The following is a 72,089-nucleotide window of genomic DNA, read 5'->3' as shown; positions in this document are numbered from 1 at the left end:
GCAGAGAAATATTTGACAAAATTCAACATGCATTTCTGATAAAAACTCTTAATAAATCAGAAGAAACATAGCTCAACATAATGAAGACCAGATATGACAAGCCCACAGCTAATATAGTCAATAGTGAAAGGTTGAAAGCTTATACTTTGAGATCAGAGATAAGACAAAGGTACCCACTTTTACCACTCATTTTTATTCAGCATAGTACTAGAAGTCCTAGCAAGAACAATCAGACAAGAAAAAAGATGTAAAAAGTATCAGACTTTGATAAGAAAGAAATGCAGTCACCTGAGTGACTCAGTCAGTTGAGCATCTGACTTTGGCTCAGGTCATTATCTTGCAGTTCATGAGTTTGAGCCCCACATCAGGTTCATTGCTGTCAGCACAGAGTCTGCTTCAGATGCTCTGTTCCCATCTCTCTCTGCCCCTCTCTCACTCACACACTCTCTCTCTCAAAAATAAAAACATTATAAAAAGAAAACAAAAAAGTAAAATTGTCTCTGTGTATAGGTGATATGGTTTTATATATAGAAAATCCTAAAGATCCAACCAAAAGTTTGCTAAATCTAATCAGTGAACTAAGTAAAGTTGCCAGATACAAAATTAACATACACCAATCAGTAGCATTTCTTTACTATAACAATGAATTTTCTCAAAAAGAAATAAATAAATTAATCCCATTTAAAATAGCATGAATAACAATAAAACACAGAAATAAATTTAACCAAGAAGGTGAAAGATCTCTACTTTGAAAACTAAAAGACATTGGTGAAAAAAAATTGAAGAGGACACAAATAAATGGAAAGGCATTCCATGTTCATGGACTGGAAGAATTAATATTAAAAAATGTCAATAATTTTTGACAGTCATCTGTAGATTCAATGCAATCCTTATAAAGACTCAATTTCACTTTTTACAGAAGTAGAAAAACCTCCTAAACTTTATATGGAAACACAAAGACCCTGAATAGCCAAAGAAATCTTGAAAAAGAAGAACAAAGTGGGAGGTATCACTATTACTGGTTTCAGGCTATCTTATAAAGTCATAGTCATCAAAACAGTATGTTACTGGCATAAAAACAGGCAGATGGACCAATAAAACAGAATCAAGAGATCAAAAATAAACCCAGCCACATATGGTCAACTAATGTTTGACAAGGAAGTCATGAATACTAAATGGAGAAAGAAAATCTCTTCAGTAAATGGTGCTGGAATAATTGGATATTCACATGTAAGCAAATGAAACTGGACCTTTATCTTACAGCACTAACAAAATTAACTCCAAATGGATTAAAGACCTAAATATAAGACCTGAAATCATGAAACTCTTAGAAGAAAACATAGGAATAAAGCCCTTTGACATGGGTCATGGTAATGATTTTTTTGGATATAACATGTAAAGCACAACCAAAATAAAATAAAATAAAATAAAATAAAATAAAATAAAATAAAATAAAATAAAATAAAATAAACCAGGTGGGACAACACCAAACTAAAAAGCTTCTGAACAACAACAACAAAAAAACCACCAACAAAATGAAAAGACAATCTACAAAATGGGAAAAAAATACTTGCAAGTCACATATCTGATAAGGGGTTAATATTCAAAATATATAAGGAACTCATACAACTCAGTAGCAAAAAACAAATGACCACCTAAAAAATGGGCGAAGGATTTGAACAAACATTTCTCCAAAGGAGATCAATGAAAGGCCAACAGATATATGAAAAGTCGCTCAACATGACCAATCATTAGAGGAGTGCAAATTATTATAAGTTAACTCCTCATGCCTGTTAGAATGGCCATCACCAAAAAGACAAGAGATAACAAATTCTGGCATGGATGTGGAGAAAAGGAAACCCTTGTATACTGTTGGTGTGAATGTAAATGGGTATAGCCAACATGGAAAACAGTATGGAGGATCCTCAGAAAATTAAAAATAGAACTATATTCTAAAGCAATTCCACTTCCAGGAATACATCCAAAGAAAATAAAAACATCAATTTTAAAAGGTATCTTCACCCTTTTATTCATAGCAACATTGTTTACAATAAATAACACATGGAAACAACCTAAGTGTTCACTGATGGATGAATGGATAAAGAAGTTATGCCATATATATATATATATATATATATATATATATATATATATATATAATGGAATGTTATTCAGCCACAAAAAATGAGTAAAAAATCCTATCATTTGTGACAACATGCATGAACCTTGAAGGCATTATGCTAAATAAAATATGTCAGAGAAAGATAAATACTATATGATCTCATTTATATGTGGAATCTAACAAAACAATCTCATAGAAAAAGGGGTCAGTCTTGTGGTTAACGGAAGCAGAGGGCAGGGGAAGAGAGAGCTGGAGGAAGGTGGCTAAAAGGTACAGACTTGCAGTTATAAGATAAACAAGTACTAAGGATACAATATACAGCATAATGACTACAGCTAACAGTGCTCTTTGATTACACAGGAAAATTGTTAAGAGAATAAATCCTAAGAGTTCTCATTGCAAGGAGAACATTTTTTTTTTCCTTTTTTTTTTTTGTATCCATATGAGAAGACAGATGTTAGCTTAACCTATTGTGGTTATAATGAAACTGGAGCACTTTCTTACACCATACACAAAAATAAATTCAAAATGGATGAAAAACTTAAATGTGAGACAGGAAACCATCAGAATCCTACAGGAGAAAACAGGCAGTGACCTCTTTGACCTCAGCTGCAGCAACTTCTTACTTGACATGCCTCAGGAGGCAAGAGAAACAAAAGCAAAAATGAACTATTGGGACCTTATCAAGATAAAAAGCTTCTGCACAGTGAAGGAAAGAATCAAAAAAAACTCAAAGGCAACCAACGGAATGGGAGAAGATATTTGCAAATCACATATTGGATAAATCTATAAAGAACTTACCGACTCAATACCCAATAACAAATGATCCAGTGGGCAGAAGATATGAAAAGACACTTTTCCAAAGAAGACATCCACGTAGCTAATAGACACTAGTTTGTAGCTAATACAAAACAAGACCAGTTTGGAGAGCAGCCAGTCTGGAGAACAATATGAATGTTCCTCAAAAAGTTGAAAATAGAACTACCCTACAATCCAGTAATAGCACTACTAGGTATTTATCCAAAGGATACAAATAATACTGATTCAAAAGGACACATGCACCCCAATATTTATAGCAGCACTACCAACAATAGCTAAATTATGAAGAGCCCAAATGTCCATTGACTGATGAGTGGATAAAGAAGATGTTTTATATATATATATATATATATATATATATATATATATACACACACACACATCTTGCCATTTGCAACATCATGGATAGAACTAGAGGGTATTATGCTAAGCAAAATAAGTCAGATAGAGAAAGGCAGATATGTGATTCCACTCATATGTGGAATTTGAGAAACACAACAGAGGAACATAGGGGAAGGGAAGGAAAAATAAGATATAAGCACAGAGGGAGGCAAACCGTAAGAGACTCTTAAACATAGAGAACAAACTGAGGGTTACTGGCGGGGAGGCAGGTGGGGGGATGGCTTAAATGGGTGATGAATATTAAGGAGGGCACTTGTTGGGGTGAGCACTGGGAGTTATATGTAAGTGATGAATCACTGGGTTGTACTCCTGAAGCCATGGCAACACTGTATGTTAACTAACTTGAGTTTTTTAAAACATAATAATTTCACAATATATGTAAATCACACCATCATATTGTACACCTTATATACAATGATATATATCAATTATTTGTCAATAAAACTGGGGAATTTTTTCAATTAAAAAAGAAAATATCATTATATCCTCTTTGTCCTTGGACAAATGCTGATATTTAAAAGATTTCCAAGAAGCAATACATTTAAGGGAACATATAGTTTATTATAATCTAGAGCAAGAAGCCTATAAAAAATGGAGGGTTCTACCCTTTCACTGGTTAGAATCAAATATAGGATTATAATAAAATTGCACTGGATCTATTCATTTAATCCAGCTGGAATTTACTAAGAACTTATATCGCATCAGAGCTCAAGAGTATGTGGAAAGAACTTATGGTTAATAATACTGAATAAGTAGAGGGAGGGAATCAAATTTAGAAGTCCTTCATGCAAAGTGAGTGAAGTTTGAATTTAATTGAAATGTTAGATCTGTTTGTTCAGGAGCAAAAATTTTTATAATCTTCATTCAGCAAAATTTTTTGCAGAGATAAGACAAATTTCAGTACAAACAAGATGGAGAGGAGTACTTAAAACACTTCAATTACCAAATTCTATCACTTTACGGGTACACAATTATATTCAGAAAATTGAGAACTTGATTACACATCATACTTACTATGTTATAAGAAAAGTTCCAAAAGGCTTCTATCCAACAAGTTTATTAATTAACTTGAATAAATAACATGTATCAAACAGCAGAATATTAGAAAGTTAGCCCAGAGTGAGACCATCTGCAATTTGTAAAATTACACTCTTTAAAAAATAATGATAATAAATTAGGTTTCAGTAATGTCCTGTATCGTAAATGTTGTTCAAAGGAAGGTCCATAGGTTCTCTTATTTAGGCAAATTTACCTACTAAACTGAGCTATAAATTTCAATAACTATTGAAGTCTCTCCAAGAACAGCAACTGGAAAAAGGAAAGATGATCTTCAGCAGAACTGGATTTAATTAAAAGACAATGCCCATTGAATTTCAATAGAGGCAGGCCAATACAATAGATCAGTTCATAATCTGTTTTTTAATACAATTTAGCTTGTTGAAGCCTTGAGCAATGGACTCATGTTTGAATTTTCCAGAAAAATTCGTTGTGAGGACTGGTTAGGATACCCTGAGAAAGCAGATAGCTCTCACTCCAAACCCCACAATTTGTAATCATCTTAAAAATGCTACCATTCTTAGAGATGCTCCTCCTTTCCATCTTCTGTATGTTATAGAGAATTTATGGATGAGTTTCTGTGTCTGGTTGATGCATTTGTTTGTACTCAAGAAGGAGTTGTCAAGATTTTTATTATACTTTACATATTCAGTCCTACGGGGCATTTTTATTTTGAAAGTTGCTGAACTGGAGAAATGAGTGCGTTCATGGTTAGATATTCTTTGTACAATGTGAGAGAAACCATATTTTGTAAATCATGCTTTATTTCTGGTTTATCTTTATACCACCTCTCAGTGACCCTTGTTACGATATAAAATTCACAGAGCTACACACTGGGCTTACAAAACAGGAATTTGGCAAGAAGAAAATGATTTTTCCCATATCACAAAAAAATTATATGTAATATAATTTGTGGAGGAAATGGAAAGATTAAAGAATCCGGGGAATAAATTTCAAAATCTGATTCCCAATCTACAATGATACATTGAACATTTACTGCTTACAGGTCTCTGTGCTGCTTCCTAGAATGTGGAGGAGATGCAAACTTAAAAATAAAATAAACAATCCCCCCACCTCAGGAATGAAAACTTTGCAGCAGAAAGATAAACTAGTGCTAATATGAATTAAAGTTGAATAAGAGTCATGAGACTAGTGTAAAGTTCTGTAGGATCATAGAGAAGGAAATGTGTTAGGAAGATTCAAAGATGACTTAGAATACATGGAAATGTTTGACCTGGATTTTAAAATCAAATCAAGATTTTATATATATATATATATATATATATATATATATATATATATATGTGTGTGTGTGTAAAATCATATATATATAATATTATTATAGTCTGTGCTAATATTATATATTATATAATAATATTATTTATATATTATACATATTTATAATATGTAAATAAATAAAGTCAACACTTACAAATGGCAAGAAAGAGACAGACTTGCAATCTGGGCTGAGAGAAAACCGTGAGTAAAACACCAAAGTAGGGAAATGAAGAATGTAGTTTGCATACCAGAAAAAGTAAGTTCTGATCATTTCGTGAAGAACTTTGATTGTAAAGTGAAGAAATTTGATTGTAAAGTGAAGAAATTGAACTTTAGCCTTTGGGAAATCAGAGGCCCTTAAAGTTCATGCTTGGAACTTTAAAAGATTCCTCTAGAACTGAGTAGTGTGGAAAAATAACTGGAATGAGAAAAGGGGGAAAAAATGAGGGCAAGGAAAATAAGGGCTTGTTGTTTTAGTAGGCAAAGATAAAGAGCACTTGCATAGCATTGGAAGTTCTAGCCAGAGAAATTAGGCAAGAAAAGCAAATAATGAAATCAATGAAATTAGAAGGAAAGAAGTAAAATCATCTGCTTGCAGGTGATATGACCTTATATGTAGAAAGCCTTAATGATTACACACACACACACACACACACACACACACACAACTAGAACTAATAAATAATTTCACTGAAGTAGCAGGACACACACAGTCAATACCTAAAAATGAGGTGCATTTCTATGTACTCAAAGTGAACAATCTGAAAGAGAAAATTATAAAAATAATTCCATTTACAATAGCATCAAAAAGAATATAATACTTAGAAATTAAGGAGGTGAAAGATTTGTACATTGCAAACATTGTTGAAAGAAATTAAATAAAATATAAATAAATGGAAACAGACCTTATGTTCATAGATTGGAAAACTTAATATTGTTAAAATGTCAGTACTACCCAAAATTACCTACAGATTCAATGCAATCCCTATCAAAATCCCAATGATATATATTTTTAAAATTTTTAATGTTTATTTATTTTTGAGACAGAGAGAGAGCATGAATGGGGGAGGGTCAGAGAGAGAGGGAGACACAGAATCTGAAACAGGCTCCAGGCTCTGAGCTGTCAGCACAGAGCCCAACGCGGGGCTCGAACTCATGGACGTCAAGATCATGACCTGAGCCGAAGTCGGACACTGAACCAACTGAGCCACCCAGACGCCCCTGATATTTTTTGTGTAAATAGAAAAAAATCCTAAAATTCATACAGAGTCTCAAGGGACCCCAAATAGTCAAAACAGTCTTGAAAAAGAACAATACTGGAGGACTCACACTTCTGATTTCAAAACTTACTACAAAGCTACAGTAACCAAAACAGTGTGATAGTGGCATAAAGACAGACATACAGACTGATGGAATAGAACAGAGAGCCCATAGATAAACCTTCTTATATACATACAGTCAAATGATTTTTGACAAGGGTGCCAGGACCATTCAATGGGGATAAAGCAGTATTTTCAACAAATGGTGTGGAAAAACTAGATATCCACTTGGAAAGATGAAGTCAAAACCTTACCTAACACCATATTCAAAAATTAACTCAAAATGGTTATAAGTCATAATTTCAGACCTAAAGCAGTAAATATCTCTGGAACAAACATAAGACAAAAACTTCATACATTGAATTTGGCAATGATTTCTTGGATATGACAGTGAAGGCATAGGTAACAAAAGAAAAATCAGTTAAATTGGACCTCATGAATATTTTAAAAATTTGTGCATCAAAAGATACTATCAGAGTAAAAAGGCAAACCACAGAATGGGAGAAAACATTTGTAAATCACATATCTGATAAGGGATTAACATCCAGAATATATACAGAACTCCTAGAACTCAACAAAAACAACCCAATTCAAAAATGCGCAAATGACTTGAATATACATTTCTCCAAAAAAAGATACACAAATGGCTGATAATCACACAAAAAGACGATTGATGTCCTAATCATTAGGGAAATGCAAATCAAAACTACAATGATATACCACCTCTTACCCATTAGATGGCTACTATCAAAAAAATAGAAAACAGGGGCGCCTGGGTGGCGCAGTCGGTTAAGCGTCCGACTTCAGCCAGGTCATGATCTCGCGGTCCGTGAGTTCGAGCCCCGCGTCAGGCTCTGGGCTGATGGCTCAGAGCCTGGAGCCTGTTTCCGATTCTGTGTCTCCCTCTCTCTCTGCCCCTCCCCCGTTCATGCTCTGTCTCTCTCTGTCCCAAAAATAAATAAAAAAACGTTGAAAAAAAAATTTAAAAAAAAAAATAAAAAAAAAATAGAAAACAGTGTTGGCAAGGATGTAGAAAAATTGGAACCCTCATGCGCTATTAGTGGGAATGTAAAATGATACCTTCACCTGGGAAAATAGTATAGGCATTCCTCAAAACATTAAAAATAGAATTACCATGTTATCCACCAATTTTACTTCTGAGTATATGCCCCAAGTAATTTAAATCAAGGTCTCGAAGAATATTTGTTCACCCATATTCAGAGCATCATTATTCACAGTACTGGAAACATGGAAGAAATTTAAATGCCCATTGAGGGATGAACAGATAAGTAAAATGTAGTGTATACATCCAATGAAATATTATTCAAACCTAGAAAAGGGGGAAACATTGACACATGCTACAACATAAATGAACCTTGAGGACATTATGCTGAAAGAAACAAGCCAGTCACAAAAGACAGGTACTGTATGTGAGATAACAAAGTATATACACATTGGTCTTTGTTGTTCCTGGCACAGGGCCCCTAAAACCTTTGTAAATTCCTAAGTGGTAAGAACACTAAGGGCACCTCTTGTTCTAATACAGTACAACCCTGGTTTGCAAGCATAATTCGCTCTGGAAACATGCTTGTAATCCAAAGCAATTGTATATCAAAGTGAATTTCTGCATAATAAATAATGGAAACTCAGATGATTCATTCCACAACACAAAAATATTCATATAAAATGATTACAATACTGTAATACAATGCAAGGTAATAAAGAAAATACAAAATATAAAGAAAAATAAGCAAATTAACCTTCACTTACATTTGAAAACCTTTGTGGCTGGTGTGAGGGAGACAGGAGAGAGGAGGGTTATTGTGTAGAATGAATTTCACTATCACTAATGGAGTCGCTGCTATCTATTGGCTCAATGGAATCTTTTTCTTTTCACACAACTTTAACAAGGAACCTATCCAGTGATACTTGCCTTTGCCTCCTTTTTGAAGATTTCATGGAAATGTGACATTGCATTGTCATTAGACAGATTTATCGCTCACACAGCTACAGCTTTATTCAGGTGATGCTCTTCTATAAAATTTTGCAATGTTTCCCACATTTGTTTTTTTACACATCTCCCTAATCTCATTTGAAGTGAGGGATTCTTCCACCTTTTTCTCCTCCTCTTCTGCAGACGAGATGCATAGACTTCTTATAAAATCTTGCAATTTCAGCCACTTGAATATCTTGTTCTTACTTCATGATGATTTCATTCTTAACTTCCACGATAATCATTCCTTCTTCTTACCACCTTTCTTTTCAACCTTTTTCTGCACGGGGGGCATTGTATATGCTCACGTGGATATCAACTACAGTACAGTATTAATAAACTCTTGTCATATACTGTATTTAATGTAACTGCCAATAAGGCAGCAGAGGAAATGGTCTATATCTGCAGCCAGACTGGCCTAGAATGAACAAAGCATTCCTAAGCTTACTCTTGGATGGAAAAGCAGAGGACTGTCCATAGTCGCTTTGAAGTGACAAAAAATATACTAGTGTCAGTTGTGGACACCTTTCAACATTCTGAAAAATCAATGATTTTTTCCAAATACCATGGCCTGAGACTAAGCATCCAAGCATGGGAAACCATGACCCACAATCCCATAGCAAGAAAGAAAGAGAGAGGAACCATTGGCTCAGTTGTGATCATGTGACATTCAGCATCACGTACGACTTGTATTGTAAGATACCACTCATTTATCAAGCTAAAATTTATTAGAAATGTTTGCTCATCTTGTGGAACACTCATAGAACAAGTTACTCACAATTCAAGGTTTTATGATATTTGTCTTTGACCCCATCTTTGACACAGGATTCCTAAGAACCCTGTAAATTCCTTTTATTTTTTAACTTTATTTATTTATTTTGAGATAGAGAGAACCAGTAGGGAAGGGCCAGAGAGATCAGGGGACAAAGGATCTAAAGCAGGCTCAGTGCTGACAACAGAGAGCCTGATGAAGGACTTGAACTCACATACTGTGAGATCATGACCTGAACTGAAGTTGGATGCTTAACCAACTGAGCCACCCAAGTGCCCCAAGCCGTGTAAATTCTTGAGTGGTAAAAGCATCTAGCAGCATCTTTTGTTTTACTGGGTTGACTCTAGGTGCACTGATGGAGGGTTCCTGAATGGCACTGATCATCACAAAGACCAAGCCATGATTAGATGCATGGAATTTTCAGCTCCACCTTCCATTTTCCAGAGACAGAAGAGGGGCTGAAATTGGAATTAATAATTGATCATGTCTACATGAGAAAGCCTGTAAAATCTCATTAGTGCAGGGTTCAGGGAGCTTCCAGGTGGGTGAACACATTCACCTCCATGTGATGAACACTCAATGAAGCTCAATGCAGACAGAAGCTCTGGTACTGGGCACCTTCCTAAACCTTGCTCTATGTAACACTTCATCTGGCTGTTCATCTGTATCCTTTAGCAGAACCTTTAATAAACTGATACGTATGTTCTGCGAGGTGCTCTGGCAAATCAGTTAAATCCAAGGAGGGGGGTCATTGGAACCTCCAATCTATGTGGTTGGTTAGAAGCACATTCGACAAGCACAGGTATCTGAAGTATGTGCGTGTGTTTTTTGTGGGGGGGGGGGGGGGCCTGAGGGACTGTGCCCTTAACCTGCGAGATCTGATGCTATCTCCAGGTAGGTAGTGTGAGAATTGAGTTAAATTGTAGGGCACTAGGCTGGCATCACAGAGACTTAGTGGATGTGTGGGGAAACCTCCCACCCCCACCCCCACATTGTAATTCCATCTTAGAACCTTTACATAACATGTCTTCACTTATGTGAGGTACTTAGAGTCGTCAAAATCATGGAGACAGAAAGTAGAATGGTGGCTGCCAGGGACTGGGGGGAAGGGGACATGGTGAGTTATTGTTTAGTGGGGATAGTTTCAGTTTTACAAGATGAAAAGAGTTCTGGAAACGGACGGTGGTGATGGTTGCACAATATTATGAATGTATTTAATGTGATTGAACTGTACACTTAAAAATGGTTAAGATGGTAAATTTTATGTTACATGTATTTTATCACAATTAAAATATTTTTAATTTTTTTTAACGTTTATTTATTTTTGAGACAGAGAGAGACAGAGCATGAATGGGGGAGGGTCAGAGAGAGGGAGACACAGAATCTGAAACAGGCTCCAGGCTCTGAGCTGTCAGCACAGAGCCTGACGCGGGGCTCGAACTCACGGACCGCAAGATCATGACCCGAGCTGAAGTCGGCCGCTTAACCAACTGAGCCACCCAGGCCCCCCCACAATTAAAATATTTTTTAAGATAAAGAGCACTTGAAGCAAAGCATTGGTTGTGAGGGTAAAGAAGAGGCAATGAATATGAAAAATTGTTTATAAACAGAATTCAGAGTTCTCAAGGAAAAACCTGCTTAATGATTAAGTAGAGTCAATGTTATCTTGGTTCTAATCCCAGTTCTGATATTTACTAGCTATATAGTCTTGGAACAGTTTCATGTCTCAGAAGTACATTTCCAGAATTCTGCCAGAATTTGGTGTCGGGACATACTCCATGAAAGGATACTCACTTCATATGAACATCCTCTGTAAAAACAGAAGCAACTTCTTTTTAAATTAAAAAAAAAATAGTGAGGACTATGATTAGGTTGAATCCCTTTAAAGTGGGTACATTAAAAATGACTTTGCATATATTTGATAATAGTCAGTAGGCATTTTCATATGTGAGCCATTTTATCTTTTGAGAATAAAAAATACAAGACTGTGTATAACCTAGCATAGAGAATCATATACTGGCTACAGTAAAATCCTCATATATTAATCCACATAGGATAAATTCTCAATTTGAACTCTGCTCCATGATCGAATGATAAAATATTTTCAACCTAAATGATGAATGTTATCTGCAATCGTTAAAATTCAAAAGTGTATAAATGTTTCATAGTTGTAATGATAATTACTGTTTTCTTTTATAGCACTGAATCTTTATTTCAGCAAGACTTTGTGGTGTAAGAGAAAGATATAACTATTTTATTCAAAATAGCCATTTCAGTACCACTTATTGAATGTCATATCCCTACTGCTTTCAAATGCCAGCTCTGTTACAGAATAAATTATTTTATATGTTTGAGTATGAATAACGTTGAGTTTAATGAGACTAGGGATAGTCTCACTAAACATGCCGCTGGCTTACCACAGATAGGTAATTTGCTACAATGTTATTTGTGTGTGGCAGTTCAAAAATTTCCATCAACAGGCACATTAGTCTGAAAATTTACAGATTTACAGACATGATGTAGCTCATGCTCTGTGTGTACAAACATTCTGTTACAAATATAGTCATCTAAATTTGAAAGTTATTATACTTTCAAGATCATAGTATGTTTACTCTAGCAGTATTTTATCAGCAATTAAAGGAGAAAATTTTGAAAAAAGGAAGAGATACATTCAAGCCTGTTGTTTGTTAATTTCATAAGCTACAGTTATGACAATAACCTAAAGATGTAATTAATATATTGTTTGCACTTGTTGGATACAAGAATTTCTTTAAAAACAATTTCACATGCCTAGCACACTAAGATGATGGTTTTTATTATTTTCTGCAAAAACCTTATTGGTTTTCCTCCTGATTTCTTTTATACTCAGTTTAATTTAATTTATTTATTTAATTTTTTTTATTTTATATTTTAGAGAGAGAGAGAGAGCATGAGCAGGGGAGGAACAGAGAGAGAGAGGGAGACACAGAATCCAAAGCAGGATCCAAACTATCAGCACTGACCCCGACAAGGGGCTTGAACCCATAAGCAATGAGATCATGACCTGAGCTGAAGTCGGATGCTTAACCAACTGAGACACCCGGGCACCCCTAATTTATTTATTTTTAAAGGTTTATTTCTTTTTTGAGATAGAGAGTGCCAGAGGGGGTGGGGCAGACAGAGAGGAGGACAGAAGATCTGATGCAGGGCTCAAACTCATGAACCTCGAGATCATGATCTGAGGTGAAGTCAGACACTCAACCCACTGGATCACCCAGGTGCCCCTAGGCTCAGTTTAATTTTAATGAACCTAAAGGTCTTCATATGAAGGATCCTAAAAAGTAAAAATTGAAAACTTCTGATGTCTCTCAAATACGAAAAGTAAAAAAAAATTCTGAACTGGAAATATAACTATGAATCTGGATAGTGTTCCACTCTTTGTTTTCATACCTAAGCAACAGCAATGATTTGTTTTATTGCAATTTTCCCTCTGTGTGAGTGACCTTCCTCATGTGAAATCTTTTTTTGAAACAAGTTCTTATATCCAACATATGCATGCCACTGGAATATTAGTGAGGATGAGCACTACGTTGAAATGGTCTATATGGATTCTCACAGGATTGTACAGAAAATTTTCTTTAAAAAATGATAACAGTACACATGCTTACTATTATAGTTACTGGATAATGACATGTAAATTCCACAACTTACACGTTTTTCTAATAACCTGAGATGTGATGCTTTCCTTTAAATTCATATCATCTTAAAATCATCCCAGAAAAAGGGCGTCGCTTTCTATAAAATTATTTCTTGAGTAGCATTTATTAGAAAAATTTCAAAAACAATAATTAAACAGAAACACATCACACATTTCCCCTCTATCACTAAATCAAAAGTTAAAAGAGAAAGAATTAGGACTTGGAAATTTTCAATAAGTCTGTAACTCTTTAAGTATTTGGCTGAAGTGAGGTAAAGACAGATCACAGAAATCAATTTGTTGGTAAGAATAAAAATATCAAAACAACAAAATTAAAGGTATAAACAAGTCAAAAGTAAATGAGTCCAAGTCTAGCCATGGCAATCCCTATTTATCATAGACATGTAATTACCTCTAAACATGTAATGACGGTGTGAGAAAGAGAAGTCAGATTACTAGGGGTCTATTGTGTGGAAGAGTAAGGTTAACACAAAAGAGTTCTAAAAATAACTTCATCATATTTTATATGTGTTTGAGATTCTTTGAGTTTCTTTTCTGCAGGTAAAAATATGAGTGTACTCCTCCCAAATCAAAGACATTTAGAATAACGTTTATTTATTGAACTACTTTGAACACCTTCTGTGAGCCAGTCCACTTGTGACACTGCAGATATGTTAGGCAGAACTCTGTAAAGTGAATAGAAATCCAATTACCCAAGCCAAAGAGAAGACTTAATTAGCTGACATGAAAATATAGGGATATCAGAAGGGGCAGGGATAGATCTAGTCTCGGAGACATCCAAATCCAGGGTATTAAACCCTTGACGATTTCCCTTCTCGTCTCTGTGTTTCTCCCTATCTACTGGCTTCATTCTTTAACAGCAGAAAGTCCACTAGGCTTGACTCATTGTTTCAAGTAGTCCTAGGCTTACATTCTCTACAATCTCACAATCAAATAGAATAGAATTCTTCTCTATTGGCTTCATTTTTAAAAAGTAAAAAGGGTTCTTTTTTCTCAGTTTTATGTATTTGTTTTTGAAGATATAATTGGTTTTATTAAGCAATTCATGAATTGGGTAGCATCCTATTTAGCAAGTAGAGACATGCTTCTGACTTCCCAGTTTAGTCACATGCCATCACAGACTATGGTCTCGGCATCAGGGTACAATGATTGGTCCCCCTATCTTGCCATCCTGGGAACAAGAAGACTGTGATGGTCAACACAAAACACATGGAGAAAGAATCGTTTCCCAAAGAAAAATGTGCATTATTATCAGAAGCGAAGATGCCCACCACAATGGGGAAACGAAACAATGATAAAATGTAGTGTTCTCAAGGCATTCACAATTGAGTACTAAATTCAATAAAAATGAACTGTGATAATGTGAGATGAGCGTTAAACCAAAGGTTTGTGCAAAATCAAGAATTGGACAAAAATATGACAAATAACAGCTGTCCTGAAAATGGCACTTGGCTGGGAAGGTCAGAAATGGATCTTGAATAATAAAAGGGAACTTAGCAAGTGAAGGGGAATAAGAGCATTCTTAGTGAAGCTGTTGAACTAGAGTTTTAGAAAGTATGGGAAATTCAACTGCACATTTGGAGATCAGGGAGTGTTCTAGCACTGTTTGAATAAATGGGCCACCAACATGGAGGTGGATTGAGGGAGAGAGATCGAGAAATCAATTGAAATCACATTGCAGAGGTCCTTAAATGTCATGGTGGTGATTTCAGAAACTGTTAGGCCTGCCAGATATTCTGGCTTTGGGTCAACTAGTCAGGTGTCAAACATGTGGTAAGGAAAGCACCCTAAGACAAATCAATTGGGAAGCCTACAGGCTGAGGGGTCACAGTGGCACTTCCTTTCATTTGTTCACAACCAGAATACAGCCACATATTGCAATTTCTGTGTATCTTTATCAGTGGACAATTTTGTGCAGTTTTAGCTACTCTAACTCTCACAAGGCTTTGGTATTGCTATTCTATTAAGAGTTCTTGTTGCCGGCTAACAATGTGCCACCAAGTAGGTGGTTTCATACCACACTTGCTTATTTCTCATTTCCTCACAGTTTTCACAGGTCAGGAGTCTGTGCATGGGGTAGATGGGTCTTTTCCACGGGTCTCAAATGACTTGCCAACAAAGTGGTAACTGGGGCTTACATCCTGGGACTGCCTTGCTGTCTTCTTCCTGACTCATTCAAGTTGTGCGCAGAATTCAGGTCCTTTTGGTGGTAGAACTCGTGGCAGCTTCCATCTTCCTCAAGACCAGCCAGACAAAAATCTCTCAAGCTTCGAAGTGCTTCCTTCAAAGTACTGCCTGATTAAGTCAGGGCCTCCTAGATAGTCTTCCTTTTGATTAACTCAAAATAATCTGATTTGGGGCTTTAGCTGCAGCTTCAAAATCCATTTGCCACATAACAGAACATCATCACAGGAATGAAATCCATCATGTCAAAATTTCACTCACCCTCGAAGGGAGGGATTTATACAAGACATGCACACCATGGAGTGGGCATTTGGGGACCCATTTCAAAGTTCTTGCCTCCCCGGGCTTATTAAACATTCCTGCAAAGAAACAGTGGTAGACTGAATAATGTGCTCCCTCCCCACCACCAAGATATCTATGTCCCAATCTCTGAAACTTGTGAATGTTACTTTATATGGCAACCAAAAAAAAAAAAAAAAAAGGACTTTGCTGCCATGATTGAATTAATGATTTGAAATAAGTAAATTATCTAAGATTATCAGGTTGAACCCTAAATGCAATCACATGTATTCTAATAAAAAAGAAATGAAAGAAAATTTGATACAGAAGATAAGACAACATCATTATGAAAGCAGAGACTGGGTTTTGTGATCACAAGCCAAGTATTGCGAGCAGCCAACAGAAGCTAGGAGAGGCTAGGACAGGACTATCCTCCAGAGCACGCCCCCAGAGGGAACACAGCACTTGCCAACACCTTGACTTCTGCCCAGTGAAAATATTCTCAGACATCTGACCTCCAGAACTGTGAGAAATAAATTCCTGTTCTTTTAAAACACCAAATCTGTGCTAGTTTATTGCAGTGGCCATAGGAAACTAACACAGCAAGGCTGTCACATTTACTCTTAGATCCAGCTCTTTGTCACCAACTTTGTAAGTTAAGATGATGATTACAAGCAGGTCTGGTGGAGTCAGATATATATATATATATATATATATATACACACACACACACACACACACACATATATGTATATATACATATGAGGTATATACATATATATATATCAAGAAGGTATATACATATATCAAGAAGGTGTATATATATATATATATATATATATATATGTATCAAGAAGGTATATACATATATCAAGAGGACTATTTGATACCTCAATTATTAAAATGGACCTTTTCCTAAGTCCTGAGTGTATATTGTGGCAAGAATATTAAAAGACACTGAATATATGATTAACAAAACCTTTATTTTATTTTTTTATTTTTTAAAGTCAATTATTTTCAAGAGGGCTTTCTTTCCTTCCTTTTTTAAATTTTTTAAATGTTTATTTATTTTTGACAGAGAGAGACAGAGAGACAGAGCATGAGCAGGGAATCGTCAGAGAGTGGGAGACACAGAATCCAATGCAGGTTCCAGGCTCAGAGCTGTCAGTACAGAACCCAATGCAGGGCTCAAACTCATGAACCATGAGATCATGACCTGAGCCAAAGTCAGAAGCTTAACTGATTGAGCCACCCAGTCTCTCCGTAAAACTTTTAAAAAAATGTTTATTTATTTATTTTTAGAAAAAGAGAGAGAAAGTGAGCAGGGAAGGGGGAGAGAGAGGGAGAGAAAGGGAGAGAGAATCTCAAGCAGGCTCCACACTGTCAGCATGGAGACCGATGTGGTGCTGGAACCCACAAACCTGTGAGATCATGAGCTGAGCCAAAATCAAGAGATGCTGAACTGACTGAGCCACCCAGGTGTCCCTGAGTAGCAAAACCTTTAAACTGGTGTTTAACCTTGATCACAACTTTTTTTAAAGGTTTATTATTAGGTGTTTATAATGCAAATAATATAACAACTTAGTGGTCCATGTATATTATAAATAAATAATTAAATATACATCTTTTTGGGGTACTTTAATTTTTAAATATTTATTTATTTATTTGTTTATTTATTTTTGCTGTTAGGAGTTTGAAGGACATATTCATAAAAAATGAGAACCTCCTGGAGATCATTGGCTTGTCTGGGTAAAGTTTATATTTTAGAAAAATAACATGGTACAAGTGTGGAAAATGGGGGTTGAAGATTAAAAGCAGGGAGACTTCCTCTACATCACTCAGAATGTTATGGATAAAGGTAGAACATCCTATGTTTAAGATAGTTAATAATATAATAATCAGCAACATATGGGGTTGCAAGCGTGTGGCGATCTCTATGGCTTTGTATGAATCCTTATAGTACCTCTCTGGGGTTGAAACTGTTCATCTTATTGCATAAAATCACTTACTCAAAAAATATTATTGAGCATTACTATAGGCTTAGTACTTTATTAAAGGTTGAGGATTAAATTAAGTTGGGGGTCACGGAACTTTCCTAGACAACACAACTTGTAGATGCTGAGTTGGGACCACATTCAGGTCTGCCTGGCACCTATTTTTGAAGGGCAGAGAGAAAGGTAGAAGAAAGAGGAAGGCAAAACATGAGATAACAGCATTATCATAACTGCTTAAAACCAGTGATCTACCTATTGCCTGGAGGCAGTTGATATGAGAAAAGCAACAAAGCCCTGATAAACTCTAAAAGTTCCTCACTGGGGGTCCTAAACTATTGTGAAAGCAACAGCAGCATTCCAAGGTCCTTGGGATGTCCTGGAATTATAGCTTTGACTTATACTAATGAGCCACTAAAAAATCAAGATAAAAAAAGAGGAAGAAAAAGAAAGCCATCACATTCAAATACAGCAGTTTTTTGTGCAACTTTTCTCAACCATAGCTAATTTGATTTCTAATTATATGATTAGAAGCGAACCTGATTAGCTCTTTCTGGGATAAGTAATTTAAACTCCACTTTGCTACATAAAGTGGAATTTACTGTTGGATTAAACATTCCAAAATAGTGTCATAAATATTCCTAAAGCTGGAAATGACCTTGAATGTTCATTTGTTCATCATTCTACTTTAATCTTTCTACCATAGGTCTGTAGGGCATATCTACATAAAGATGATCCCAACCCTGCACCTTATGTAGGAAATATTCCAACATAATTAAATATAATATATTGATTGAGAATTTATGTACTAGGCACAATGTCTAAAAAGAGAAAAATTAAATTCCCTCTGTAATTATTTTTCTTTAAAAATATTTAATTATGTTTGACTTTAGAAAGAAGTGATCCTGAACTCTTTTATTAAGTTTTATTATTTTTCTTAAAAAAAAAAACAAAAAAAACCCCTCACTCCTCCAGTTGCCCTCCATTTTCAGTTTCAGACAAATAATGTTAAGTAAATCATGATCCCAAATTATAATCACTATCAAATGAAGGTCATTAATTACCTGTGTGCTCTCAACCTAAGCAAAATATAGAATGTATGTAATTACTGGGATAATTCAAGCCAAGGAAAACATTTTGCTGCATTTGTGAGACCTCTCCCTGACACTCTGATTTATGTTTGGGAAAAGATGGCCCAGTTTAACCTGAATGCTCTTGAATTTTTCCATAATCAAAGAGAACTGTGTCCCCAGTGGCTCTATAACACCAAGGCCAGCTTACTTCACCGGGGGATCAAATACCATCTTTCACTTTAGATGGCTAATAGATAAAATAACCTGGACTCTCAGTAATTTTTTTTAGTTCATATTTGCATTACTTGTGTATATAGTTTATTTCTTAGTTATTATTTCATTTTTCATTGATTCTATATCTATTTCTTCCTAACAGTCTTCAGCTAAGGATCTGCTAATGTGTTGCATGTTTTTGACTCAAACAACAACAACAACAACAACAACCTCTTAAGGAGTAATAATAACAACAACAATTATGAAAGGTTCCATTAATTAATTCAAACTTCATAAATGCCAGTCACTGTACAATTTGGCTTTAAGTTCATTGGTTCATTATAATCCTACGGAATAGGTTGTCTTTTTCACATGAGGAAACTGAAGATTCAGGGAGACCAGGGTATTATTCTAAGTACTCAAGAAGCAGCTGCTGGGGCACCTGGGTTGCTCAGTTGGTTAAGAGTCCAACTTCAGCTCAGGTCATGATCTTGAAGTTCGTAAGTTCAAGCACCATATAGGGCTTTCTGCTGCCAGCTTAGAGACTGCTTTGGATCCTCTGTCTCCCTCTCTCTCTGCCCTTCCCCCTCCTGTTCTCTCTCTCTCTCTCTCTCTCTCTCTCTCTCTCCCTTTCTCAAAAATAAACATTAAGAAAAAAAAAAAGAAGCAGCTGCCAAGATGGTATTAAATGTGCAAAAAAAAAATGTATTAGAGGAAACAACTGTGTGGAAGAAAATATGGATGGAGGTGAAGGAGACAGACCACAATACAATTGGGACCCAAAATGAAGGAGGTGAGGGTGTGGGGGGTTGGGTGTAAGCGTCCTAGACTGCCTGAAGTCTAAGGAAGTTTTGGCAAAATTGTTGGGAGCCCTTGAGCGAAAGTCATTGACAAAAGAGAATGGGTCAGCCAAATATGTTTGCCACTCTCAGTCATTGGCCTGAGCAGCCCATGGAAAGGATGGCTTCAAGCGAAACACAGGAAATGTTTTCAAATCCAGCAGCCAGAGACATCAGTCAGTTGCACTCCCTATAGTTCTGGGAGATGGGTTCTCATGGCAGCCACAGCTAAATAAGTAGTGAAGCGGAAATTCAACCCAGTATATCTATGACTACAGACACCATCCCCTTTGCTGTTAGGTTTATTATTTTCTTCATGAGCTTTGCATATTCTCTCAATTTTGGTACTATTCAATATTTTACAACTGGAACTAACAATTCTTGGCTGCTTTTAAAAATATGCTTTGCCATTTTTCTTTTTTAACATTGAGTAAATCATTTTCAATATCTTTAAGATGATAAGTAATTTGATAATGTAATCCAATATCTAGAATGTAGTTTGTTACCATAAATTGTGATTCTTAAACCCCAAACCCTGCTCTCATGTAGAAAACCTTTATAATTTTACCCTGGGTTTTGGGTCAATTTAGCAGGCTTTATACAGGGAATAAAATGAATCATGTCTCACAAACATATTCCTTTCTAAACCAAATCTGCAGATATTTCTATCAGACTCCTAGAACCTTTGTGAAATACTGGGACGTAGATGTGGGAGATGACTAACTGCTTTTTCCATGCCCTTCCTTGATGCACCCACCAGTACCTCATTATCCTATGGCTCGTTCAACAATTATCCTATGGCTTGAAGGTCACCCCCTTTAAATATTGGTGAATTGGGAATTGTGGTGAATCAAACCATGCCAAAACTCAACAGTTTTGACAGCAAACCTTCATTTTCTAACCTCTATGGTTGTGAGGTTGACGGGGCTGATTTAGGCTAATCTGGGCTGGACTCCTTTATACACCTGCAGCTTAGCCAGGGGCCTCTGCTCTACAGTGGGCTCAATGGGGCAGGGGAACAGGGCAGCTGCTCTCTATGCATCTTTCTCTTCTTCCTGGGTCTAGCTGGGACATGTCTTCCTCAGGTGATGGCAGATGTGCAAGAGTCTAAGAAGACTGGCACACTCCCGCTTTACCTCATGCCACTGGCCAAAGCTAGTCACCCAAACAAGCCCTATGAAAGTCAAGGGTTGGAAAATCATACCATATTATTTTCATGGAAACAAAACAGTAAAGTCACATAGCCAAGGATGTGGACTCAGGAAAAAAAAATAAGAACTTGGTGCCATTGGTGAACAATACCACAAATAGGGATCCTACCTTGTCTTCTACTGTTGTCCTATCTATTTGAAATTAATGTGTTGAATATTTACTGATACAGCTTTGTGCAAGATGCCTTTTTTCTGGCAATTGAGTGGACATATTTCAATTTAATAGGGGAAGTAGACACAAAAGCATATTTTCTGCTCTATGGTCTGGCCACCACATCTTCATGAGACTTATGTAATGGTAGGCCTTTCTTTTGCCTCACTCTGTTCTCTCCCCCTCTCTCCCAAGGTGGTATCTCCCATTCTCATGGCTTAAAACAAAACAAAACAAACACACAAACAAAAACAAAAGAAAAACTTCATTACTTCCAAACACACACACACACACACACACACACACACACTTTTAAGGCTTCCTAAGGACCTTGACATACTGGTCTCATCCCCTACTATCCCCACCCACCCCCACTCCCTAGGTTCCCTATGGAATCTGGCCATGGTGGCCTTTTTTCTGTTCCTCACCCACTACAAAAAAACTCCGGGTTTTTGTACACTTAGACTCACGAAGTTAGCTACTATGCTATGCAGGTCCTAGTTCAAACATCACCTCCTCAGGGAAACCTATTCTTACCATCTAAACTGAAGAAGGTAATCTGTAACAATCATTCATTTTCACATTACCTGTTTTTATTGTCTACATATCACTTCTCTCTTTGAAATAGTCTTATTTATTTTTGTTGTTTATTGTCTGACCCCCCTTTTTAAGAATGGCATTTCCATGAGAGCAGGAACTTTCCCTGTCTTGTTCCTAGCTGTGTCCTTGATGGTTACTACACACGGTAGGCACTCACAAATATTTGGTAAATGATGAATGAATGATTCAAGTTTCTGATGATCTGGCCCAAACCTTTCTCTTAGGTGCTAGTCTATTATATCTGTCTCTAATCAGATGTTCCATGGGTACCACACTCAACATTGACAATGCTGAATCTACCCATTTTGTCTCCAGACCCAGGCTTTGGCCAGTGCTCTCTATGCTGGTAAATGGTAGAACTTCCACCCAGTTGCTCATGTCAGAAAGTCAGATAGTTTTTCTTGACTCCTTCCTCTCAGTTACTCTTCACATCTCAATTGTTAATAAATGTTATTTATTCTGATTTAAAAATATTTATCAGAACCATCCATGTTTCTAGTCTCACTGCCACCACCATCACTCTGCAATGGTTTTCTCGCTGATCTCTGTCCACAAACCTGGGTCACATATTAGCTGTGTGATCTTGTACACATTTCTTAACTTCACAGTGACTTGGTTTCCTCATTTCTCAAATTGGGTTAATCTCTTACAGCTATTGTGGCAGGTTAAATAGTATCCCCCCTCTCTGAAAAATTCATATTAATCCTCAGAATACAATCTTTGGGAGATAGTCTTTGCAAATGCAATCAAGTTAAGATCAGGTCACACGGCATCAGGGTGGGCCTGATAACAAGAGGGAAATCTAGACACAGAGATAGACAGAGGGAAGAATATTGAAGACCCATGAGACAAGGCCATGTGAAGAAGAAGGCAGATATTGAATTGGTGAATTTCCAAGCCAAGGAGCACCAACGACTGTCAACAACCACCAAAAGCCAGGAAGAAGCAGGGAAAGATTCTCCCCTGGAGCCTGCAGAGAGAGCATGACCATGTCAACATCTTCCTTTCAGACTTTGAGCCTATAAGAGAATAAATTTCAGAACTGTAAGAGGATAAATTTCTGTTCTTCAAGGCCATTCCTTTTGTGACAATTTGTTGCAGCAGCTGTAGGAAACTAATATGGTTGTTCTGAAGATTAAGTAGGATCATTTATAGCTATGCCCATAGTAAGCAGGCAGTAAAAGTTATTTTATTTTCATCATCATTATGAACCTAGATTGAAACTCTTAAAATGTAGATATAAGCAAGGAACCTGCCTACTTAAAACTTTTCAGAGGCTTTTCACTGCCTACAGGAAAGAGTCCACAACCTTAAGATCATTCAAAATGCCCTGAACAAAAATCTAACCATGTACCCACCTCTGTTTACTTCTTTCTCCTATATTCTTTCTTCTCCAGCTATACACACTTTCTTCCAAATCCTTGTTCTCTCCCGTCTGCAGGCTTTCTAAGATGCTATTCCCTTCTGGAGTACTCTTCCTTTCCCTTCCCAGGACACTCTCCTTTGGGTCTCTGTCTGAAGTCCTTTAAGGGAGGCTTTCCTGATTAGGAGACACTCCTCTGTCTTGCATCCCTGAGTACACTCTACTTCTATCTTCTGCTACTTTCATCACACTTGTGAATGTTCATTTGTATTCCTAGTTATACAGTAAGCTCTGAAAGGACTGGCTACAATTGTCTTATTCTTTGTGCTTGCCAATACCTGATGTATAGTCAGCACTACCTTAATAAATATATGTTACATAAATAAGATTATTTATTTATTAATTTACTTATTTGACATTAAATTTATCTTTTTAAAATTTTTTAATGTTTTTATTTATTTTTTGAGACACAGAGAGACAGAGCATGAGCAGAGGAGGGGCAGAGAGAAGGGGAGACCCAGAATCTGAAGTGGGCTCCAGGCTTTGAGCTGGGGCTCGAACTCACAGAGTGTGAGGTCATGACCTGAGCTGAAGTCAGACGCTTAACCTACTAAGCCACCGAGGCGCCCCTAAATTTATTTTTTTTTAATTTAAGTTAGTTGACATACAGTGTAGTATTGGCTTCAAGAGTAGAACCCAGTGATTCATCACTTACATATAACACCCGGTGCTCATCCCAACAAGCGTCCTCCTTAATGCCCATCACCCATTTAGCCCATCCCCCCCTCACCTCCCCTCTAGCAATCCCAGTCTGTTCTCTGTATTTAAGAGTCTCTTATGGTTTGCCTCTCTCTGTGTTTTTATCTTATTTTTATACAATGTCACAAATACAATAATAAATGCACAATAGTGACCCATAAAGGGAGAACAGACAGGTTAGCTATCAGATCACCTAGAACAAACTAAGAGTCACAGAATTTTATGGATAGGGAAGTTGCTAAAGTGCGCTTATTTCAGTCTCTTCCTATATGTCATAAATGAATAACCAGAAGCCCAGAGAGGTGAAGCATTTGCCCAACAGACACCAATGACAAAACTAGAACCGAAATTCTTTTTCTTCTCCAAAGAGTTCTTCCATAGCATTATGCTGCTTTCACTAAAGAAAGATGGGGCCAGGACAACTGAAAAATAAATGAATGAGAGTTAACACAGCTGAAGGAATGGATCTGGGGAAAACACTAGACTTGTTTACAGAGGACAGGAATAGTGATGATATGAGAGTATGTTCAAAAGGCTCCAGGATTGCCAAATAGGGTGATTAAAAAATGATAGGAAGTAACTCAAATTCCTTAAGTGCAGTGAGAGAATGTGTAACTAAGGGAGGAGAAATTAAATTCCTGCAGTGCAGTGAGTATGTAATCTGGGGAGGAGGAGGAGAGAAATTCCCTAAATTGAGATGCACCACAGAAGGAACAGAGAATTTATGAAAGACCTACTATCTAGCAGTATCCATCCTGGTTGCCCTCAGAGTCTGTAGGAGAACAAGAGCCAGGAACTAACAAAGCAGTTTCACACAGATAACAGCATTGTGTGTGCCAGGGTAAGGAGGGACATCTTTAGTCAGATTCCTTTACCCACTAAATCCACAAAGTCCTGGGTCAGCACTGGTGTCAGGGTAACTTTTCCTCTGTCCCAGAACTCTGCCTATTTTTCCTATATTCTTCTCTGAGCAAAAGCTGATCTTCCTATGCCCTCTATTTACAATTCTGGGTAAATAGAATTATATCCAATAAGTAAACCAATCTGGAATACTTCCTTTCCTGATTCTCCTCTGCTACATTCAATCAGTCCCTAAATCCCAACCAAATTTCTGGCATGGACAAGAAGACCTTTTATAATTTCGGTTAGCTAACTCACTACCCTCTCTGCAGAACTTTATCCTCATACACGCTATACCTTAGCCACACTGTTCTCTGAGATCTTTAGGTAATTTTCACATTTTCACACTTTTACTTGTTACTCATTTCTAGAGGAGCAAGGGATAACTTTGTCATTCAATTCTGAATGTCTTTCCAAAATAAATATTTGAGCTAAAATGATATACTCATGAAGAATTTCAATATATTATACAATTTTAATATATTTTCACATAGAGAATATATGTTATGTTCTAAGTGTATAACATGTATAATTATGAAGTCTATATACATAACATGTATTCATTACTCCGCTATACTTACATGAAAATTTAGAGTTAGCAATTATATGCACATTAAACTCATCAAATGCTGTTTAAATAATATTAAATAGCAACTTCTTTGTAATTCTTTTAACAGCAATAGTGACGATGATTAAGATAATTACACAGAGCCCCCGGGGAGATGAATGCCTAAAAATCCACATATTCCGGAAACTTTAAGAAGTTACTTAGAGCTGTTTGGGTAATGTAACAATTTCTTTGCAAACATGTATTTAGTTACAGAAATTAGGCAATTCTGGGGGCGCCTGGGTGGCTCAGTGGGTTAAGCGTCCGACTTCGGCTCAGATCGTGATCTCATGGTTAGTGAGTTGGAGCCTCGCGTCAGACTCTGTGCTGACAGCTCAGAGCCTGGAGCCTGCTTCAGATTCTGTGTCTCGCTCTCTCTCTGCCCCTCCCCTGCTCATGCTCTGTCTCTCTCTGTCTCAAAAATAAATAAAACATTAAAAAAATTTTAATAAGAAAAAGAAATTAGGCAATTCTGTACTTTATAACATTAGAGCGATGGTTACTCCTTGTTATGGGTTTTCATAGTCATTTACTTATAACTCTAGTATAGTATTTAATTTGTTTTTATAATAACTCTCAAAATAGGCATGATTTTCCATTAAGACCATAAGCTCCTAGAGGTAAGAATAAATTTATATATAGGAACACAGTTATTGTTAATGAATTCATAAGACAACATATATGGTGTTTCAGTAAGCTAGGACATTTTTATCCTTAACCCAATTTTATGGCCTGCCTATCTCTCAAATTTCCCCTCAAAATGCTATGTCCATAAATATTGAAGTTAAAACCGTTTCCATTATTTTCTGGATTATTACAATAACCTTTAACTTGCCTTTCTTACAATCTCTCTCCTACACTGCTGCCAGATTGATCTTTCCAATGTAAATTTAATCAGATCACACTTCCTGCTTGTCCTTACTTTATTAGTCAGAATTGTGACAAGAAATCGATGTCAAAAAAGGGGGGGGGGGGGGGGGTTGAGAAGAATTAAATGAAGGGACTGTTTTCAAATTGGTGAGGAAGATTAAAGGAAAGACTCCAGGATTATCAGCAGCAGAAAGCCACTATCATGAGGCATCCTAAAGGAAAGGGGGAAAGAGTGTTTAGTAAAACCCACCAAGAGGCTGCCTCTATAGGAAAAGACAGCCACAGGAAACTGCCAGAGGAAACTGAGGAAACTCAGCCATCAGCACACCCAACTGATTTAGATCTGGCAGCCTAGAAGGAGAGGTAAGACAGGTAGTCTTGTGCAAGTTATTGATGAGGGAGTACTCAACTGAAATCTGCAAGGTAGTAAAGGGAGCCAGAGAAGGCTAAGAACAGAATTAGTCAAAAATATGACTTCAGGACAGGGTTAAGCTTAATTTAATCCCGTAGGAAACTCCAGAACATTGATTGTAGCCAGAGGTTTTCCTCCCCAGAGAAAGGAAGACTGCATTGTCATAGGTGTGCATGAGTCAGTCATTAGCTATCAGTTGACCCAAGGGGGAGGAGACTGTTTAACTTCCCAGAAATCTCTGGGGGTATCAGCTTCAATAGGCCTATGGCAATATCCCAGAATAGTATGCCAGCTTGAGCAGTTCAGCTGAGATATGCAGCCACTGGGGTGTGGGTGTACCGGCTCGGCAAAGGGCATCTGGAGGGGTCCATTGCTTCTGCTCCAGTCCACCACTTGTACTTCTCAGGTCCATTTGCTTCTCACAATAAACACTTCCCACTTCTTCTCAGCCTCATCAGGGTTTGGGTGGGTCTCAATTTCCAGGAAAACTTCTAAGAGGAGCATTAGTAGGATGAATTACTACCTTCTTTGCTGATATTGGTTTCAAGTTTGTAAGCGACACTCATCATCTCCTTCTCCTACCCTTCTAAATTCCTCTTATTCTCACCTAGAGCTTCAAATGGCCTAAGGTAGCTTGTTTGGTGAGATGACTCAGACTCTTATCCCAGAGAGTTGATGCCCTGGTTACCATTCCTTTACCGTGGTTGCTATTCTTTCATTTATAATTCAAGTTGGTCATGGAAGTACTAAGAGATACCCTGTTGTCCACCTGAGTACCAAACATATTCCTCTTATTAATTGCAGCAACCCTATCTCCATAGGATTATCAGGCTACAAGACCCTAGTGTGTATTAAAATATCCCAACGAATACAATTGTGCCACTATAGTAACTCCTTTCTTTACTTGTTGGTCTACTTGAGGAACTCGGAGTGGTCAGGTATCGGCCATGGCTTAAGTTTAGTGGAACTTCTGCATATCTCTGAGTGGAAGCATCCCTCCTTGTGGAAAAAAAATCTCTATATCCATAGCATGTAAAGTAGAGGAGACAGGAAGTACAAATTCTTCCAGGTAAGCCAATGAAGTAGGGTCATGCTTTCCTCCTTCTCTTGATTTCTGAACTCATGTATTCTAGTTATTTGGAATATGGTGTAACAGCCATTGGGTTAGGATAAATAGAATGCTTTCTGAAGACTCGTGTACTTATTACAGGGTATCATCTCTGGTACTGAAAGCTGTGCCCTAAAATTGGCATTTCCATGTTCTTTCAGGTCAGCAGCCTCTAACTGATTGAATATATGATAGTACCAGAGGATTCCTTTGCCATGTTCCTCTACCTCCACACCTCTTTTGCAGTAAAGGGGATATCTTGGTCTGAGGTGATATTATGCAGAATCCCAACCAATAGATCACTGCAAGAGCTCATGCATGTGATGCTGACTGAGATATTGCTGATAGGTAAAGTTAAATACATGCTTAGAATATGTGTCACTCTGTTCATGAAAAATTATTGCCTCTGTCATGGTGAGAAGGATCCAATATTATCAACTTGCCATCGAGTGTCTGCTTGATTATCTCAAAGGATGATATCATATCAGGGGCTCAGAATCAGAATTTGTTTCTGGATAGGTTCAGCATTTGGCTGTGACACTAACTGGATCAGCTTCAGTGAGAAAATGGAGTCCATGCTTTTGAGTTCATAAATAGTCTCCGTCTCTGTCCACCATGGGTACTCTATTTATGAGTCCTTTGAACAACAAGAGGTTGATTTATAATGTATCAGACCAGTCATCCTCCATAGCTGGTGGTTTTTTTTCTCTTCAAAAGTGGATGCTTTCTGATGAGTGTTAATATAAGGTGGTAAATTCCTCTTACTTTGTGTTTGTTCCCATATGTTCATCTGCTTTCCTTTTCCCTGGGCCTCCATGTCCCAACTATGCAAATTTCATTCCTTACATCCCTCCAACCAATGAGCCAAGCCATTCACCACTGTCCATGCATCTGTGTATATGTTTACTTTGAAGGATGTGTCGCTCAACAAAATCGGTGATGAGTAATACTGAACAAAGCTCCATCTACTTTTTTTCATCACTACTCTTTGTCAAGGCTACCCCTGAGTAGGGCTGTATTGTAACAGCAGCTGATGTGGGGTCCACACTAAAATACAAAGCTGAACCATCTAGGGAACAAGTCTGAGCAGTTTTCTTCTAAGCATTCCCCCAAGAGGTCAAAATTCTGAGCTGCATGACTAGTGTCTGTTGAGACTATGCTAGGTGACATGAAAGTGTGGGGCATTTATTTTTTATCCAGCTTACTTATGCCCTTTGGACCTCTGAAGGCTCATCCAAGATGTAATCCTTCCATTTTAAAAGTAATTTTTTTCTGAAGCTGCTAAAATGTGTGTCTTGGTGAGGCCGACAGCTACCAGGTCACAATGAGCATCTCTGATGCCATGGTTCTTTGATGTCCTTTGGGCAGGTATTTTACCACTGTGATCCCTACCACCAAATGGAAATTGGACTACTACACAATGGGGTAAGGAGAAGTATGCCTAGAATATAGGAGATTCTTTATGGCATCTCTTAGTATTAACATGCCCCGTGAATAAGGTCAATGGAAAATTACAAGCCATTTCAGGTAGAACTATTAATAGCCCAGATACCTGAGGAATGAAGGTTTGTGTCACCCTGTCAGGTAAAGAACCATGACCACCTGAAGTGTTTGCTGAAGGAAAGGGAATACAGAATGTGTAGTAGAAGAAGGTAGTCAGAAACAAGCAGTAGAACTGTCATGCGAATTTCCTCCTAATTTTGTTATGAATATATATATATATACACATATATATATATATACATATATATATAGAGAGAGAGAAATAGATAGATAGATAGATAGATAAAGCAAATATCTTTGTTTTCTTTCCTCTCATATTTCTGTGTCATAAAACATAGATTTATTAACTTTATATTAGTATTTAAGTATTGTTAATTTTATTTTACAGTATTTAAGTTATGAGATATCAGAAGAAAAGTATATATCACTCAAGGACTTTCCCACCTGTTCTGGAGAAGGGATTAGACATTTTCGGTTGTATGCAGAATAGTTAGTTATATCATGTAAGATTGGAGGTATGACCATGTTAATGTCTTTATTTGGAGATTAAGTATAGTTGAAGAAGATGCATACAAATGCCAAGTTGACAAGGAGTGGACTTGTGATGGTTCATCAACTGGCTTCAATCTACTTCTCCCACCGTCTAGAAAAAAAAAGGCACAAAAAACCCTGGCAGCCTTGAAGCTGCTTCTTTGAATTTGCAATTCAGTATGTTAGTCACTACAGAGCTTGGCAAAAAGAGGGCTTGAACCTCTGTCTTTAAATTTACAGTCTAGGGGCGCCTGGGTGGCGCAGTCGGTTAAGCGTCCGACTTCAGCCAGGTCACGATCTCGCGGTCCGTGAGTTCGAGCCCCGCGTCAGGCTCCGGGCTGATGGCTCGGAGCCTGGAGCCTGTTTCCGATTCTGTGTCTCCCTCTCACTCTGCCCCTCCCCCGTTCATGCTCTGTCTCTCTCTGTCCCAAAAATAAATAAACATTGAAAAAAAAAATTTAAAAAATAAATTTACAGTCTAATGCTTAACTTAGCCATTTTACCCATGTTCATAAACCGCTGACTATTTTCAACAAACCACAAAGATATCGGCACTCTTTATCTCCTATTCTTTGCCTGAGCTGGTATGGAGGGGACTGCTCTTAGTCTCCTAATCTGAGCCGAGCTTGGTCAACCCTCCTAATTTATTAGGAATGGATTGAAGGATTGCATATGCAAATAAGAAATATCATTGGGGTTTAATATGTGGTGGGGAGCTTTGAGGGTGCTTGTGTCAACTTGACTGGGCTAAGGGATGCCCAGATAGCTGATAAAACATTATTTATGGGTACGCCTGCGAGGATGGCTCTGGAAGAATTTAGATTTTGATTGGTAAACTGAGAAACGAAGATCTCCCTCACCAGTGCAAGTGGGCACCATCCAATACACTGAGGGCCTAAATAGAACAAAAAAGCAAAGAAAGGGTGAGTTTCCTCTTTGCACCTAGGACACTGGTCCTTAATGATTCTCTGGTCACTGGACTTAGACTGAAGTATAGTACCTGGGTCTCCAGCTTACCGTTGGCAGATCATAAGACTTCTCTGCTTCCATAATCGTGTGAGCCAAGTCCTATGATAAATATAAATAAAATTAATATATTTTACAAATAAATAAGTTTTATATAGTATTGGTCTGTTTCTCTGAAGAACCCTGACTAATACACCATGCCCAGTAACATTCCAACAGCTGCGTTTTGAATGGTGTTCTCTACTGCAGATGACATAATCTTGCTCCAGAATCTCAGGCGCCTGCTTTGAAATTCTTCCGTTGGGTCTTGCCAGAGACTCCACATACATTTTGTATCCTACAGACAACTCTTGCACCACTGTAGGGTCTTCTGGATCACAGGATCCAAGTCGTAGGACTGCTTGCTTTATACTCTGGATGTGCCCTTTCTTGTCCAGGGCTCTCACTGAAAACTGGCAGCTTTCCACATCAGTTGATGCATCATTCAATGATGTATTCCCAAGTGTTGTATTTGCTGCACTTTGCTTCTTTTTAAATGTTTATTTATTTTTGAGAGCGAGAGGGAGAGCGAGAGCAAGCGAGAGAGAGAGAGAACGCAAGTGGGGAAGAAGCAGAGAGAGAAGGAAAGACAGAAGCTTAAGCAGGCCCCACACTGTCATCACAGAGCCTGACACACACAGGACTCAAACTCTGGAGCCACGAGATCATGACATGAGCCAAAATCAAGAGTCTGAGCCACCCAGGCACCACTGCCCCCCCACACTTTGCTTCTTTTTAAGGGGCAGATCGATAAGGTGTAATGATTTCCCCTTTACCTTCGAGGGGATGTTCCACTGTGCCCTAGACCACTGGATCCCTAAAAGTGTCACAGATGTGACAAGCCACTCAATTTTTGTATGGCTCGTCTCTCCCCCTCTCTGAAGCACACACGTTTTATCATGGCTTCCAGAGTCTACTTTGGCTGTGAATTCAGCCTTCTCTGAAGTTCTGTTATTCTCACAGTTAAGTCCTGCTTCTGTCCACCAGCTCAGTATATCTTCCAGCTGCAGATGATAAGAATCTCTTTAAAAACTGCCAGAGCACCTGTGACCTTCGCAGTTAGTTTTAAATCGATGATTCGTTGTTTTCTCTTCTGAATGTGCCAGCGGGCAACCACCAATTGCCACTTAATTCCACATTCCTTAATTTGATTATTTTGTCCGCATCTCTCAAATGCCAGAGACACTGTAAAAGCTAATGTATCTCTGTCATCTTAGTAATTGTATTGCTACAACGTCCAAGGAACTATCAACACTTCACTTCTCACTAGGGGCAGGGTCGTCACTGCCATCCAGCTAGTGTATGATCCAACTCCAAATTTAAAAGTTTAGAATTTCCTTTCCAAGACAATTTCTGGTACTAATTCTCTTAATTCGTGTGCCCTGGAAGCAGAATCTGAGGCAGAGAGTCTTATGCAAATGATTTTTTTTTTTTTTTTGGAAATGCTGTCAGGATAAACTGTAAAGGGGCAGTGGAAACAGGTCAGGGTAAGGGAAGAAGCTGGACAAAGGCATCGTTTCAGGAGAAATTCATCCTCAGCCTGAACCCACAAAGATCTCTGGAGTGTCAGTTGTTTACAGAGGTTGTACTACCTAGATCCAAGGGTGCTGAGCTGTATAATATCCTGACATTAGCCAACCACGGGTTACCGGCCACTGCTAAAGTGGAGGGCTGCATGATTTCCTAGACATCTCTTAGTAAAAGAGCCCTCACGAGCCTAGGACTCTCCTCATGGCTGCTAAAGTATGTTGTTGGCGGCCAACACCTATAGGATCTGGGGGGATGAATGTACCATGGTGACAAAGAAGAAGAAGCAGGGCACCAGTTGCATCTGCCATAGCAGCCCCACTCTCCTCCAGCTCTCTGATTTCCTAAAGCTGCTTCTCACCATCAAAGCCAGAGGGCAAGAGAGACCATTGATGCACCTATAAAGATGCATTTCCTGGTGCACAGAGCCGGGTGGAGATGACTGCAGAATGGATGTAGAGGAGTGCACAGAAAAGGTGCTTATCCATAAAATCATTCCGGATGTCCACATAACCTCACAGATAAAGCCCAAAGTCCTCAGCCTGGTGGGATCTTCACGTGTCTCCTTCTTGCCTGCCTTGAGACTTTATATTTCATGGTTCCCTACCTAATATAATGTATGCTCTGGCCAAAATTTCTCTTTTTTTTCTAATGTTTATTTATTTCTGAGAGAGAGAGAGACAGAGACAGAGTGTGAGCGGGGGAGGGGCAGAGGGAGAGGGAGACAGAATCTGAAGCAGGCTGTCAGCACAGAGTCTGATGTGGGGCTCGAACCCATGAACTGTGAGATCGAGACCTGAGCTGAAGTCGAGTGTTTAATCAACTGAGCCACCTGGGCGCCCCAAAATTTCTCTGACTTCTATTTCTGAAATAATTTTATTCTTGCCTGATAGTCCCCTTCCCAATCTCCGTACACCTCCCTGCCACGCTACCGCTACTGTGCCCGCCCCCCACACACACATACATAACTTTATCCTAACAACAACCATTTTATAAAATACTTCTTTATAAATCCACTTCTCAGGTAGATTTTAAATTACTTGAAGAAAGGGATGACTTTGTTTTTCCATTGTTTTGGGACAGAGTAGCAATGAGTGAATGAATGGAATAAATAATGATTATTTATTCATAGCCCTCAATATTCAGTTTTAACGAACCTCTTTTTAATGACTCTTTCCTCTCCCTCCTGTATTGAATTTTAGATACCCCTCCACTCTATTTCCATCACCCTTTGCTTAGATCTTTTATAGAATTTACATTATGGCATTACAGTGGTTTGGTCAGGTGCCTGTCACCCACACTGGAATATGGGCCTTTCATCAGTATAATTCTAGTGCCTGACAAATAACAGGTCCTTGAAAAACATAAAAGATGAATAAATGATTGAATGAGTATAACAGACAGTGAGGAACCATACAGGCCCCTGGTGAGGCTCCTCTTATTTTTCTTTTTCAGAATCAGAGGAAGAATTACAAATTATAGTGGGATTTTAATGAGTGTGGCATGTTCAGCAGGCTTCACAATATTTGACTGAATATCATAGACAGATGATACATTATGTAGAAAGAGAGATAGAGATAGAGGTGATGAGGATACTGTAGTTTTATCTAATTAGTTTTCAATGCTTATAAGGGAAATTTTCCAAATGATAGTATACGTAATTTTATCTATAGTCTTTGAGTAAGGATGCATTTCAGTTAAGAGTGTTTTAAGGTACTCAACACTGTGAATTTGTTAGTATATTTAGAGTGTCACTGGCTCAAAAATTTCTAAGAACCTGATTGATCTCTAGAATAAACACCCTTTAGACAAAATGGTTTGAAAATACCTTGATCTGAAAGTTGTGGCTCCTTAGAGTTCTCAAACCCAAAATTTCATTCAAAAAGCTTCTCTTTGCAGAACTTTATGGAAAAATTGCCTTTGCAAATCATTCTTTGGGGTGATCTTTCATGAGCACATGCATAACATACATGTTAATGCCTCCAGCACAGACAGTCTCATTTATGAACTCTGATGAGAACAAAAGTTTCTGTAAAGTCTGACAGCCTTTGTCAGAATTGGAGCTCTTCTAATGGCAACAACATCCATCTGCTTTTCTAAACACCTGATGAAAAGAAAGCAAGAAAATGAAACCATGTTTCAACATGTTTCAGACTAATAATTAATGTCAGTCCAACACAACTGGAAATACAACTGTTCCCTTGGTGCCCCCTCTCCTAACCTTGGTTCTAAATAAACAAAGTGTATGCAATCACAGTTCCCAGTCTCAGGTTGACTATTTTTACCCCATTTCCTTCCCTCCTAGTCCTAATGTATCTTACCAGTAACAAAAACAAAAACATGTTCTGCTATCTCTGAATAAATCATCTGTGTTTAATTTTTTCTGTACCTACTGTTTTATTTTATTTTGAAGTAACATGAAGCAATTCTACATTGCTCAATGCTGTGCTTTCTTACAGTCTTATCTTTCCTTCTATCTTAACTCCTAAGGGAAGAAAATGTTAAGAGTTGGAAGGGACCTCAGAGAGAGTTTTATCTGGTATCCTTCTTCTATCTACCTGAAAAACTTAAATCCAGAGAAATTGCACATGCAGGTCAGGTGGCTATGCTAGGAAGAGAACCCCGGTTTCTTGACTGATATTCCCCAAGTCTTCTTCATGAAGTCCACACTACTTCTCAAGGTGCTATTCATGTCCTTCCTCACTCATTCATTCATGAGTTCATACCTGTAAGCTCTTAGAATCTTATGGTGCCCATAATATTTATCAATATCTTATTTTTCTTGTGACCATCGCTTCATTACATTATTTCATTATATGTAATGATAATTTTTGTTAAACCAGAAACATATAAATAAATATCTGTAACATATTTACACAGCTGTCTCTTTGAGGAAAGTCACTGTTACTTTTTAAAAACATTTACTTATCCAGGTAGGTAGAATAATAGCCTTTTCCAAAGATGTCTGGACCTTAATTCCCCAAACCTAGGAGTATGTCACATTACCTGGCAAAAGGAGGATTAAGGGTGCAGATGGAATTAAGGTTGCTAATCAGCTGACCTGCAGATGTAGAGATGAACTTGCATTGTCCCAGTGGGACCAATGTTATCACTAGGGTCCTTATATGTGGCAGAGGGAGCAAAAGAGAGGGAAGCAGAGAGTTGGCAGTGAGAAAAGAACTTAGCCCGAAGCTGCTGACTCTGAAGAGGGAGGAAGAGAGGCAAGAACCAAAAGGTGTAGGTAGCCTCTAGAATCTGCAAAGGAAAGGAACAGAACTTCCAGAAAGGTACCAAGCCCTGCTGACAACCTAATTTTAGCCCAGTGAGACCCATTTAAGTCTTCTGAACTACAGAACTGTTAAGATAATAAGTTTTTGGGGGCACCTGGGTGGTTCAGTTGGTTGAGCTTCTGACTTCTACTCAGGTCATGATCTTGAGGTTCGTGAGTTCGAGCCCCACATCAGACTCCCTGCTCCTGTCGGACCCTCTGTCCCCCTCTCTCTGCTGATGCCCCACTTGCGTGCTCTCAAAAATAAATAAATGTTCTAAAAAGGATAATAAATTTCTTGTTTTGAGCCATTAATTTAGTGGAAATTTGTTACAGTGTCCATAGAAAAATAATTCACTGTTAGAGGGATACAAAAACATTTAAAAAAAAGGTAGAACCTCTGTTTTTGGCCAACTGGATTGCAGAACTGCGACCAGAACACTCTAGCACAGTGCTAAACAGTCGAAGAATCTGAGATGATGGGATGTTCTACATGTGCAAGTGTCCAGTGTGAGGCCGTTCACGATTCTGAGCTCTCAGAATGTGGCAAGACCAAGAGAGAGAATGCATTTTTAATTTTTGTTTTAATTAATTAAAATTTAAAGAACCACACGGAACTAATGGCCATCAAACTGGACAACACGGCTATTATCTGGATTATAATTAAATGCTTCTCCCCTATATCCTGCCAAGGGATTGAAAGGCAGTTCTCACAGAATAATAATGGAGCAAATCGGAAAAAAGTCTTTGCCTGTTCTAAGTACTGGAGCCCTGTTTATCAGACAACGTACTCAGTAAATATTTAACAAAGCTTGGGGGAATGTGGTGGCAACCACCATTAACATTAAGGAGGCAGAGAAGACAAAATTCAGACAAATCTGCAGCCACAGTCCATCTGGGTAGGCCCGTGCAGCGGTAAGACAAGGGCCATGCAAACCGTAAACTGCTCACATCTAGTGGTCCTGACCCCACCAGTGTGTGTTACTGTGGGTCAAAGTTACAGGAAAGCAGTTTCAAATTCACTCCTAGCTGTGGGACTTTTGCAATACCACATTTTTTGTCCTTTTCCAATTTCTCATGTTTACTCCCTGATTCTGCTTCCACCTGGTTTAACCTCTACCTTGTGCAACTTTCCTAAAATAAGTAATCTTTTCAAAGCCTTTCTCAGGTGGGGGAAAGATGGGATGGGAGAGAGGGCTGAAACAATGGTAGATTTCCTTTTGAGAGTCTAGTTTCTAACTTGTATGTAACAGTACCTACGTACACACGTGCCTTTGCAAACTAATTTCAGTTAGTTTTGATTTTTTATATGGGTTATGGGATCTTAATTATTTATGTATACTTCATTTTATGGCAGAGTAAGGCAGCTTCTCTCATTGTGAAATCTCTCACCTCCACCCCATTCTCCGTCCTCACTGTTAGGTTCTAGTTCAGATCCTCATCACCTTCCTCCCACATCATTATTATAAGAGATAAGACTTGTTGGAGAGTTAATATGTGCCAGGACATTTTCTACATGTGTTTCATGTAGTATCTCTCTCCTTACTACCACCCAACGATGGCAGCAATATTAGTATCCTTATTTTGCAGACAAAGACAGGATCCAAAAGATAGTAAGTAATTTGCCTTATGCTACACAGCTAGCAACCAAGGAAGCCAGGATTGGAATGGAGGCAATCTGGTGATACAGTCCCTGCTCTTTGTCATTTTTGCCACATTGCCTTCAACAACTTGATTATGATACACAGCCAGTTGGCATCAGTTAGAAGATGGATGACAATTAATTTGTTAGTATCATAAAATAGTGTAGTTACTATAATAAGTTAATAGGTAGTTTATTCTTTTTTATTTTTTTAATGTTTATTTATTCTTGAGAGAGAGAGAGAGAGACAGAGACAGAAACAGAGTGAGCAGGGGAGGGGCAGAGAGAGAGGGAGACACAAAATTCGAAGCAGGCTCCAGGCTCTGAGCTGTCAGCACAGAGCCTGACGCAGGGCTCTGACTCACAGACTGTGAGATCATGACCTGAGCCAAAGTCGGACTCTTAACCAGCTGAGCCACCCAGGCACCCCAGTAGTTTATTCTTTAGACCTATGATTTGTCAGTAAGAGAATAGTTTTTCAGAAGATAGAAGGAAATCAAGTTTATGTTTCTAAAAGTCTCAGGCAGAGGACCTAGAATGGTGAACATATAATCAAGAATCAATAAATGTTAGGTATCATATTCTTGAATTGGGAAACATTTATAGCCCAAGAAACTAGAATTACACATAACCTTGCATTCTGCAACATATGTGTGTGTGTGTATACACACATGATTGAGGGGGTAAAGATTGAGATCTCTGTTAATAATCCCTTAATTAGGTAGTTAACTGGTCTCCAGCAGTATAGCAGTATGCTGATCTTATCCCATCATATTTTTTCAACTGGCTTTTCGCATTTTCCTTTCAATTTGAACCCCACCTCTTTCCTGGCCTCCAGCTCCCCCCAGATTATAGGCACATCCTTCCAACCAGAGTACAGTGTTGTACCCATGCCCAATCCCCTCCACAATCCATTCTTCACTCCTCAGAGCAATATTGTTAAAAACATTATCAAATCAACCTCATTAGCTCTTGTTCTTACCGAAAATTTTTTCGTGCCTCCCTACTGCCCTGAAGAAAAAAATCCGAATATCCCTAGGTAGAACTCATCCTTCACACCTGCATATTAGTTGGAAATAATCTCTAATGCCCTTTCTTCCTCACCAACCCTTCTTGTCCTAAGTCTTATTATTCCTCCCTTCCATATAGTAGTGTTGCATTTCACAGACTACAATCATGCATAATGTAATTGTCCTTAAACAGCTCATAGGAAGGAGCCACATTATGTGGCTCATGTGTAAATGTGTAAATCCAAAAGCCCAGCTCCTCCTCCATCTCTGAAATGGTCAAAACAGAGAGGGAGAGTTCTGTTTCTCACCCAACGTTCTCTTTCAAGGGCACACATGCCTCTGCCTTGTGCTGGTGGACAAAACCATCCAGCATTTCCAAAAGTTATTATCATCTTGATTCAGTATAAATGTGTAAAATCTCATAAAGGCATACAAGCTGCGTCCCCACCCATCTCTGGCAGGTCTCGCTCTCTGCCTCCAATGTTGCTGCCTTTGACATTGTTCAAACCCTCTCACCAATCTATTCTTACACTGTTAATACAGCCTTTGCATTAACTGACTTCTGTCTCTGCCTCCTGAGCCCAGAAAAATCTGACACACAAATCCTTGCTTGAAATTCTCAATACTCAAGTCCTTGCTTAAAATCCAGTGATCACTTCTCATTGCCTTATACATGATAAAGCCCACACTCCTGAGCATGGCACGCAAGTCTTGTCAATTCAATCACTTACTACATGCACGTCCTATGTGTATGTTGCCCCCAAAAGCCTACAGGATCCAGAGAAATAACATAAATGAATAGGCAGAGCGGACCCTGTGGAGAAATGGGAAACCAGAGAGCCCATCTAGAGCTGCAAGATACTTCCATCTCTTTCCGATCAGAATCTAGAAAATTTTCAGCGAAATCTCACAATTTTTCAAAGTCAAAGCTAATTTAGTTTTTGAAAAATTACTGGGAAGTTCAAACAAAAATGCATGTTGAGGCCAAATATGAGCTGCGGCTCCTATGTTCGTACATTTGTTCTATATTTGTAGTATGAATCCTTCCCTCTACCCAAAATGTCCCTCATGCAGCTGGGAGTTTAGTTCAAATATTTAGTTCTGCATCACAGCTTGCCTACATTTGACCACAGGACACTCACCTAGGTCCTTCCAGTGCAGCTACCCTTTCTCACACCCTTCCCATGTGCTGGGTGCAGAGCTCAGCCCTTCGTAGGCATTGCCCCAACTGATTTTGTTTACTTTTTATAACAATCTGAGTTATGTATATTTATTTTATGTTACAGACGGGGGAAAAGAGACACAGAGAGATTAACGACCTTGTTTAGCATCATGTCTACGGCAGGGAGAAAGCAGTGACTTACCTTCAATTCTGTCTTATCCTAAAGGCCAAGGTATTAAAAATTATCATCTTTATCACATTGTCATTTCTTTTTGTTTGATCTCCCCCCACCACCATCACCACCGTAAGAACCATCATCTCCTGAAGAGCCCAAACTGTTTTTACTTCCTGTCTGGTTGTAGTGCCTCAGATACCTCAGTATAAAGATTGGAGACTTCATACATCTGTTCACTCATTCACTTCATTACTGACTCTTACTAAATACCTACTATTCCCTCTGATATGACTCTGATTTGGGGACTTGCGGAGAGCTCAACTTGTGGCTGTCATTGCACTTGCTGGGTGGTGTGGGAAGTCACAAAGGTGGTGGAAGAGAAGCATGTGCTTCAGGTGGGTAGAGTGCACTGCATAAAGTATTTGCCTCAGGAGCCAGACCTATTGAATTTGGATGTCAATTCTGTCCTAGTCCAGCTGTGTTACTTGGGTAAACTACTTTACTTATCTAGCCCTCAGTTTCCTCATCTGTAGGGATCATTACCCAGCTCATTGGCTTTTGTGATTATTAAGTGAGGTCATAGAAATAAAGCCCTTAGAATCTAAATAATCAGTCATGTGTGATGATTGTTTTAAACTGTGATGATTAATTTTACGTCTCCATACGACTAGGCTGTAGTGGCCAGTTGTTTAGTCAAGCACCTGTCTAGATGCTGCTGTAAAGATATTTTACTATATAATTAACATTTAAATCACTAGACTTTGAGTAAAGCAAATTACCTTCCCTAGTGTGGGTGGGCCTCATCCAATCAGTTGAAGGCCTTAAGAACAAAGACTAGTAGGGCACCTGGGTGGCTCAGTCCGGTTAAGCATCCAACACTTGCTCTTGGCTCAGGTCATGATCTCATGGTTCATGAAGCTGAACCCCACATTGAGCTCTGTGCTGATAGCGTGGAGCCTGCTTGGGATCTCCCTTTCTCCCTCTCTCTCTGCCCCTCCTGTGCATGTTCTCTCTCTGTCTCGCTCTCTCATATTATCTCTCTGTCAAAACAAATAATGAAATCAACTTTAAAAAGAAAAAAAAAAGACTAATGTTTCTGGGGAGAAAGGAATTTTTCTCAAGACTGCAAAATGTCTGACTCAAGACTACCATATCAACTCTTACCTGAGTCTCCAGCCTGCTGGCCTGCTCTACCAATTTCTGACTTTGCACTTCACATAATAGTATGCGCCAATTCTTTAAAATTAATCTCTTTACCTCTTTGTCTCTTTCTGTACCTCTCTGTCTCTGTCTCTCTGCAACATGTCTAATATCTTGTCTAATGCAGGGATGTATATCAAGGGAGATAAAGAGAGAGACAGAGAAATAGATGAAACAGATATAGATATAGATATATACATATCTTCTATTGGTTCTCTTTCTATGGAGAACCCTAGTTAACATAGTTAGAATTACATTATGCAGATTAAAAGTAAAATATCATTAGTAATTTGACCTTGATTCTTGATGATGAAATTGGTGGAGGGTTTCTAGTGTCTCTAATGGGTAAAAGTAAACATTTGCCCCAAAAAATTCAAGCCAAGGGATAAAATAAGGAAATAGTCCTTCACTAACTTGCTTCAAAGTAAATTTTTTATAATTCAAAGTGTAGATTTTATGGCTGAAATTCCACCATCTTTTTTTCCCTTTTCTGAAGAGACAGAACTGCCAGGCTGTGAGCAAGGGGAAGGCGTAAGGAGGAGCTCATCTCCACATGATGCAGCAGAGAGCTAATAACAATCTTAAACCAAGGATTCACCCCCACTCCCCCCACGTCCGTTGCTGCCAAACATCTGATAAGCCACACTGATCTGCAAGATACTTACTTGGTTCCAGGCCTCCAACCTCCCTCTGCTCTTGGCCCACCCCTTCTCAGAAAGAGCCCCTCAGCCTTTGGTCCCTGCCATAGAAACTACCAGAAGGGGGACCTGTCCAGGGCCAGGAGAAGGGGCGTGAACATCTTATTCAAAGCCCCCATCCCTCTCGTTGCTGCCTTGTCCATTTCTAAATACAAAATTGCATCTGGCTGCTAGAAACCCTGCATATCCTGTCACCATGATTTAACTGTGACATTAAATGGGATTCTAATAGAATCCAGGCAAGGAAAAGAGAGTTTCTGAACAAATGTGAGGATCGTTTGTAATTGGCAGCATCAGCAAATTAGATATGTCTGTTCTGTGTGAAATAACAACTATTATTTCGAGTGCTTGCTCTGTACTAACTACTGTTCCAAGTCATGCACACATATAAACTTGCTTAATGATCATAATATGATAAAGTAAATTTAACTCATTGAAAGAGAAAAAATCTAACGCCCAAGTGTGTTATACAAATGTTCCAAGATTCCTCAATTAGTAAGCAATAGAACCAGGGTTCAAAAATTTGTGCTTTAAAAAATGTTTTTAACATTTTACTTATTTTTGAGAGAGAAAGAGACAGACAGATAGAGCAAGAGTGGGGCAGGGGCAGAGAGAGAGAGGGAGACACAGAATCCTAAGCAGGCTCTAGGCTCAGAGCTGTCAGCACAGAGCCCAACGCGGGGCTCGAACCCATGAACGGTGAGATCATGCGTGACCTGAGCTGAAGTGGGACCGTTAACCAACTGAGCTACCCAGGTGCTCCAAAAGTTTTTGCTTTTAAACACTTACACCTCGCTACCCTCTAAAAAACTGAAAGAAGTTTCAAAGGACTGTTTTCAGCAGTTATGACAGTCATGAACCAATGGTTTTTAGAACCTTCATGTTCTAACACTAAAATTCATGCTAAATTTTCACATTTGTACTCTGGTTCCTCTCTCAAGCCCTGAATAATTACACAGCAGATTGTTTGCTTAGAAATGTATCCATCCATTCTGCTTTCACAACCCGAGAAGCGCAAAAAGTCAGTGTTACCATGCAGTGCCACTAGGGGAAAATGTCCGTTCTGAAGGCTTTCTTACTCTTATCACTAGTTTCTGAGAGCCTCTCATGCTGCCCTTTGGGACTGTGTTTCTTTGCCTGCACTCTATGACCCTTCGTCTCACCTTTACTCTCCACTCTTGGTGTATCTCACGAACTTATTTCCGGTCCTCAGGATTATAGCTGAGCCTAAGCATCAGTACAGATGGACATGGATGGAGTAAACCAGCAGGCTATTTGGTCTTTTCATCCAGACCTCTGTCTTCAACAGCAACACCTCTTCCACAGGATCTGATCCCCCAGGTGTGGGTCTTAGTGGACAGAAGAAGAGATGGAGAAAGGACACGAAGGAGTCAGAGGGTAGCCACAGTGTGGAACACCTCACTGGAGGAGAAATACAGGGTAAGGATGGCTAAGCCCTGAAAGCCAATGGTCCTCAATGGATTTCATTCACACAGGGAACTACTGTAGAAGTGTGCTTAAAGGCTTGTGCTCCAGACCATGGTGTGTAGTTTGGGATCCCAGAGCTTCCATTTACCAAATACGATCTTGGGTAATAGAGGACAGAGCATATAAAAGTCTAGTAATGATAGCGTGTTACCCACAAAGGTCAGCTTTTATTACTTAGGGTCATTGAGCTTTATACTTGGGTGACCTTTTGGAAGTCAATTCCTATTTATTATTGGTAGGGAAATTGAGAGGAGAAAAGAAGTAATTTGTCTACGGGTACAAAGGAGATCTTCCTGTTCAACAGGCCAAGACATTTGCCATGCCATCGCCAACCTTTCTAGAAACTTCTTGGTCACAGCGATGCCTTTTTTGCTTATGCTTCATATATTAGAGGCCCATGTTTGTGAGTTGTTTTTCCTCTTAAGTGGATGGATTTATGCTGAGCCATGATCTCACCTCTGTGCACTGAGGGAAGGACAGAAAACTAGACAGGATTAGGGATACCAGAGATGGGCATGGGACACGCTGCAGTAAACAGCATTTACCACAACCTCACAAATAAGGCTGCGGTCAGTGAAGTAATCAGCCTCACACAGCCCCGAAACAAAATGAAAACAAAAACACGGGGCCATACTGACCACAGAATTCAAACCTCCGGTTGCCTGCGAACTGTAGGTTGATAGAAATAGGCCCTCCTGCGGGTTAAAAGGACCCAAGCATGAGTGTATTCATTGAACGCATATCTTGTCTTCATTAATCCAATCTGAGCAACAACAACAACAAAAAAAATTTCCAAAAACAGTTTTAATTCTGAATCGACTGGAACGACAACAAAAAAGATCATGATTCACATGGTAGTGGTCTAGACTTACAGCAAATTCTGAGAACCTCCTTTGAGCTGAATACTCCTGGAGGATAGACAAATCACGTGTGATTGATACTTCTGTAGCTACACCCACACGTGCCCGCAGAACATCCACCTGGACCTAGAAAGAATTACTACCTGCAGGCCCAGACTCTGGGGACTCAACATGGATGTGGTCCCGCCCTTCAGAGCTGACTGAGAGCCTTCCTGGGGTCTGGAAGACTTTCACACTCACTTGTTAATCAGGCTTATTCTAAATGAAATCCTTTATCCAGCTCATGTGGTACCCTCTTCATGGCTAGTCCCCAAATTTCTGGGCAGACCTGTCCTTTGGACTTAAACCTTCAAAAGGTGTCTGGAGATAGCCAGGTAGAAGTGAGGGTGATGGGGTTTCGGTTTGTTGTTGTTGTTGTTGTTGTTTCACTTTCATATAGACTTAAAAAAATATTTTTTTAATGTTTATTTTTGAGAGGGAGACAGAGAGCGAGGGGGAAGGGCAGAGAGAGAGGGAGACACAGAATCCGAAGCAGGCTCCAGGCTCTGAGCTGTTAGCACAGACCTGATGCGGGGCTCAAACCCACGAGAACCGTGAGATCATGACCTGAGCCCAAGTCGGTTGATTAACTGACTGACCCACCCAGGCGCCCCTGTATAAACTTTTTTTAAGGGTAGTTTTACATTCACAGCAAAATTGAGCAGAAGGTACAGAGATTCTCAGGTACCACCTGCCCCCACACATGCACAGCCCCATATCAGCACCTCCCAAGTGTTAGAGTCATTTTCATCCCTCTCATTCACACTCTGAGCCTTTCTTTTCTTTTTTACTCTTCATTCCTTGTGACAAACTGGCAGCTCCCATGGTAAATACGGAAGTCTACCTTGTTTTCTCCTCTTGCTTTATCCTTGTTTTCTATGTTTACTTCTGCCTCCGATGTGCTTCTGGTTTTACTAAAATCATAGAAGCTTCTCCTCCTACCACACTCAAACCACATACAGAAATCAGTTGGGAAAACATTTTAATTATTCCAAACCACAAGGTCACTTCTGAGTAACTACAAAGAAGGAAGCTTTAGAGACCTGTAGAGGGAAACTGAAGTCTCAGCTAGACTGAAACCTGAGGGGGGTTCTAAAACGGAACCAGGACCTTGACTTCCTGAATGCTAGCCCAGTTCTTTTTCCTCTGGGGAAAGACTTTATTTTTCATGTTTATTTATTTTTGAGAGAGAGAGAGAGCGAGAGAGCATGCATACGCAGGAGAGAGGCGGGGGGGGGGGGGGACAGAGGGTCCGAAACAGAGAGCCACACAGGGCTTGAACCCACGGAACCCTGAGGCCACCACCCCAGTCAAACCAAGGCGCTTAACCAACCAAGCCACCCAGGTGCCCGTGGGGAAAGGCTTTTATATGCTCTCATCTTTGATGAACAGTTGTCTGATAACTCATTGACGAAACACTCTTTGGGCCATGATGGGGGTGCCCATTGGCCAGGTCCCTCTAAGAAATAATCACTGCTTTAAGAGAAACTGCTGTGGGAAAGAGACTGGTGTGCGTGTGTGTGTGTGTGTGTGTGTGTGTGTGTGTGTGTAGGGGTGGGGGAGGGTAGGCAGCACTTTCATAACGGTGATAATAGATTAAAGGGTATATATTCAGGTCGCTATCAGACCACTCTGTAGTGGAAAGTACTGGAAATGCTACTAACTTGCTGTGTGATCGTAGGAAAATCTTGTTTCCTCTCTGGGTCTCAGTTTCCCAACCTATAAACTATAAAGATTTCCTACAACCCACGCAGAAATACGTGATTCTAGGGGAGACCACGAAGGGAAAAAGGGGACAGAGGGAGGAAAGAAGGCGGAGGAAGATGGACAAAAGAGAGACAAGTGTGTGTGAGGGAGGGGAACTGTTGTGGGAATAAACAGAAAATGCCTTTTAATGAGATAGTAAAATAAAGTTGAAAATGAAAACGGGAGGTCTCTTGAGGCCTCTGCTTTTCATCTTTTATGCATTTTTAGCATTTCCACATATAGTCATTTTGAGGTAAATGTAGATCGAATGGATGGAAAGCCTGAGAAGTCTCACAAGAGGAAAAAGGGGAGGCGAGAAATGAGAGAGAATGAGTCAGGAGCACACCGGACCCTGAGCTTGCCCAGTAAGTCCCCACACCGTTCCTGCCCAGGGCGCAGGGGCCCTCGAGGAGGGCTCCTGCGCTCCCCGAAGCTTTCCTAGTGAGCCTCCCTGAAACCGCCAGGGGGCTCTGCGCGGCGGCCGGCGGGCCGGGGGCGGAGCCGCTTTAAATCGCGGCGCCCAGCAGGTTGGCGTCTCAGTTCCAAGCCGGGAGCCGCGCAGCTTCTCGAGTCCCAACTCCAGCGCCGACCCGGACCGGACCCTGACCCACAGTTTCGCCAGGGGCAGCACCAGGAGCAAGGCTACCCGCAATCACTTTCTCTGCGCGGCTCCGTCACCCCGGGGAGTCCCAGGTGCGCACCTGCCAGCTCCGCCTTCTGCACCTGCCACCGGCGAGCCAGCGCGGGCACCGGAGCGAGCCATGGCCAACGCGGGGCTGCAGCTGTTAGGCTTCATCCTGGCCTTCCTGGGCTGGATCGGCTCCATCGTCAGCACGGCACTGCCCCAATGGAAGATTTACTCCTACGCCGGCGACAACATCGTGACTGCCCAGGCCATCTACGAGGGGTTGTGGATGTCCTGCGTGTCACAGAGCACCGGGCAGATACAGTGCAAAGTCTTCGACTCCTTGCTGAATCTGAACAGTGAGTGCCTTCCCCACCCCCACGGCCGTGAACCTGAGACCCCAGGCCCCCAGGGGCTCCTTTTTTGGGTAGAGGCTACCAGTTGATTCCGTGATGTAATTACATGATGAAACTTAAGTTGATCAGGTCTTCTGATCATGTGCTTTGTGGTGAGGAAGCAAAAGAACTGTGGTTTGGGAAAAGAGACACCCTGGGCTCAGCTCTGATTTTCCCTCCAACTCCCTGGGTGACACTTTTCTCCTGTAGGTGTGTTTTTATCTTAAATTCCCTTGAGAGTGAAGTGGAGATTGAGTGGGTGAAGGCCAACCTCCAACTTCAGATCGAAGGCCTTTCCTGGACATTGTAAGATTCAGGGTAAATTGAAGACTGGTTGGGTTTGGGCAAGAAAACCCTGTGCTTTAAAAAGTTCAGAGGCTGGTAGCTTTTCCAGATTCTACGATTACTAGACAATCCCAACGTTTTAGATGAATTGTGAGGGTTTTAAAATCTATCTTTACTATGAGTTTCCATAGTAAAAGTCACATTCCTACATGGACTGCCCCAACCTAGTGAGTACTACCCACACTTGAGCTTGAAGGCTCTGATCCTTTTGAGTTTTGAGATCCACTAAGTGTGGGGAGGCTCCATCGCATTCTCTTCCTTGACTTGGGGTTCGCATTCAAGCTGGACTCTGCAGAGGAGGCAGATTGTGTCATGTCATTTTGGAAAGTGTAGGCTGGTGGCAGGTGGAAAAGGGTGACAAGAAGGAAAAGTTCTAAATAAACTCCCATCATAACAGGGAGGGAAGAGTGAGGGCATAGAGAAAATGTGGTAGAGGAGACGCAGTTGAGGAAAGCAGAACTCAGCCGGGGAGGAAGGTAGTGAGAGACACAGTAGGTCTTCTCCAAGCTTCCGTCTTCCTCAAAAGAATGTCTGTGTAACGCACATCCGTTCTTCGGTCAAGTGGGAGAGGGTTATGCAGAGAGAACTATTTTGAGAGATGTATTTCTAAGGATGATGGGGAGAAGGAAGATAGAATGGCCTTTTTACTTTTATTTTTCTAGGTAAAAGCTTTTGAGTGCCTTTTCAGAAATGCATTAAATTGCCACTTACTTAGGTCATAACAATTCATGGCTGGAGTACCTTCCTTGAGGTACTCCACTAGTTGTCCTGCACCTGTGTGCCTCGTATGCGCTTGGACTAACTTGAAGAAAAGTTTCCTCTGTCTTTACCTGGACAAACGAGCCTGCCCGTCAGCCCCCTTTGTGTTCTGAGGGTAAGCCTCGCTGTCATCATGCAAACTTACTTCTGTTGACCTGTCCACCTGCTGTGTATGGTTTTGTCAGAAACCATACAGTTTAGAGTTATTAAATCTGTTCTGAATCTGTTCAAACAGCTTGAGCACCTGGTCCATCAATGTGCATGGTGGTTTTGAGTGTTCTCGTTTCAACTTTTCAAAGTTCCCATATTGTTAGGATCCCTTTATACCAAATATAAGAAGTATATTAAGTACGCTCCCTTATGTAATCATTGAATCTCCCCATGAAAAGACGAATGCGTGTAAGGAAATGATGTCAGGCATTTTGCATGTCATGCTAAGGACTTGGCAGATGGAGAAGGTTTTAAGGGCAATTCCAGAGAGCTCTCTGATTCTTCTGATCAAAACAGTTCATTCTCAACACACTTAACTAGGTTTCCTTTTACTTCCTTAAGCCACCAAATAGAATCCATGACCAAATTGATCCATGTTGTAAATACTCCAACAGGTAGGTCATTGCTATACATGATAAAGAGTCAAAATGTTTTACTTCCATTTATTCCCTGCTAATATAGCAGTTGTGGTTTTTTTGAAGCTATTGTGGAAGAACTAAATACACTCCCCTGCACATTTTAGAGATTGCTTCCTGATGATTTAAGTCCAGATCAGATTCCTCTTTTTGTTTTGGTCGAAACCAGGGTTTATCCAAAGTGGAGGTGAGGCCTTTCTCTCAAAACTGATTCCCAGAAGAGGGAGCCTTGACTCACAGGTACTTTCCCAAGCTGCCAATGACTGACCAGATGCCTTTGAATGAAGCCTAGTGAACCTGTCTCTGTTTCTCTGCCTGGGCTGTGGTCCTCACCCTCACCTAATGTAGAGACCTGGGGTAGTGGTGATTCATTGGCTGGATTGGATACAGTTTTGTAACATCTAGAAGAGAATGATTATCTTATGTGTAAGTAGTGTCCCTTGTAAAGGGTTGCATTCCAGGAAATGCTTTTAGCTTATAGCTTAACTAGAAGTTTCCTGAAATTGTACCTTGTTCTCTTTGCCAGTTGAGCCCACTTGGCATCTTAGGGTGGAGATAGAGAAATTTATCAAGGTTTGTAACAACAGACATGTTAAAAGCCCTTGATCCCCTGCTCTAGCTAGTGTCCACTATAAAAAGCATGTGGCATTCATAAAATATCTAAAGGAATATAGGGTATTGAAACCAGTATAGGAAATGGGATACAACAGGGCTTTTTTTTTTTTTTTTATGTGGTTCTTGCAAAGTAGTTTATTAAAATGTAACTGAGAAACTTCCTGGGGGGGTGGGGGGGAATGTTACACTGTGTATTGTGGTTTTACTATGGCCGAAACCATTTCAGTTCCATCCCAGGTATGAGATGCTTATTGACAAGATGACTCCTGCAGCTGAGAATTGGCATATACAATGAGGAGTGCCAGATACAGCTGCAGTAGACTTTTCCTGATTAAACTGTACATCTCGCCTTGTGTTGATCCAGTTCTCAAGCTTTTGGCGAGCTTGTGTCTATTTTATGTAGTTAGTTCATTGTTTCTTCTTGCTTGATTTTAGTGGCGAGAGCGGTCCAAAGGATTGGGCTGTCCAAGTAGGCTGCAGTGTGGGAGGTGTGCAAGTAGAGAAGTAAGCATTTTGTAGGAATGTTGTAGGGAAAATCCAAGCACCAGACAAATGGAAGGTTAGGCTAGACTCTCCTAAGTCTCATGTAACTTTGGGATTCTGTAATTTGTTTATAAGCTCCTCTAGCCTGTTCCACTTGCTTTGCATGAACCCACATGTGTGTAGGTGTGCTTAATGAGTATGGGTTGTCAGTGAGGTTTCCCAGCACTCTCCCTATGATGTCAGGCTCAATCAAAGAGACGAAATCACTGACTTGGATTTTAAGTCTTTAAAGCATAGGCAGAGAGGAAGGTACTCACATTTCCCCAGTCTACACAATGCATGCTGCAACCAAGGGGTGTTCAAGGGGCCACTGGTGTTCGACTCTGTTTCATGAATTAGTTTTGACTCTTGGAATGATGAAAGTAAAAAAAAAAATTAAAAATCTAGGCTTGAAATCAGAAGTTCTCAATGCTTACCCTAGTTTTGTGCTAAATAGCTATGTATATTATGGTAAGCCACTCCATCTCTCTGGGCTGTAGTTTTCCCACTTATAAAATAGGGCAGAGCGAGGGGGATGGGGAGATGAATCCATGATTCATTCATCAACTCAACAAATGTAAGCCAGGCCCTATTCTTGCTCCCAGGGATACAGCTGAAATGATTTAGAAGGTGCCAGTGTTGATTCCTGCCTGTGCCAACATTCTTTGTTACTGACTGCCATGATTGAAGGCAAAGAAGCAAGTGGCATAGTTTAGGTTTCCCTGATGGGAGCGATGGGTAATTGGTAATATGGAAGCTTACATTCAATCATGAGGCAATTTCTCTAAGAAACAAACAAAAAAGATAGCGAGACTACTCAGGACATCCTGAGAAGTGCTAAGTCCTGACTCCTCCCAGACCACTTCAGTGACTGTGGCAGTGTTCTGAAGTCATACGCAGTGGACACCGGCTTAGGCGTCAATAAAATGGAAATCATAACAATGAGAACTCTTGAGAAACTTTGAACTTGAGTAAAAGTGAAAAAGCCATGGGAGTATATAGTTCTGTGAGTCTGTGATGAGCTCATTTAATTGCAGGGAAGAGAGCGTTTTTGTTTCAGTCACCCAATGGTCGGTTCATTTACTTGCCTAACACTTATTAAGCAACTACTCATGCAAAGGGGGACCACGTGAGGGTGTGGATTTAATGGAAATCGATTTTGTTTGATACATACTGCATAAGGTAGTGATATAGCAATATGGCCAGTAAATAGCATACACAATTATACAATGCCAAGTATCTGCAGGAGACTTTGCTGCTTGTATAGTAAGACTTTAAAAAAAAAAAAAAAGAAACCTTTAGAAAAAAAATGGACATACTTGTCTATACTTGTCTTTCTACACTCATGTTGATTAACCCAACTGTAGTCGATCAGTAACTTCTCACTCATTTCTTGTCTTGTAAGTAGAGGTCTTTGTAAGTACTTTTTCAAATTATACTTTCGGGTCAAAAGTGGTGAGAACCCCTTAGGGGGTCTTTAATCTCAAGATTATCGGTCTAGGTAAGTGTAATTAAAAGACTGCCTCCTCTATTTACTGCTGAATAATGATGAGAAACAATAGTGTAACTTGCTGAATGTTTGCTAACCATTTTCCCCACAGACAACTTTAGTCAGTGATAAGAATATTGTAGAGGTGTCTCCAAACTTAAAGGGCCAGGAAAGGAACAGATTGCTTCCAGAGTTGATCCAATTAGGCCGGCTCAGAGTTAATAGTTCAAGGCTATACTGTATCTATCTGGTCTAAAATGCTGTTTTGTGGCTCTGAAAGATTTCTCAACTTCTTTATCCTGCTCATCATTATTCTACTAGGAAAAGAAAGAAAGAAAGAGAAAGAAAGAAAGAAAGAAAGAAAGAAAGAAAGAAAGAAAGAGCTCAGAAGCTCATTCAATGCAGAATTCTAAAATTTTGAAAGCTAAAAAAATAAAGAAGTTAAGCACAAAATATGATTTGTTCCCTCCTTGTATAAGTTTCTGGCTTTTAATGATTGGAACTAAGTCTAGCTTTATATAGGAAATTTTTACTCTACCCAGGCTCACTAAGGAGGCGTTGCTCATGAGTATATCAAAGACTAAGCTAAACACCAGAGTATTTTCTCTAATTAGTGCAGATTTGAAAAAATAAAAACATGTTCTAATTTGAATTCGTTGAACACAGGTTGAATAACCCATGTAGCTTGCCAGGTATTGTTCGTAGTGTATTGGATGGAACAAATATCTGCCCCAAGACCTCAAGGAGCTCACAATTACATATTTTAGACCTCTGGCTTAAAAGGCTTCCATAAGACCTTAATTTGAAGGATTCATCTGGTTCCAGCTTAAAATTGTGCAATTTAGATTCTATCTCCACATAAAATTCTCATAACTTGTAACACCTCATAACTTGTAACTTGCTCACTTTGACTTTGTAATCCATTGTTACATATGCCTAACTAGTGAGTTTTCATGTTGTTATGATTTTCAGCCTTTTTTTTAACAACCCCCCCACCCCACACATATCAATATAGTTAAGAATTCATCCAAATGTCTCCAATGAAGCAAGATGAGATTTTGTGTTTGATGTGCATCCAGTATTGTAACATAGAAATTGTGCAAGTCAGTGGATGCCGAGACATAAATGAAAAGAGAGAAGGAGAAAAATACTGCTTTGCAAAATAACACTATTGCTTTATCAGATCTTTAAAAATGAAACATGGTCTCTGTTCCATTCAGCTTATATGATTCCCAAGCAATGTTTTTCTATTTTCACCATTATTTTTTGTGCATTGTACAAATAATTCATTATTCTGTGAAGAAATAAAACAGAGGGGGTTTTGTAATGAACAGAAGAAAATGTTTCCTCCCCCTTAGAAGCTTTGTGAAATAAGGGGAAAGAATAAAATGGGTATGGCATGAACCAACTGTGCTTTCCCGGAGGACTTGAAGGGGGAAAACTTAGAGATGAAAACTGTGAATATTCGATCATTCCAGGTGAGTACAGATGGAGACGTGGAGTAGTTTATCTATGTGTGCTCCCTGTCTGGGTGGTTTTATACAAGTGTGACTCATGAGACTGAGGCACAGTAGACTCCCCGTGAAGAATACCTTGTGATTCAAGTGCTCAGACCTGCTGGGCTGGTGGCCTGGTGTTTTTACATGAAGTGCAGATCAGGATGATTATTACAGTCTCTGAGTCAGGTTGGGGGCCCTACAAGACAAACAAAGTGGAAAACTTGGAGAGACATCATAGTTTAACAATAAAAGTGGTTAATAAAGGTTGGAAAACTGTTTATGAGAGAAAAAGGCAGAAGAGGCTAAGAGATGTGGAAGGCTGCATGTAATTTAAGGGTCGTCATGGTAAGAATATTTGCTAACTGTGCTCTCTATATTGAAGGTAAAAATCCTGCCACCCCTTCTTTTAGCCCCTACAATGACTTCTGATTACACTTAGAATAAACACCGAACCCCGTACTCCAGATTGCAAAGCCCTGCATGATCTATGCCTTCTGACCACCATGCTAAACCCACCTCATTTTATTTGTCACATTCTGTCATCCTCCAGTAGAGTGACCCCCTGTCCCCATTTGCCCAGGATTCAGGTCATTCTCAGGAGGTAGGACGTGTAGTTTTAACACCAAGACAGTAGGGTGCCTGAGTAGGCTCAGTAGGCTAAGTGTCCAACTCTTGATTTTGGCTCAGGTCGTGATCTCACAGTTCGTGGGTTCAAGGCCCCCCATCAGGCTCTGCACTGACAGCATGGAGCCTGCTTGGGATTCTCTCTCTCTCTCCCTCTCTCTCTCTCTCTCTCTCTCAAAATAAATAAATAAACTTGGGGGAAAAAAAAGTGCCAGGCAAACAGACAGGAGTCAGGATTATCTTTGTGAGTTTCAGTATTTCCTCTTCCGGTATTCTTTTGCTCTCAGTGGCATTTGGAACCAAATCTGAAATTTGTGTTATGTATAAGAACTTAGTTATTTTGCTTTTCGTTTCCCTATTACATAATGATTGTCCTTGCAAAAACTGTTGGGAAATGAGAAGGAAGGACACACTGTAACAGTGGATTCCTTGGTACTTTCCTCCTCTTACCTCAGGATTGTTTGTGATTCCAAGGAAGGTTTACGTTAATCTTATAAGCAGCTTCAGTTCCTGGGAAATGCATACAGAACATGTGTTTTCATTCAGCAGTTCTTATACTACCCTGGAATCTTAAGCGAAGTGTGTGGGTAGGGTACACGTGTGCCCACACACGCTTATAAGGACGTGGATATGTAAGGGGGGGAAGGTGTTTCCATTTTGGCATGTAATTAAATCATGGGGCGCCTGTGTGGCTCAGTCGGTTGAGCATCTGACTTCAGCTCAGATTATGATCTCGTGGTTCACAAGTTCGAGCCCCGCCTCAGGCTCTGTACTGACAGCTTGGAGCCTGGGACCTGCTTCAGATTCTGTGTCTCCCTCTCTCTGCCCCTCCCCTGCTCCTTTTCTCTCTCTCTCTCTCTCTCTCTCTCTCAAATAAATAAATAAATAAACATTAAATTTTTTTAATCAAATAAAAATTTATCTTGGCTTCCAAAATATCTCTCAGATACAGTAAAATAAAATACCTTTGATTCTTGTGATTTTATCAGAGATTGGATGTAAATATTAAAACATTAAAATTGAATGATGTTTTAGAAATCTTTAGAGTTAACTGCGGCTGGGAATGTAAGTTTTCAGCCTTGAACATAATAAGACTGAGCTTAAGTATCAGTCTGATAATGAGATACAAAACCTTTCCATCATGTCAGCCACTTTTGCAGACCATCAAGAAGTAAGGTGTTCCAACTTCTTGGCTAGAGATATCGTCATTCACACTTTCCATAATAGAAGCATGGTCCCAAAGAATAATAAGCAGCTTACCCAAGATGGCACGGTATGTTACAATGTAAATAATATTTATATCTGCAAAAATAATTGTCACATGTGAACACTGTCAATAAGATAAAGATCTCTATCTGAAGGAGGAAAAAAATCTACAATTAATCAAAGTCATTTCCCCATAAGTGAGTGAAAAAGTTGAAGGGGAGAAACTTTTTTTTTTCAATCTGTGCCTTCATTCCACAGTGATGGTATCATGGTTTTTACTCTTTAAGTAACATACTGATATAATCTCCCAAAGCCGACTGTATCTATTTGATCATGATTTAGTACGCCAAGGACAATAACAGGATATGAGAAAATTAGTGGAATCTTGAGAAATGCTACATTAAATTATTGTCTGCTATTTTACAACCTGACGGTTTAATCGTTTTGGACACTGGTGATATCTCTGAAAATATAAAACTACTATGTTCAAAACTAACATCTCAAGGTTTATTTGGTTTTGTTCTAAGAAAATGCCATTGATATCCCCCACCCCCAGCCCAATCACTGGAGATACAAATGTTACTTATCCAGCCATGATAATCTTTGAGAAATTCGTTACTCGTCTTCTAAATTCACCTGTTTTTTTTCTGAAGCTTGATGACTGGAGTATAAAGCCATTGACTATTACCAAAGTATATTGTAAGCCATGTTAATTATAAATGGTTTAACATTAAGGATAATACATAGGATTGTTATTTCAGAATTAAAATACTCTGCTAGTGAGGATTAGAGATGTATTAGTTCTGCTAAACCTATTCAACCAGGTCATTAATTATTTTTCTAGAGAATTTGAAGTTCATATTGAAAACATAAAATGTGAGAGCTGGAGGACTTCTTACTCATCATCCAGCCAGGCGTTTCTTTTTCTGGAGAGGAAACTTTGTTGGTTACCTGCAGAAACATTGCTGGAACTGGGCTGTCCTGACTCCTAGTTCATTTTTATCTCTTCCCTACAATATTGGAATATACTTGGCCTTCATTCATTCTCCTCTTGTTGGCCTAGGCGTCCTTTTTCCATGTTGTAAAATGTTTCCTTCCAGGCACTTTGCAAGCAACCCGCGCTTTGATGGTGATTGGCATCCTTCTGGGACTTATAGCCATCTTTGTGGCCACTGTTGGCATGAAGTGCATGAAGTGCATGGAAGACGATGAGGTGCAGAAGATGCGGATGGCTGTCATTGGGGGTGTGACATTTCTCATTGCAGGTAAGAGTGGCCCCATCCCCCCGCCCCCTGTGTCTCTGGCACAGTTGAAGACCTCAGTTTCGGTTTCCTGAGAGTTTATTGGATTGGTTGCACTTAAACTGATTTATTTAAGCTCCTTTCAGATCTTGAAGGATGTATTTCGGTTCCTTTAAGATCTCGAAGACACAGAAACCTTGAGTCGACTTTCACTGTCTCAAATAGGATCCAAATGAAAATTTGAGATCTGTGCTCATGGCGGCGGAGGTGGGGGGGGGGCAGGTCTGTTCATTGAGGTCCCAGCTGCTGGCTGTTTTGCTACAACCTGTCTTCCAGGTGAAGAGAGGTATTTTCTATTTGGCAAACACTAAGGAACAATTCTATGTGATTCAGAAATTTTCTGTAGTGTCTCCACAGACACTATGAAGCAGAGATGGGGAGTAATGACAGAGAGAGTACGTGAAGATTGTGTGAATTGTACAGGTCTGTGAGCAATGGATGGGATTGAGGTTTTTTGGAGAAAAATGAGGACAACATTCCAGGCAGACAGATCTGATTCCAGAATAAATAGGATGTACTATAGAGAAGTGAAGAGAAAGGCCAAAGGGAGTAGAGGTGGAACGTTGGAATGGCAGGAAATTAGGTAGATGAGATAAGAAAGAGAGAGCCTTGATAAAGTAATGAAGTTTATTTTCCATAGACAACATACATGTATTTGTTGCTTCATTCAAGTGTTGATTGATGTGTTACATATATGACCTTTGAGAAAATGAGTACCAGAAGAAGATGTGGACAGTTCCATTATAAAATTCTATAATAAGGGGTGCCTGGGTGGCTCAGTCCATTAAGTGTCCAACTTCAGCTCAGGTCATGATCTCACAGTTTGTGAGTTCAAGCCTCACGTCAGGCTCTGTGCTGACAGCTCAGAGCCTGGAGCCTGCTTTGGACTCTGTGTCTCCCTCTCTCTGCTCCTCCCCAGCTCATACTCTGTCTCTCTCTCTCTCTCTCTCAAAAATAAATAAACATTAAAAAAAACTTTTAAGCCTATAATAAGAATTATATTAAATAAGATTGTTTATACGTATGTATACATATATAAATATGTATAAATGTGTGTATATAAAATAATAGACTACTATATAAATTATAAACAGTGTATATACCTTATATAGTATATGTAGTAGTCTATTATAGTTTTTTAAAATGACACTAGTGATATAATCTACCATTAGGAAGAGCTAGAATTAGACTTTCTTTTCTCATTTTCTCTTTGACAAAAGACTTTGTAGGGCCTTTAGCCCAGCATCATATGTGGATTTTACCAATAGTGAAGGAAGAGTGTCTGTGGCTTTACTAAAGATTTGGCTAAAGGGATCAGTCTTTGAATTTATTCAAATTAGCTGCTGTCAGAAAAAGCACGGATGGCATTTTATTCCCAACAGTTTGGTCCCAAAGGCTATGAATAAACTGCATAGTGCCCCTTCTTCGCTTACCTTCTTATAACTTCTGTAAGTGAAACACCCCTGCTTCTGTTTTACGGTAGTGAGGGTAGCAGGTTCCGGAGCCTTGTCATTGGTAGCCTTTGTCTCGGTAGCCAAAAGCAATAGTGTTTTCTGTCAAGTATTAAAGACAATTAGATTGGGCCAATTTTGGCGGGGAGTAGGGAGGGGAAGGGGAAGGAGGGAGTAGCATGGACATATTTAATCTGTTTATAGTGATGGTTTTATAGAATACTGCAAAAAGAAGCTACTTAATCTCTTTGGATAAGAAATACTGAGATATTTTATACTTCTTATAAATGATAGAAGTAATTATGTTGAGTAAGTAGTTTCCCTGGTATTACTGAAATAGGAGGTGTGTGAGAAATTGAGGGCATGCTACGTAAATCGATCTAGCATATGGCACCTCACCAGTTCTCAAGGCAAAATCTGTCATGTCTGGCCAGTGGGGCAGTAGGATTTGGTCCATACTGAGACAGGTCCTGCTCTTCCCTGCTATCTAGTTGTTTACTTTCCTTTTGGTCCTGTAGAAATGTAAATTTCGAATTTGGGTCAAGAAAAATGGAGAAGGGTTTTCGTCTTCTCTTTTGCAAGTGACTGTCTATACTAATATGGACATTGGCTTTATCAAAAAGTTTAGTACACTAATGTGTAACAATATCTTTGAAGGAGATCTTAGCTGACACCAAGCTGTTGAGTTATTTCCCAATGAAGTGTTATTTGTACCTGTGACCTTGGACTGTAAGTGAATAAGATGATCTGAAGAGTGTAAACCATGCCCAACTTCAACTTAATATTTTTGCCTCTCTTAACAGAATACTTGGAATAAATCATGTCTGAATCTCCAGGCTCCCTCAGTTAAACTTGTCTAAATTAAAATTGACTAAATTAAAAATGTCAGCACTATTGATGAGATTCAATTCTTGTAAAATGCTTATAAATGTAATGGGTGTATATTTTATGTTCATTGTTCCACAATGATTAACAGTCTTTTGTTTTGATTTTCTGTAGGTCTGGCTGTTTTAGTTGCCACAGCATGGTATGGCAATAGAATTGTTCAAGAATTTTATGATCCCATGACCCCGGTCAATGCCAGGTAATGCTATTCATGCATAAAATAGTTTGTTCTCTGAGAAAATACCCTTTTTATGTTCTGCAAAGTCCAACTAGGGCTGTAACTTCCCAGATTTGCTGGGAGGTTTATGAAATTTTAGTCAAACTTGAAAATAATCTAAAAGGCCTCTAAATTATGTTAAAATGAGTTTTAACAGCCTATATTGATGACAAAATTCGCTTAAAAGTAGAACATTTCCAAACTTTATACTTTTCAAGTATATACTGGACCTTTATTTCTTGTTTATTCTTTTAATATCAATAAAGATGTTAACATATTTAACATTTGCTTTTTGAAGTATATCCCAACACTTACCACACTTGATTGATTGATTATTTGTAAATTAACACACTGTTTATGATTGGTTGAAAAAATAGTACTACTGTAGAGGTTAATGAATAGTACTTCAATCCCAACAGTTTAATTTTATTTAAGAAAAAAAAATGTAACTTATTTATGAAAAAAATAAGTTGAGATACTACTTTGAAATTTTCTGTTCCATAACAGCTATAAAATTGGCTTTGCTAAGGTCATTTTTCTTAAAATTGCGAGTTGTAGAAATAACAGAGCTGATTCTTAGCTCTCATGTAACAACACTCTTTGATCAGCGACAAGGCTCTTTGTCTCGCTGTGTTCACATCATTAAGGCCTAATAACTGCATTCAAAGTCAGGATGTTAAGGTATAATTATTGTTTGTTTAGAGCTAGGATGAATGGATGAAGAATCACAGTGATTGGAGAGATAAGGTGTGCTTCTCTTCTTGTAATCACCCACATCTAGGAGAACACATACTGCAGTGATCATGATCCTGTTGGAGCCCATCCCCTAAGACTTACAATATAGGGACGGAAATTGCAGTCTCAATAGGCTAAAATTTTATCAGTAATGCATGTGAAAGCACTTCATAAATTGCTTGGCACTGTATACTTGTTATTTACATGGTGTTCCATGATCCTGTAAACCATCCACTGAGGCAGATGAGATTATCCTGCTTTAAGAGAAGCAGAAACTTAAGGCTGGGACGTGAAGGTACTTACTAGCCAAAAGTGCAACAGTGGAGAATCCAGGCCTCATCACTCTAGATCCAGCCCTCCTCTACTCTGTGGTCCACCATCATTCACAGATCCTCTCCTCAGGAGTCTGGCTTCATACATCCACCTGGATCAGCTAATCTGAATGGTCTGTGGATTGCTTAGAAGTCTTTTTTTTTTTTTTTAAGAAAACCATACATTTCTGACTTCAGTGTATGTAGGTATCTAGGATCAACTATTGAAATGTTAATAGTCTCCATCGCTCTCTAGCAGTTTCTTTACAGGATACGGTTGCTACTTGGCAAGAGCATAATTGTTCAGTTTTAGCCTGAGAATCATGGTCCAAGTCATAAACATGCTTTACAGGTCTCCTACATGTGGTAAAGTCTTTGGAAATATTTGTGTGATTAACCTGGTGTTGCATGCCATATTGCCTGAGCTACTATTGCAAAGTGTCGACAACTGTAATGTAAACATTCTTATATGTATGTATTCATAAACCTTAGAGTACCTCCCCCAAGGGATCATGGGGGATTTGTTTTTAATTGGAAAAATATTAAATGGATATGATACTGATTTCCATCCTTAATTATATTACAAAAATTTTCAATGGTTCATTGATTAAACAAATCCATTGTCTTTTCTTTTTAGGTATGAATTTGGTCAGGCTCTCTTCACTGGCTGGGCTGCTGCTTCTCTCTGCCTTCTGGGAGGTGCCCTACTTTGCTGTTCCTGTCCCCGGAAAACAACATCTTACCCAACGCCACGGCCTTATCCAAAACCTGCACCTTCCAGTGGGAAAGACTACGTGTGACACAGAAGCAAAAGGAGACAGCACTATCGAAAGAAGTAGAAAATGGACATTGTAATACTGTCATTGACCTTAGACTTTTGACTATTGTAGTCTGAACTGTGGTATTACCAAACCAAACCAAACAAAACCAAAAAAAAAAAAAAAAAAAAAAAAAAAAAAAACCAAAAAAAAAAAAAACCCGAAAACAAAAAACCCGATATTTAAAAAAAAAATACCCGTTGCTAAAAATGGCTCAGTCTTATTTTATCTCCTTTCCTTCAATACAGGAGGGAAGCCTTTTCCATTTTTATTACTGCTTCCCACTGAGTAATCACCTCAAATGTGGGGAGGGGGCGCTCCATAAATATATATAGATATGTATATATACATGTTTTTCTATAAAAAGTTCGATAACAAAAGCTCTTATCATTATATTGGTACCATTATACTTAAAGTATATCGAAAAAAAGAAAAATATTGATTGAAAAAAGCAGTTTATTTGGTATATTTCTCTTCTTCTGTATGGACACATATATAATAGGTCAAATATCATTTTCCCTCTTTCATGAGTTTTTAGTGTCTTTGACAGAAGCCCTAATCTATTTTATCAAGTATGACTTTTTTCACTTCTTCACATGTGCCCTTTTCATGTGCTTCTTTTATATTTTTATTATAGTCTTACACTATGTGCTTTGTCATCAGTCATTTTTCATGTCTTTATTGTTTTTTTTTTCATTAGGTTGAGCTTAATATTGAATCTGATAACACATTTTATATGCCTACAATTTAATGCCTAGAGTCAGTAAGAATCTCTTACAAATCAGAGCGTTAGGAGAATATCTTTCTGTATGACCAGATGATATATTCCTGTTGACCTTCCCACACGATTTCTGTACTCTGCCTTACAACACTCTTATTTGCTTTGAAAATATTTGTCTGATTGAGTTGCTGTGTGCTACTTTCCCAGGTGTTGTAACACAATTTTATTGATTGAGTTTTTAAGCTACTTATTCACAGTTGTATATCCTCCCAAACTATCTTTTTCTCCCCGCACCCCCTCAACCATATTGTTTTCTCATATGTAATTATCATATAGTTTACTTCTTTCTAGAAAAAAATGTCTCACATGTCTGAATGAAGTGCTAAACTTCCTGTAGTGATAAGCTGATGACGAATATTCCTTCTCTAGCTGTAAGCGAGTCACTTAATCTTTCTCCTTTTTTCCCATCTGTCAAATTGAGATAATGATACTTAACCAGCTGGTAGAGGCAGTGTGAGTATCAATTAGTTGATATTATTCTCATGCTTTGAACATGAACTATGCCTAAGTAGTGTTTTTATTTGCTCAATTGGCTGTTAAGAAGTCACTGAACCCAACCTCTACAATGCCTTTACATCGCCCAGCACCTTCCTTTCTCTATTGGTCCATTTCCTTTCTATCAGCTGTGTATGCCATGCTATTGGTTCCCTGTTCCATTTTAACAATTGCTCTTCGTGTTCCTGTCTGAGAAATTACTACTTCACTTGAGCAAGATGATGTAATGGAAGGGTGTTGGCTTTGGTGTCTGGAGACCTGATTTGAATCTTGGTGCTATCAATTACTACGTGAGTTTGGGCAAGGCACTTTGCTGCCCTAGATCTATTGCCTCATCTGTAAAAAGGGGATTGTGACTCCTGACCTGCCTACCTCACAGGGCTGTTGTGGGGATCCAGTAATATGGGATACATGTAAATATGGTTTGATAAGGTAAAAAGAAAAATACTCTAGGAAAAAAGAATTAAGGATTTGAGTGCACAGGTTTTGGGTTGCTTTTCAAATCACTGAAAAGAGAGAAATTTTAAGAAATGGCTTTCTTGCCTTAATCTCTCACATGATGGGACACTAAAGTGGAATTCAGCTTACTAAATGGAAAAGATTCTGAGGAAGTCTTAGTTTCTTCAGTCAGTATGGCCTGATGCTTTTTGTGGCTAAGCTCTTCTCCTTTCAGTAATGCAGACTTGACTTAGCACAAGTTTGCAGATGTAATGGGTAAAACAGGAGTGTAAGCATTAGCAAAGGCAAAATATGGAAGATTTTTTGAATTATAGTAACTGGCCAGCATATACAAGGTGTTGCTATTAGCTGGCAGCTAGCACTACTTGAATAGGTAGTTTGCGAATGGTAATTCATGGTGAAACCACATGGAGAAGTTATCCAAAGGGCTGCATCATATGAAGATATGAACCAGAAAATTTTAGTGTGTCTTCCAAATCTGAAACTCTATGTTCTTAGAAGGTATAAATCAAAGAGACTTTCTACTTACATACGTCCTAATGATGTCTGAGTGTAAATGTATGTGGCTACTGGTTGCTAAACTCTACAGAGAAATTGATAGTCTAAAATGGCCAACAGAATTGGTACACCAGAATTTATCCAATTCTGCTATTTTTGTACTCCTCTTCTGTGCCTGGAAACAGACAAATAGATATTTTGGAGTTTTGTAATGGGAATTTGTATAAAGCATTACTCTTTTTCAATAAACTGTGTTTTTTTAATAAAAAATCGCTTGTTTTTCTAATTATTTCAAGATCGTCATGGTTGGAAGAAGTTATGGTTTAGGATAGGATCTGACTCACTGTACGTTCCTGGGAAAGTGCTATTGTGCCTCTGGGCCATCTATCAAGTAGTTGAGTAACTCTACCCACTGTAATGGCCTATTTCTCTCAAACTGAGTTTCTACCTCATCAAGGCTGGTGATAGAAGAGAATTCCAAGAGAAGGTGCTTTATTTTCCTCATCCACAAATAGGGGACATGCTACAAAAGATGACTAAATGGTAAAATAGCCATTGTACAGTATTGTGCAAGCGTAAGGTGGTTGTGTTCCTCAGAAGGTGGAAGAGTGACAGACGGTAGGCTAGAAATTCATTATCGTTTTTGTGATGATTATTATCAAAACTACCTCTGAGGAAAGCAAGTGATGAAACACATTCACTAATTATCTGAAAATATCAATAATTGATAAAGCCTTAATTGTAACCCCTCCCTGGGCAATTTTCATATTAAAGATACAGGCTTGTAAACAAATGATTGCAGCTCTGTGTGGAATTTCAGACATCAACAGAATGGGTGAGAGACTAAGGTTGTCAGTTTGATCTAAACTATTTGAGCAGATGCAACAGAATCCCAACTCTTTCTGTAGAATTTAAATTTCTGGGGGTAGGGTCCAGGCCCATGCAGTTTGAGAGGAGATAAAATGCGTAGGTGCTCCTGACAAGAACTCTGAAGGGAAAAGCCTGGATTGTAAATCATACCGAGTAGACACCCACTTCTGTGTGAGCTCATCCTTGTTGGATGCCATTTTTCTGCAAACCATGCAATTTCCCCCATCTTTTAGCACTTCCTGTGTAGATGTGTGTCCGGTTCAGGGAAAACTCCATGCCATTTTTATATTCCCCATTTGTAAACCTGTTGCTAATATCCTAATAAAATCCAGTAGTGGATACTTTCCCTTCTCTCTGCATGTGGCAGAAGTGTAAGATTTCTGCAGTACCCTCCTCTCCCAGCCTAGACATATTCCATGTGTCCCCAGCCTGCCCTAAAATCTCTACAGTTAGCTGGTACCATGGAAACTGACAGAAGTCAGTGTAGATTCTAGGGTTATGGGGAATAGCTTGTTGAGTCCAAAAATAATCAAAAACATTCTCAATGTTCTGAACTTCTGCAAACCTCATGGCATTTTGTATACTAGACTTCCATTGACAGGTTTTCTCCAATATGGCCAGTATTGGCAATTGGACTTGAGATGTGAATTTACTCAACTAATACTTAATGAACACCAATGATAAGTCCAGTGTCAGTGAATGCAGACAAGGCTAGGTGATGTAGGGTACCAACAGACCCTGTCCTGGTGGTATCTCATCATGATTTTGATTTGTATTTTCCTAATGATGAGTGATGTTGAGTATTTCTTCATGTGTCAGCCGTCTGAATGTCTTATTTGGAAAAACGTCTATTCCTGTCTTCTGCTCATTTCTTAATTTGGTTGTTTGTTTTTTGGCTGTTGAGTTTGATAAATTCTTTATGACTTTGGATACGAACGCTTTATCAGATAAGTCATTTGTAAATATCTTCTCCCATTCTGAAGACTGCCTTTTAGTTTTGTTGATTGTTTCCTTTGCTGTACAGAAGCTTTTTATCTTGATGAAGTCCCAATAGTTCATGTTTGCTTTTGTTTCCTTTGCCTTCGGCGATGTGTCTAGTAAGAAGTAGCTCTGGTAGAGGTCAAAGAGGTTGCTGCCTGTGTTCTCCTCTAGGATATTGATGGTTTCCTATCTCATATTTAGGTCTTTCATCCATTTTGAATTTATTTTTGTATATGGTGTAAGGAAGTGGTACAGTTTCATTCTTCTGCATGTTGCTGTCCAGTTCTCCCATTATCATTTGTTGAAGAGACTTTTTTCCATTGGATATTCTTTCCTGCTTTGCCAAAGATGAGGTGACCATATAGTTGTGGGTCCATTTCTGGGTTTTCTATTCTGTTCCATTGATCTATGTGCCCATTTTTTGTGAAAAATAAGTCAAACAGAGAAAGACAAATATCTTATGATTTCACTCATATATGGAATTTAAGAAACAAAGTAGATGAACATATAGAAAAGGGCAGGGGAAAAGAAGAAAGGGTAACAAATCACAGGAGGCTCTTAATGATAGAGAAAAACCTGAGGGATGATGAGGGGATGTCGGAGATGAGCTAGATGGATGATGTATATCAGGGAAGGTGCTTGTTGTGACGAGCACTGGGTGTTGAGTGTGGTTGATTAATTGCTGAATTCTTTTCCTATAATCAATATTGCACTGCATGTTAACTAAGTAACATTAATAAAATAAAATAAAATAAAATAAAGAAAAAAAGACCCTATCCAGATAATGACCAGGGTGAACAATTATTACGTGGGAAGAGAACTAAACTTGGAATCTAGCACTGGTTCCACCATTGATCGCCACAGTGAGCTATGGAGAGCTCCATTGATTTTTTTTTTTTTTTTAATCTGTAAAATGAGGAGCTTGGCCCCATGCAATGGTTCTTATCCATAACAAAATCAGATTCACCTATGGTTTTGAAATGTCCCATTTCTAGGGTCTTACCCCAGATCAGGGCAATCAGAACTTCTGAGAGGAAGTCCCAGGTAGTAGCTTTCCAGGAGACTCCAATGCATGAACTGGGTTGTAAACCACTGGACAATGTCATCCTTCAGCAATAATGCTCAAAATCTTTTTCTGGCTAAACACACACCCAACTACTTCATAGATTACATTGTTGTCTAATTACCCTTTCTCTAATATTGTGGTTTTATTTTGCAGTTTTAGGGTTTTTGTTGTTGGTGGTGTGTGTTTGTTTGCTGAGGGGAGAGAAGGAGTTAAAGGGAGGCAGTTTTAAGAGGTTATTCTCATATTTCTTTAGAAAAATAACTTCTTTTCTTGTCATTTTCTATTATTTTTAAGTAACCCTCCACAGTAGCCATTAACGCAAAAGAAATTATTTATTAAAGAACAGCCTTCTACTTAAAAATAACATTCTCTCAAGAAGATAAATGATTATAAAACAGAGCCTGAGTTATTTTCCTTTGCTACAGGAAATTTTCAGAAAGTCCTTAGCTAAATCATAATTTTACTTCATTTGTTTTTAATTGATTAATTATTTTATTTCAGTTTTTTCATCATCTCTATGACTTTTTGTCTTGATTTTCTTTCCCCACAAAAAGAAAAAGTAAACACACACACACACACACACACACATATAATTTGGAAAAGGTAAATTTTGAAAACTGGACAAGTATTTCTTAACTAAGTTGACCTGAATTAAAGTACTTTATTCTCCCAAAATGGATATTTTTCTTTTAATCTAGCACAAAAATGAATTCCATATGGGTTAAGGACTTGAATATGAAAACAAAAACTTTAAAAATTTCAGAAGAAAAAAAATTGAACAGATTCTTTACCATTAATTACAGAATTTTTTTATTAAATAAAACTCAAATGGAAACCATTTTTTTTTTTTTTTTTTTTTGGGACAGAGAGAGACAGAGCATGAACGGGGGAGGGGCAGAGAGAGAGGGAGACACAGAATCGGAAACAGGCTCCAGGCTCCGAGCCATCAGCCCAGAGCCTGACGCGGGGCTCGAACTCCCGGACCGCGAGATCGTGACCTGGCTGAAGTCGGACGCTTAACCGACTGCGCCACCCAGGCGCCCCGGGAAACCATTTTTAAAGGAGATATACAACTACGTTAAAATGAAGAACTTCTGTTCATCAAAAACATGATAGGAACATAAAAAGATAATCCATAATTGGGAGGAGAAACCATGACATAACATATAATAAACAAAAATTTTATATCCAGAATATAAAAAGAACACCAATAAATCAATTTAAAATATATAAGTCAATAGAAAAATAGCCAAAACTCATGCAAAGGTATTTCACAAAAGATGAATGATATAAGGTCATTAAAGATATGAAAATACGCCCAACTTTATTAATAACCTTAACAAAAAACCTTATATATAAAATTAGTGAAATGCAAATTTAGGCCATAGGCATACTCCATAGATTGGCAAAATTTACAAGTCTAATGATACAAGTGTTGATCAATGGTGGTGAGTCTCTCAATTGGTCCAACCAAGTTTGAAATACTGTTATATTATAAATTTAAACATCCAAACTCCTATAACAATGAACTACGAGAAAAAATCACATATATACCAGTATACATGAATACAATTGACCAATGTAGTAATTTTAATAGAAAGAAAACTGGAATTCTTTCAAATGTTCACTGGTGAGAGTGTGATAAATTGTGGTGTATTCATACAATAGAATATCTTGTAGCAGTGAAAATGAAAAAGTACAGCCATACATAAAATAAAGTATTTTATGTATCCAATGATTATGTTATTTAGAAATGTGATTTTGAGTTATTAAAAAAAAAAGTCCCACAGGAACACACTGAGTATAATACCATTTTTATAAAACTCAAAACTAAGTAATATATTGTTAAGGCATATATACATAAGAGACAACCTATTGAGAAAGAAAATCCTGGGAATGATAGACACAAAATTCAATACAGTGTTATATCTGGAAGAAGGCCTGTGGTGAGATCAGTGAAGAGCTTACAGACACGGATGTTGTTGGCTATGTTCTAGTCCTGGGTTTGGTAGAGGGTTCAAAGGTATTCATTATATATAATTATTATTCTTTAAAACTTACATATATATTCTTTTGTTTGTATCAAATAGTGTATTGGAAAAGACAATAAAGAAATGTGTTATAAAACAAAGAAATGTCAACAGGCTTCCACTTTTATGTCCCATTAGCTAAAATTGTGTTCCTGTGGTCACATTCCACAGAAAGTTGGGAAGTTTAGTTACACAGATGAGCACATTGTTGCCCCTGAGTATCAGATTTTGCTTGTCTCATTAGTTAGATCACCTCAACCAATTTACTAATGTCTCTCAACCTCAGCAATAACATGTCGTGTGACTTAACCCACAGAGTTTTAGTAGAAATCAAATGACATTACATAATGTGAATATCCTTTGTAAACCAAAAACACTGAACAAATATAAGGGATTATGCTTTTCAGGCATAATTCTCTTGGAAAAAGGAAAACCGTTATCTATTTATTTTTAAAAAATGTTTAATGTTTATTTTTGAGAGAGGGAGAGAGAGAAAGAGTGAGAGAGAGCGCAAGTGAGGGAGCACAGAGAGAGAGGGAGACACAATCTGAAGCAGGCTCCAGGATCTGACCTGTCAACACAGAGCCTGACTTGGGGCTTGGACTCACAAACTGAGATATCATGACCTGGGCCCAAGTCAGACGCTTAACTGAGCCATTATCTTCACACTTTCAAGTGCACAGTTGATTGGGTAGGGTCTTTTCTCTGATTTCATATATTAACCAGCCTCCATGTCTGTCTTTCACAATAATATATCTACTTAGAATTGAGAGACCCATATTACAGAATCAAAAAGCCAGGTTAGCATAATACATCATATAGACAAGCACATTTCCTGATGATGTGACTTAAAAAAAATGATAAAACATAAAATGCACATAACATTAAAAATGTCTAGATGCAGCAACTTTACTCTTTTACATCCTCATGAGATGTTGGAAGCAAAGCAATTTTGTTGAAATGTTATCAGTGAAACTGTCCTCTCTGCACGTTAGTGCTTACTCTGTGCCAAATTCTTATCCAAACAGAAAATATAGAGATGAGGAAAACATAGCCTTTGCCTCAGGGCCACCTTTTTGCAAAAACCCAGAATGATACCATCCTCACTGTGGTCTACATGAATGATGTACCATAGAGGTTGCTCAGTGGATAGCCCAGAAGGCCATACACAGAGGCTTCAAAAACAGAAATTATGAGAGAAATAAAAAATTAATCAACTAGGATACAAATTCAGGTTGCGAGAGAAACCTTGAATGACCACTAATGACCAGAGAAAAACCATTTATTTCCTATTCTTCAGAGTGGTAAAAGTCTTAAAACCTAAAAACACCAAGTGTTGGCTAGGATATGAAGGAATGGGTTCTCAATCTCATTTACAAGTGTGAACTGGTAAACCACTAACTATAGAAAGCCAATTTCAAAACACCTAGGAGAATTGCTCCTTTCACTGTGATCTGGCAATTTTAACTTGAGATAGAAATCCTTGAATAGCAAATACCTGGGCATACCATGATTGCATGCATATAAGAGGTGAAACTGTTGGTGTTGAGTGCTAAGGGAAGCCCAGAAGCAGGGAGCAGTTAATAACTTTAGAGAGTTGAGAAAGCTGGTAGAGAGAGAAGCACCACGGCATGGTCAGGACAAAACAAAGAAAGGCATTCCCAGTGGAGAGCAAGGTGTGCACAGGTGAAAGGACAAGCAATGTGGTGAACAAAACACATAAGTTATGCTAAGCGACTCAGCATACTTAAAGCAAAAGTGAAAAGAAAGTGTAATAAAGATAAGGCATATGCAAAGATTCAAGTTTCAGATGAAGAAATTTGAGTAGGTGCTTCCCTATCTACAAAGATTAAATAACTTTTTCTCTGAGAATTAAAGGGAAAATCTGATACAAGCTCTAGAGTTTAAGAAAATTTGGCACTAGACATCTTTTGATACTGGATATCTCTTGTGATTTTTTTTTAATGTCAAGTATTCACTCCTCCTTCTAGTAATGGCACTATGGTTTGTTTTAGATAAATATCCTCTCTGTAAGTATTGTTCAGATGGCCTATCCTACCACCCAACAGGATAGAAACATAGGTGTATAAATATCTACAATGTTTTTGAACATCAGTATCTTCCATATTTCTGGCAAAGCTGTAATAATTGTTACGAATATTATTATAGAATATAGAGGAAAAATAACCAAGACTCCCTTAGACGTGCATATCCAATTTTCCATCTGCATTTCATCACTAGGAAGATTGGTGTGTCTGATGGATTCTTCCTACATTACGGTTCTTAATCTTTCTCTTGAAGAAAGAGATTTAATCCATCAATGAACCCTGTCAACTTTACCTTCAAATTTCATCCTGAATCAGGTTGTTTCTCTCCATCTGTTACTGCAGTCCAAACCATAGTCATCTCCTACCAAGACCAGTAGAAGAACCTCCCAAATGATTCCCTGCTTCCAGTCCTGTGCCCTACAGTCTATTCTCCAAATAGTAAAAAGATGGATCTTTTGAAAACATAAGTTAGATAATTCTCCTATCTTTGCTCTTCACAATCCTCCAGAATTTCCAAACAATTTAAAATAAAATCTGACCCGAGGTGTCTTCCCATCCTTGTAACTTACCGCTATCCTCCTAAATCATTCTGCGCCAGCCTCTTGTCTCATTGTCATCCTTGTAACGCAACAAGCAAGCATCTTTAATTTATTGGTTTTCTCTGAGCTTCACTTTTCTCAGAATTGCAAGATTTCACCATACCAGAAAAGTCTTATCTAATCACCCTATTTGAAATGGTGCCCCATCACTTTATTCCTTTGTCCTGCTTCATTTTTCCTAACACGACAGCAAGGGCAGAATGTTATACTGTATATTTATTCATGTGTTAGTGTATTGCCTGACTCTTCCTCTGATTAAATACCCAAAGAAGGCAGGAGATTTATATATTTATGTAAGTTTTATGTTTGTTCACCACTAGATCATAGAGTCTAGGACCATAGAGCTTACCCTGTAGTATAACTCAAGTAGTGGCTAGTAAATAAATTCATTAATCAAGTAAATGATTATTTTAAGGCAGAACATATGAACCAGGTTGGGCCAAAGAGATTTCATTCTTTTTGTTCATTCTTTATTATAATTATTAGAGAGGAAAACTCTCCTTTTCTAGAATTTGTTAGATGAAAAAAGAAAAACATAAAGCCAAAAAATAAATAATAAATAAGGTCATCTCTATAAGAAAAGCAGCACTGCAGGATGGAGAGGAACAGTGCCTAATAACGTAATGCCAACCCGTAGATGCAGCCACACCAAAAATAGCTGTAACTCTGGACTTTTGGGTGCCAGTACACTACTTATTTCTTTTCTTTAAAAAACTTTAATGTTTATTTATTTTTGAAACAGGGAGAGTAAGGGAGGGGCAGAGGGAGAGGGAGACACGGAATCTGAAAAAGGCTCCAAACCCTGAGCTGTCAGCACAGAGCCCGACATGGGGCTTGAACTCACAAACTGAGAGATCATGACCTGAGCTGAAGTCGGATGCTTAACCAACTGAGCCACCCAGGTGCCCCTTTTACTTTCTTAATGCCTTTGACTTAGATTTCTGTCATTTGCCTTTGAAAGAGTCCTGACTAATATAATTACCAATCTCCTAAAAATAGATCAAATGAGATCTGGGAAGATGGTGGGGAGGGGGGAGAGTTTTCACCAAGTTCACAAAATTAATGATGGAGCCAAGATTTACGCTTAGAACATCTGAATCCAAATCCTGGTCTTTTTTTACTCTATCGCTTAGCTGGCTGCACAAATAGATTCAACCGCCCCATGATCCTAGGTTGTTGGGCATTAACAAAACAGCCTAGTATTTGGGCCAAGAATCCTAGGAAATTAAGTAGATTGAGATGAAGTTCCTTGTATTATTTAATCTTTTAAAATTTAAACTGCTACTTCGCCGTGGGGGAGTCTAGCTCAGGAAAAAGAAAAAAAATTCCTTTAAAGAAAATATGAGGATTAATCCTCTCAGTGAAACTTAAGCTATAGGTTCCCTGAAGAAAGGAAAATCACTTTTATAAAGACTTGTTTTTCCTCAGAAACTTGTAACATTCATGCTTTTTTTTTCTTCCCCTGGGTTTATTGCACCTCACAAATCTTTTAATTCCCTGCATCCGGATGAATGTAACTGAATCATAGTTTCTGTGCAATGCTGTGGACCTGCCAACCCCAAGTTCAACCTTGGGACTGTCAGAGTATCTAACAAAGTGTGGAGCTCAGTAACTGGCACATAGTAGGCATTTGACACGGGGCTCCAACTTATGAACAAACCATGAGATCATGACCTGAGCCAAAACCAAGAGTTGGATGCTCAGCCCACTGAGCCATTCAGGCACCACCCCCAAAACCCCAAACTTGACATATAGCCTTTACTCAACATCTCCGCCATAAGTCGAAAAGGAATCTCAAAACAAAACATGGGCAAAAACAAATTCCTGATATCAAAGCAAACCAAATTAAGAAGGTCTCTCCATTCTCAGTCTGTGTGACTGCCTCTTCAGTGTTATGGGCCAAAGTCTTAGCTATATCCTTGACTGCATTTTTTGGTTACACACTATATCCAATCCATCATTGAATC

The 72,089-nt window shown here is 38.8% G+C and overlaps 1 protein-coding gene across 1 annotated transcript; it reads left to right on the top strand.

The window, feature by feature from the left end:
* The first annotated feature begins 46,416 nt into the window (after positions 1–46,416).
* On the top strand, positions 46,417–62,798 carry CLDN1 (claudin 1). Its single transcript, XM_030330096.2, has 4 exons — positions 46,417–46,856; positions 55,678–55,842; positions 58,329–58,413; positions 60,115–62,798. The coding sequence occupies exons 1-4, from the start codon at positions 46,634–46,636 to the stop codon at positions 60,275–60,277; spliced, it is 636 nt and encodes a 211-aa protein (XP_030185956.1). The 5' UTR covers positions 46,417–46,633; the 3' UTR covers positions 60,278–62,798.
* The last annotated feature ends 9,291 nt before the right edge of the window (positions 62,799–72,089 follow it).

This window comes from Lynx canadensis, chromosome C2 (genome assembly GCF_007474595.2).
Source record: "Lynx canadensis isolate LIC74 chromosome C2, mLynCan4.pri.v2, whole genome shotgun sequence".
Classification (NCBI taxonomy): Eukaryota; Metazoa; Chordata; class Mammalia; order Carnivora; family Felidae; genus Lynx; species Lynx canadensis.
This window is presented reverse-complemented; position numbering and strand designations above follow the sequence as displayed.

What these genes read in the sequence shown, in the direction of transcription:
- CLDN1 (XM_030330096.2), top strand. Translation starts at nt 46,634, where the DNA reads ATGGCCAACGCGGGGCTGCAGCTGTTAGGCTTCATCCTGGCCTTCCTG. An exon ending in CTCCTTGCTGAATCTGAACA is followed by an intron (nt 46,857 to 55,677) that starts GTGAGTGCCTTC and finishes GTTTCCTTCCAG; the next exon opens with GCACTTTGCAAGCAACCCGC. An exon ending in ATGACCCCGGTCAATGCCAG is followed by an intron (nt 58,414 to 60,114) that starts GTAATGCTATTC and finishes TTTTCTTTTTAG; the next exon opens with GTATGAATTTGGTCAGGCTC.